The 72,089-nt window shown below is 40.1% G+C and overlaps 1 protein-coding gene across 2 annotated transcripts; it reads left to right on the forward strand.

Annotated features, from left to right (window-relative positions):
* Positions 1-34,824: 34,824 nt before the first annotated feature.
* FCAMR (Fc alpha and mu receptor) lies at positions 34,825-49,092 on the forward strand. 2 transcript variants are annotated; one of them, XM_021002947.2, is made up of 6 exons: positions 34,825-35,107; positions 41,819-41,879; positions 42,450-42,788; positions 44,663-45,983; positions 47,039-47,154; positions 48,342-49,092. In XM_021002947.2, the coding sequence occupies exons 1-6, from the start codon at positions 35,072-35,074 to the stop codon at positions 48,443-48,445; spliced, it is 1,977 nt and encodes a 658-aa protein (XP_020858606.1). In that variant the 5' UTR covers positions 34,825-35,071; the 3' UTR covers positions 48,446-49,092. The 2 variants fall into 2 exon arrangements, with proteins under 2 accessions (XP_020858606.1, XP_020858607.1); XM_021002948.2 differs by having other exon boundaries at positions 34,826-35,042.
* The last annotated feature ends 22,997 nt before the right edge of the window (positions 49,093-72,089 follow it).

Here is a 72,089-nt window from a genome sequence, read left to right on the forward strand (position 1 = left end):
CACAATTGCTATGGGAAGTAGGTGATATGATGATCCCCATTTCACAGATGAAGAAACTGAGGCAGACAGAAGTTAAGTTACTTGCCCAGGGTTACACATTTAACAAGTATCTAAGACTAGATTTGAACTCAGGTCATCCTGAGTCTAGGTCCAGCTCTTTATCCACAGTACTATCCAGCTTTTGGGAGTTGCTGGGTAAGGGAAAGGCCACAGGCCCTATTTTTCAACTGGCTGCCATGTGTCAGTAAAAAATAGTGCCTCTATTCCTGTTGTTTCCTCCTTCCTTATCTTAGGTAAATGAGTATGCCGAAATAGGAGGACCAAGGTGACCTGTGAGACCAAGAGATCCATCAAAGCTACCTGAGGTCCCACTGACAACAAGGGTCCTCAGAACCAGTGGGAGCAGCATTTGAGTCCAATGAGGAACCATCCCAACCATCAGGCCAGCAGTGGAGTGACCTGTCAGCTGAGAAACTGCCTTCCCCAAGGAGCTAGCCCTGCTGAGCAAAGGAGTGTCTCATCCATCAGGGCCACCACACCCAGAAGGAAAGTTGATGGGGATTCAAAAGGAGAAAAGGGTTCCTCAGGCTAGGAGTCACAAGGTACCCCTGAGACCCATATGTTCCCTATAAGTTGAGCCCATTCTCCCCAGGGACCAAATATTTGTAGAGGGAAGAGTGCACTCCCAATCTGAAGGATGCTTTGTAACTTCTGTCCTTGCTATGGCTTCTTAGTAAATGTCCTTTTGTAGAAACAAATTGATTGATATCAGCTGCTTAATTCACATTGGGACAAGCACACTGGTGCTTGTGAGTGGCAGTATGAGAAACTCCCAGGCCCTTAGGGTCACCCCTAGATCCCTGAGTAGAGGAGCAGTGAACTATCCTTTGGGAATCTAGCTTGTCAGTGGTAATGGGGATTTGGAAACTGAACCCAGAAAACTGATTGGAAATCTTAGTTATTGTTGTTGCTGTCTGTTGTTTGCTATTGTTTTTGGTTTTTGCAGGAGAGGAATCTAATACCTTGAGGGGAGAGGAAAATGATTTGGATTATGTTTTTTTTTTTTCTGGAGGGAGAATCTGGGTGGGGATTATATATATGGTTTAATTATCGATAAGCCTTGAAGATTGAACCTGGGTCTGGGTAACTTCAGAGAGCTGATTTCTTGCTGTTCTAGGTCAGAGGCAAAATATTTATAGCAATTATGTTAACGTATATATAGTTCATTTCTTCCTGTAGTGTATCAACTAGTTGATTGTTGGACAAAGAGCTCTCATATGGAGTACCAAAAATTAAATATGTATTTCTAGTTGTGAGAGTTTTAGCACCCTCTTCTTTCATTTCCCCCATTCTGCTATCATCACAGAATGACTGAGAGCAATTTTATATTTTTGCCTGCTTTATGAGTCTAAAAAAATTCAATGACCCCTCCAAAATTCAGTATCTGTTGGCCAACTCTTTGGTGATAAACTTCTACACACTTAGCTAGGTTGTTATGAAACCTGTATTAGAATCCACCCCAGCTTGGAGTATCCATTTTCTTGGCCTGGTATTCAAATGCCCAGACTTAGTTCTACAGTATAACACCATGACTGATGGAAGTAGTATATTTATGAAAGTTTATTCACTTATTACATTCTAATTGACATTACTCTCTGAGGCAGCTGGGTGGAACAATGGCTTGAGGAGTGGACTTAGAGTTAGGGAAGACCTAAGTTCATAATCTTACCCCAGATACCTACTAGTTATGTGGCCTACTTAACTTCTTTAGCCTTAGTTTGATTATCTGTAAAATAAGGACAATAATAGCATCTAACTTACAGGGTTATTGAAATGATATGAGATACTATAGGTAAAGCACTTTGCAAACCTTAAAGCATGATGTAAATGTTAGACATTATTTTATTTTTCTATGTAAGCTCTTTAAAAGTAGGAACCCTTTTGCATTTTCAACATGTACTTCTCTGTTTACTCCTTTCCATCATTCTGTAACCATGATCATCATGTCTCTCTGTCCTAGACAAATCTTCCCTTAATACTACTAATTCTTCAAACTAATTTCCTATCTCTATTTTTTTAACTGCCAAACTTCTTGAATTTATCATTTACATTAAATGTCTCCATTTACCCCCTTCTCTTTAACTCAAAGATTCTTCACCTTTTTTGTGTCACGGACCACTCTGGCAGTCTGGTGAAATCTGTGGACCTCTCTGAGAATAATGTTTTTAAATGCATGGAACTGAACATTGTAATAGCAATATTGTAATGATGATCAACTGTGAAAGATGTAACGACTCTGATCAGTAAAATGATCCATGACAATTACGAAGGACTCATGATGAAAAATGCTCTCCACCTCTAGAGAGAACTGATGAACTCTGAGTGCAGACTGAAGCATACTTTTTCATTTTATTTTCCTTCCTTCCTTCCTTCCTTCCTTCCTTCCTTCCTTCCTTCCTTCCCTTCCCTTCCCTTCCTCCCTCCTTCTTCCTTCCTTCCTTCCTTCCTTCCTTCCTTCCTTCCTTCCTTCCTTCCTTCTTCCTCCCCTCCTTCTTTCCCTCCCCTCTTCCATCCTTCCTTCCTTCCTTCCTTCCTTCCTTCCTTCCTTCCTTCCTTCCTTCCTTCCTTCCTTCCTTCCTTCCTTCCCTCCCCTCCTTCCTTCCCTCCCCTCCTTCCTTCCTTCCTTCCTTCCTTCCTTCCTTCCTTCCTTCCTTCCTTCCTTCCTTCCTTCCTTCCTTCTTTTTTTCTGACAACATGACTAATATGAGAATATGCTTTGCATGACTTCACATGCATAATTGATATCATATTTCTTGTCTTCTCCATGGATGGGAGAGGAACTGAAGGGAAGGAGAGAATTTGGTGCTCAAAATTTAAATAAATGAATGTTAAATGCATAAAACAACATATATTGGATAACAAAGTAAACCAAAGATGTATTTTTCCCCATCCAAGTTTAAAGACCCCCTAGAATCCATCTATAGATCCCTTTGGAGGGATCCAAGTACATCAGATTGAGAACACCTTCTTCAACTTCTTGCCGACAATCTGGCCTCTACCCTGTCTATTCTTTCTAAGGTCACAAATTGGCTCCTTTGTACCAGATCCAACTGCCTTTCTTGAGGCCTCAATTTCTTGGACAACTCTGATATGTTTGACACCATTGGTATGAGAGCATGGACCAAGTGTCACAACTGGGGCTTTCTTTCCTTTTTTACCAACTCATCTGGCCAACAGTTTAAGCTTCTATAGATGCTCAATACTCTCAACCATCCTTCCTTCTTGAAACTCTCTCACCAGATAGCAGGTCATTTGAAAAAAGTCTAAGTATTTTAGTAGATTAGTGTGATTTAGCAGCTGGAAATGTTTCACTCAGTTTTAGGCTGCATTAAGAAAGGAAGTCAACTAGATGGTACAGTGGCTAGAGATAGTGCTGGGCCTAGAGCCAAAAGTATCTGTGTTCAAATCCCGCTTCAGATACTTGCTAGTATCTAGTGGGTAAGTCACTTGACCTCTGCTTGCCTTAGTTTCCTCAGGTGCAAAATAGGGATATTAAGAGCACCAACCTCATGATATCATTGTAAGTATCAAATGAAATAATATTTGTAAAGTGCTTAGCATGGCATGTGGCACACAGCAGGTGCTCTACAAGTGTTGATTCCCTTTTCTAGGGAGGTGAGGTGTCATGTTGTATTCTGCCCTGGTTATGCTGTATGTGTTCAGTTCTGGACAACACATTTTAGGGTGGAATTGATATGCTCATTGTAAGCATCCAGAGGGTAACCAGGATAGTGAGAAACCTCAAGATCATGGCAAAAAAAGGATCCATTGAAGAAACTAGGTTGCTTAACATGGTGGCTGTTGGTCAGTCCTTTCAGACTCTTTGTGACCCCATTTGGGATTTTCTTGGCAAAAATGCTTAAGTGGTTTGCCATTTCCTTCTCCAACTCATTTCGAAGATGAGGAAACTGAGGCCAGCAGAGTTAAGTGATTTGCTCAAGGTCACACAGCTAGCTAGTGTCTGAGGTTAGATTTGAACTCAGAAAGATGAGTCTTCCTGATTCCAGGCTCAGCCCTCTATGCTCTGTGGCACCACCTAGCTGCCCCCATTTAGCATGGAAGAGAGAAGATTTAGCGGGAACATGACTGTCGCAGTCAAATATTTTAAGGGCTCTGCTAAAGAAGAAAGATAAGATTTCTGCCAGGCCCCAGAAGGGAGATTTAAGAGTATTAGAGGCAAATTTTGATTTGATGTTAAGAAAAATCTTCCTTGACAGTTTGAGAATAGGCCACCTTGAGAGGTAGTGAGCTCCCCTCACTGGAGATCTGCAGGCAAAGACCAGGCAAGCATATCAGAGATGTTGCAGAGGTGACTTGTATTCAGATACTCCTTGGACTGTACTTCTGTGGCCTTTGGGGGTCTGTTCCACTCCGAGTTTTTATGATACTGTGCTTAGACCTTATCTCCCGTATTAATTGTAATATTAATAATAAGGAGCCATGTCTATACTGACTCAAACGACAATACATTGACAAGGAAGAATTGAACAAATAGCTGAGTCAAAGGGACTTGTTTTAAAACAGAAGGGTTGGAAATGATGGATTGGCACATTGCTACCAAGAAACTAGAGAAATCTGACTCTTCCCCCCCCCTTTTTTTTGGCTAGACAATGGGGTTAAGTGACTTGTCCAGGGTCACACAGCTAGTAAGTGTTACATGTCTGAGGCCAAATTTGAACTCAGGTCCTCCTAACTCCAGGGCCAGTGCTCTATCCACTAAGGCCCCTTGCTGCCCTGAGAAATCCTATACGTAAGGAGCCCAGACTTATTGGTTGATGTAGACTTAGAAAGAAAAAGATACAAACTACGCAATGTATCACTGCAGGTTGCAAAATTCTAGCACCAACCAAAGATCTAGAAAGATATGATTAAATGAATAGAACGGACACCTTGTCATTAGAACGAAAAACTTATTATTCTTCATAAACTAGCAGATTATGAATCAAATCTCAACATATCTTTGAGAAGTCAATGAACAATTAACTAGAACACTAGCACCCATGAAACTATCAGTCATTACTACTCATTCATAACATTGGAGCCACAAAAAAAAAATCAAGAAGAACAGTTTTAATAGTTGTTGCCATAGCACAAGTCAACATTTCCAAATGTTGTGGAATGAAAATCTTATAAAATAGGGAAAGAGCCAACAAAAGAAATCAAAGCCATGTGGGAATGGGCAGATCTAAGGACTTATCATCCCCATTGCCAAGTCAACATTTGTTAAGTATTTACTATGTGCCTGGCACTTTGCTAAGCATTGGGAATAAAAATACAAGGAGAAAGAAGAATAGTTCCTTCCCTCAAGGAGCTTACATTCTAATGGGAAAAGACACACACAAAAGAAAACTGAAAAGTGTTGGGGGGGAGAGGAACAGGAAGTGAGGAGTGTGGGAAGAGAATATACCTATGAAGGGGGCCTACCAGAGAAAGTCCAGAGAGAAATGAAGATATAGCTGGCCTGAGCCCTTTTCTTGAAATGGAGATTCTGAGTTGGGGTATACTTCAGTATGAAATCCAGAGGTGGAGTTATACTGGCTATCAAAGTTGTCCCAAACATGATCTAAATGAGTCTACAGAAGATAATCTGTGCAATTTAGAGCATTCATACTGTTAGAAAAAAAAAGTCCTCTTATCTCTCTGCTCCATAAAGCTAAAAGAATAATATCAGGCCAGCAGCTTATCCTAGAGCTGGTTCTAGCTAACTTCCATTGAGCTTAAAGGTGAAAATAAAAATATTTTAAAAAATCAAATCTTAATAAATATCAGTCAAATTAAATGTAAAAGAACACTAGCAAGATAGTGAATTTCCCCATCTGTAAAATGAGTGGGAGAAAGAAATTGCAAACCACTCTGGTATCTTTGCCGAGAAAACCCCAAATGTGGTCACAAAGTGTTGGACATGGCTGAAACAATTGAATAACAACAACAAAGCAAATTTCCCTAGGACCATTACTATCTGAGCTCCATAAAAAAATGAGAAGAAGCTTGAAAATGATCACCATAACCAGTCTTAAGGTTTATGAAGAGCAGCCGGTGCTATCATTATCTCCATTTTACAGATGAGGAAACTGAGGCAAATAGAGGGTGAGTGACTTTCCCAGGATCACATGGCTAGTACATGTCTGAGACTCAGGTCTTTCCGATTCCAGGCCCAGTGCTCTATCCATTGTGCCACCTAGCATTGTCCCACATTCCTATAGTACTTTAAAAAGATTTGTAAAGCCCTTTCCTTATGATAATCCTATAAGTTCCTTTAGGGTAGGAACTGTTTTAGCCATATTTGTCCTGCACAGCCCCTAGCACTGAGTGCTTTGTATGTATTGGTTGAATTAAGTTGAATTAATTTACTCCTTCATTGGTACTTTGATTAGTTTTACACATTTTTTTTTGTCTTTGGGTAGTCACATGGTAAGGTAGGGGGAGGTGGTGGTGGTAAGAGAATATTCTTCCCACTTTTTAGAATGGAATATTGAGGCATAGAGAGATACAGTCATCTCTCTTGAGGTTATATTGTCAGGTCCTGCTGACAGGAACCTAGAACCACTAAGTTTTTATTTTACACTTGCTGGATAAATAGATGGACAGATGTCACACTCTATTAGGGGCTCCTGGATTTCTGCTGGGTTATTTATTGTTCCGGATAGTCTGGAGGTAAAGTTATGGGGGCAGGAGACTTGGAAGGTGCTCTCCATCCGTCAGGGTCCGCTCCTCATCCCTTTTTGTTACCAAGAACTTCTCCCAGACTAGACAGAGCCCAGCAAGGTATCTCTCTGACCACAAGAAGGCAGTATAGCCCCACAGTTTAAAAAGATGTCTTACATGCAGAACACGGAAAAAAAAAAAAACCACTGATCAAAGTCAGGTCATCCTCTCATTCACTCCAAGAATAAGTTTCCCTCTGCTGTCAGACTGAAGGAACCATAGACTTAGGATTCAATGAGGATTGCAGTACAATTCAGTGTCACTAATGGTCATCTCATTCACATCCTGCCATGAGCCAGGCCCAGACCAAGCCATTTTAGGCACGCAGGTGAGAATTTATTCTGGGGATCAAGAGGGGATTACTGAGCAAAGGGGTGTTCATGATAAGGCTCATCTCCTCCCTATTCTCCTAGGATCACATGCCGCTCAGTGAAATAATAAAGAGGGTTACATGATTCCAGGCTATTTGAATACTATTTGACACACCTGTATGGAATGCCGTCCATTTTCCAGGTCACACCTGTCATAGTACATTGCATAAGAGGCAATTTTTTAAAAAATCCTTTCTTCTTATTCACAGAACAAAGTAGAATAAGCTACCTGGGGAGTAGTGAGTTCTAGCACCCAGTGCTAGGGGCTGCATAGGACAAATATGGATAAAACACAGTCCCTACCCTAAAGGAACTTATAGAATTATCATAAGGAAAGGGCTTTACAAATCTTTTTAAAGTACTATAGAAATGTGAGATAATGCTAGGTGGCACAATGGATAGAATACTAGGCCTGGAATCAGAAAGACCTGAGTTCAGATCTAGTCTCAGACATGTACTAACCATATGATCCTGGGGAAGTCCCTTACTCTCTATTTGCCTCAGTCTCTTCACCTGTAAAATGGAGATAATAATAGCACCTGCTGTCCATCAAGCACTGGATGCTAGATGAACAAATGGAAGCTGGGTGATCACTTGTTGAAGAGGATGTAGAGGGATTCCTGTTCAGCTACAAGCTGAATTCGAATGAGCCCTAAGGGAATTGTGAAAATACTCTGCCTCACCTTGCCACTAAAAAAAAAAAGTATTTTAGTGCTCTGTCTTAGTTGGGGTAGGGCTGCCGTTGATATTACTGTTGTTGAGAATGAATGGGGAATAATTGTTGAAAAAAAGAATACATGAAGTGCATAGGATTTAAAGTTGACATGATTTGTATTTTTCATCATTGTAGCAATATGACATATACTATGCAATATGTTATTATTATATATAATTATATAAAAGCCATAAATATAGAAAATCATATAAATTATAAATATGGGCATATCTAATATTATCTAATATTTCCTAATATACTATGTCATTATTATATTAATATTATTGCTATATTAACAATGGAGTAATACATTAATATTGTTGTATGATAGTAATATTATACATTAATATTATATATTTTTAATAGAATGGTCTCTGAACTTCCTCAGCCAACTCAGAGATATTGGGATTCTATGATGGCAGAGTCACAATAGGAATTCTGGTATGGGTGAAGTAGGGAATCTGGGAAGAGACCACAAGGCTGGTCTTAGGAAGGGAGGGTATGGGGCTAGAATGGGCAGGAATTGTCTCCCCACTCCATCTCAGGACCATAGTTGTCTTTCAACTTCAATGCACATTTATGAAGCCTCAAATTCAATTCACTCGCAAGTTACACCATCACCCTGGTGATGTCATTGGTCCTCTTTGAGAATGAAGGATAAACAACAAGAAGAAGCAGAGAGTAACAGAGTTGGACGGGGGTTGCTTTTTGTACATTGACTGGCAATGACGAGGATGTGAATTCAAGTACTGCCTCTGACACTGGTTATGAGACTCTGCACAAGTCTTTTAACTTTTCAGCACCCCTAACCCAACTTTCTAAGAATCCAAATTTTAGAGTGAGTAGCCCTCTGCATCAGTAGAGAGAGTCTACATAGCATAGCATACTCTACTCAATGTTTGTGGCTTTGCAATGAGCCACTAATGATTGGGGACAGTCACACTGAGAAAGAGGCTTCTTATACCCCAGGAATCTGGCCTGTGTCCCTCCCCCAACTCTCTCCAGTACAGTATACAGCCCTTGACCTCCTAACTCTTCAGAAGAAAGATGAGAAAAGGGAGGGGTGGCAGTCATCTCTCTCAACTCTAGGATGCAGCAAGAACATGGAACAGCCAAGACCAGAAATGATGATCCTTGGAAGTGGGGGCCACCTACCTAAGGTTGGTGTCCAGACTTAGGTAAGGGAATAGGGTCAGTTGCTGCAGATGTGGGGTGATGGCATGGAGATGGGGCAACTGGGATGATGGGTCCTTCTTTTTGGGTCCCAAGTCAGACCCGTCAGCTCCTCACTTTGTACTTCAGATTTCTAGTCATCCTCTGCAGGTTGCCATGGTAACTTCCTTCTTGCTGAGGTATCTTAGGCAAATATTTGATCCTGAGTTTTTTGAAGTCATTCTGGAAATATATCCTCAACTGGCTTTGGCTGTGTGTTTTTTTTTTCCCAACAGAAGCCCATGGATTTGCTAGGAGCTAAGGCAGAGGGCATTAGATCGAAAATGTCTCCATTACCTTAAATGTCTCAATCTTCAAACTATTCACTTTCAAAGGCCAAGTGAACGGGGATGTAAACTTTGGGAGTGATCCTTTAGGGGAGTTAACCTACATAGTAGACAACTAAATGGCAGAATGGGCCCAGAGTCAAGAAGACCCAAATACAAATTCAGCCTCAGACACTTACTAGCTATGTGACCCTGGGCAGGTCACCTAACCACTGTCTGCCTCAACTTCATCATCTGTAAAATGGGAATGATAATAGCACTTTACAGAATGGTTGTAAGGATCAAATGAGATACTATTTGTAAAATGCTTAGCACACTCTATAAATCTATTCCAATTTGCTGAGACTTCTCTTCCAAAAAGCTCTGCCCACAGAGCTGTGTGAAAATGGGAATAGCTTCAGAAATAATGCTCCTAAGACAGAGGAGTTCAGAAAATGGCTTTAATATCAGGCGTCCTTTAATTTTTTGTCTCACGTTCTCCTTTGGGCCACTTCTCAGAAGCATATTTTCAAATGCATAAAATAAAAAAAAAAACATTATAGGTTTGCAAAGGAGAGCAAGGGTTGGTGAAAATTAAGATGTAATTTTTTCCCATCCAAATTCATGGATTCCTTGAAATCTATCCATGGACCCTAGTTAAAGAACAAATGCTTTTATGGTATTCAAAGCAGGGGGAGGTAGGACCAATCATAGGAAGCTCCATTCTCATTACACAAATGGTTTGAGAAATAGAAAGCCAATGTCTTTGTTCTGGATGTTTTTATATCTTATGCCAGTAGCTAAATTGTCTATGAATACCCCTGAAAGGAAAATGGAATCCTCCAAATTTTTGTACCTAAGAAAAAGCACTATTTTCTCTGCCCCTTTTCTTTTTTTAAATGTATTTTCCCCAATTACATGCTAAAACAATTTTTAATATTTTTACTAAAATTTTGAGTTCCAAATTAAAGTGGCAATCATTAAAACAATCTGGCACTGGCTAAGAAATAGAGTGATGGATCTCTGCCACTTTTCTGATTCTGGTGATTGAATGACTGATAAGTGGCCAAGTAGACTGATCTCTTCAAAGTCGGCTTGCCAGACCCTCTAGAATACTAGGCAGTATTTCCAGTCTCCGACTTCTCCCTCCTTATATATCTACTACCTCTCTCTGAAGTTCCTGTGCTATCCAGTTTCTCTGCCTTTGGCCTAGGCTAGGATGAAGAGGTGGCCCTTCTCTTTGTCAAGGCCAGTTCCACTGTTAGTGCCCTTGATCCTGTTTCTTCCCATTTGTTCCAGGAACTTTCCCTGGATTTGATAATTTCCTCTCTCTAATTTTCAATCTTTCTATACCAATTGGCTGCTTCCCTGCTGCCTAAAAGCATATTCAGACCATTCTTGAAAACAAAACAAAACTTCACTCAACCTTACCATCCCCTCAAACTAAAATCCTTTATCTCACCACCTTATGTGGGCAGAACTTCTAGGAAAAGCTATCAATACTCATTAACTCCACATTCTCACCTGTCACTCAACTCATCCTTTCAAAATGATTTCCATCCACCAAAGAAGGCATTGTGGTAAAGTGGAAAGAGATATAGTGGATAGAACATGGGCTTTCAATTCAAAAGACTTGGATTCAAATCTCACCTTTAAAGACACCTGTGACCCTGGGCATTTAACCTCATTGGGTCTCAGTTTCATCATTTGTAAAATAGAATTGAACTACAGGACATCTGAAATCTCATCCAGCTCTAGGGATGCAATTCTACTGTAAGTCATGTGGATCTGTTTAGTGCTGAAAGGGACAGAAAAAGTACTTTTGTGTAAAGCAAAACAATTACATTAACTGGTAAAGAATGGATAGTAATGCTGATTTCATAGACAGGCAGTTTGATGCCTATGAAAAAGGAAAAAAAATCCTCAATTTAATAAAAACTACCAAAATCCATTTGTAAAGAAATAGTTTTCAGAAGGGATATGAGAAGAAAATTAACTATCTTGCAAAGCATGTAGGGTGGTCTCTCTTTTGTATGTGATGGTTAAAAGGAATAGAGAAAGAACTTTGTTCACCAAAGACTGATCAAATGTGAGCATGAAGAAACACATTTTCAAAGATGGACTTTGAAAGGCGACGGTTTTGAGAACTGATAAATGGCAGAAACTGCAGGGAACTGGGATCCCTCAGCTCATTTGCATTTAACTGTTTCAAGACTTAGGAGGATAAAATTCAAAAAAAGAGAGAAAAATAATATAAATATTTGAAGATTAAGGAATGATTGAGAAAAGTGAGACACTGAGTATTAGGAGGTTTAGATTTAAGCCACTAAAGGTATATTGAAGAAGTTGGAGAAGTCTAGGTGCAGTAATTAAGAATCATCAGGGAGTTTGAAAAATATGGAAAGATTTGGACTTATGAAGGAAGAAGTTATTCACCCTCAGAGAAACTTAGAAGTCAAACAAATATAGTATGGTCTTACGTAGATGCATATGAATATATATGTCTATATATGAGCATAGTAATACATATCTAAGTATATGTATATGTATATAAGTAAGTATATATATTTACATATGCATCCTTGTGTTTATATGTCTATATACATCTATACGTGTATACATACATATGTATGTGTATGTGTGTGTATGCACATCACACATATATGTGTATATATGTGTGTGTACGTGTGTGTGTGTGTGTATGTGTGTGTGTGTGTACACATATATCCATGCTTAACTGTAGCTTTCTTGCAGGGGAGGAGTGGGCAAGGAAGGGTGAAAAAAAGAACAAAGTAAGAAGAGCAGAGCAGAGAATAAAAGAAATCTTATAAGGAAGCAAAGAAAAGATGGACAGCTCTCAACAAAATGTGTAGTATTTATCATATAGGCTTTCTTGAAATGGAAATTTATTGCTGTATATTTTGAATACTCTCTTATGTTCTGCTGTGCACATGGCAATGCTTTTTCTTCCTTTTCTTATTTTGCAGCATTTTAGTTTCAGTATGTGTTTGTTTTTTTCTTTTCTTATTTTGTATTAAAGTTTAAAATAAAATATTTTTTAAAAAAAGAATCAGCAGGAAAAGAATGACTTCAGTCAGGTAGAAACATCAGCTAAGTCAGAGCTGTGTGAAGAAACTGCAGCGGTTGGAGCAATCAGGTAACAGAAGGCTTTAGCTATGAGATTCCTAATTAGTTGAAGACAGCCTGGAGCTCACTGGACAAGAGCTTCAGTGTTATCTATTGCCATTCAGTGCCACTTAGAGGCAGAGAAGTGAAGCCTTTAGAAGTACCAGCTGCTCTCTGATTCCCTTCCTGGATCGAGAGGGGAAAGCAGAAAAAGGAAAAGCAGGTTTTGGAGATGCTTCGCTATATAGAAAAAGATGCTGACATTTAAAATAGACAGTACAGAATCCTGATAAATGAAAGCTCGATGGGCTTGACCCTCACCAATACACTCAGAGAGGACCAAACTGGTAAGCTTCAAAGGGCTTAAAGGGAACTGCTATCCAAATTAGGAGGTAACATTTCATCATTGAATACTATAGAATGTCATTGAATGAGTGATTGTTAGTTGAAAGAGCTTGTAAATCTTTCATTCATCCTAGAAGAAAAGAGAAGAGGATTTGCCCAGCTGGAGAAAGATGAAGAATAGAAGGAGAGCAGTTAGCAGAGAAGTGCCTTTGTTTAGTGCAGATGTCCCTGAATGGACCAATGACATCAAAATTTGTAGTCTAAAGTTATGAGTTACTCCAGATTCATGGCTTTTTCTTTATTCATGTATTTCCCTGCCAGGTTTCTCTAAATGTATACTCACTCTCCCACACAGGTACTGAGTGATTTGTGGGAAAGCAATGCATTTATTATTCCAGCATTTTCTTTAATATATGAATACCTATGATTTATTTTGCCTTATTGCTAAGTAAATTGTTATATTTAAGATCTAAATGTTTCATCATTGTGAGTGTTTATATAAATGAAGGTGCTCTGGTGGGGGTTCTATTAGCGATGGGTGAGGGAGTATAATCTCCCCACAATAGGATTTCCCCTAGAGTTTTGAAAGAGTTTGAATACCACCTTATGATAGTTGTCCTTCTCTGAGACTCTAAACTATGTGAAGGCAGGTTATAGGGAACAAGACAGCCTAGTGTGAGAAAGAATAGGTGGTCCATGCCACATTTTATTATTATGAGACAGCTTGACATATGGATGGTATCCACACTAAGGGGCACCCTACCTATGTTTACATTGTAGGGGCTCAAGCTAGGCACATCCATGGTATTGCACTATGATTCCATCCCTGTTAGGTCACCTGTTACATTTTTATTGCTAAATCCTATAGTCTTTTCTCAGCACCCTTCCTTTTTTTTTTTTCTTGGTGAGGTAATTGGGATTAAGTGACTTGCCCAGAGTCACACAGCTAGTGAGTGCTATGTGTCTGAGGCCAGATTTGAATTCAGGTCCTCCTGACTCCAGGGCTGGTACTCTATCCACTGTGCCACCTAGCTGCCCCTAAGATTCTTCCCTTCTGACCTCTGAAATGTTTGACAAAATTGACTACTCCTTCCTTCTGGACTTCTCCTCTTCCATGGGTTTTAGAGATATTACTCTTTTTTAGTTCCCTTCTTCCCTGTATGACTAATCCTTCTATCTTCTGTACAGGATCATTATTTATGTCAAATTCTGCATATGTGAGTATACCTCACATCTTTGTCCTGTGTCTTCTTCTTTTCTCAGTCAACAAGCAACTTTCAAGCATCTTCTGTGCCAGGCACAGTGCTTGGTACTGGAGATACATAGACAAAAATAAAATAGTCCCTGTTTTCAGAGAGCCCACAATCTGTCAGAGGTAACACATGTATGTTAGTACATAAGAATAAATATAAGGTAGGCTACTGGGGGAGTACATAAACAGTTGGGATCAACAAAACTTCATGTAGAAGGTGATGTTTGAGCTAAGTGTTAAAGGAAACTAGTGACTCTAAGAAATAGTGGAGAGAGGGAGGGCTTTTCAGGCATGGACAACGGCCATTGTAAAGGCACAGAACTGAGAGATGGAGCACCACTTGTTAGGAACAGCAAGAAGGCCAATCTACCTAGATTGTAAAGGAAGAGGAATGATGTGATACAGAGGAAAGAGCACAAGACTTGAGGTCACGATGGCATGAGCTTGAATTGTGCCTCAGATACTAGCTGTATGACCCTCAGTAAGTCATTTATCTTTTCTGTTTCAGTTTCCCCATCTGCAAAATGGGGAATATAATAATAGCTGCTACTTCATTAGGTCCTTGTGAGGATCAAATGAGTTAACATATGTAAAGTACTGTGCAAAATTTAAAGCACTGCATAAATGCTAGCTATTATCATATGTATGATGAGACTAGAAAAGTAGGTTGAGGCCAAGCTGTGAAAAGCTGTAAATATCAAAGAGAAGAGTTTATATTTGATCCTAGAGGCAATAGGGAGCCATCTGAGTTTACCGAGTAGGGGGATCACATGGTTAGATTTTCACTTAAGGAAAAAATCACTTTGGCAGCAGTGTAGAGTATAGGAAGATAGCTGAGGCAGAGAGCCCAATTAAGACAGCATTTAAATAAAGCAAATAAAGGATGGTGGTGGCCTGAACTAAGGTGTTAGAAGTGTCTTTAGTGAGAAGGGGTTGGATGGCAGAAATATTGTGAGGATAGAAATGGAAAGATTTAACAAGTCTATACTCTACATCCTCTCATCCTCTCTCTCTCTCTTTCTCTTTCTCTCTCTCTTTCTCTCTCACAATCAGTTTCCTTGGTTCACTTATCATCTGTATGGTAGATGAATCTCAAATCTACATGTTTAGCCCTCATCCTTTTCCTAAGCTCCAGCCTCACATTATTAATTACCTGCTGGACATCTGTATTTCCCAAAGGCAACTGAAACCCAAGATGTCTAAAACAACCACCATAACTTCTTCTTCTTCTTCTTCTTCTTCTTCTTCTTCTTCTTCTTCTTCTTCTTCTTCTTCTTCTTCTTCTTCTTCTTCTTCTCCTACTCCTTCTCCTTCTCCTCCTCCTCCTCCTCCTTCTTCTTCCTCTTCTCCTTCTCCTTCTTCTTCTCCTTCTCCCCCTCTCCCTCCTCCTCCCCCTCTCTCCCTCCCCTCCCCCTCTCCTCCCTCTCTCTCCCTCCTCTCCCTCCTCCCTCCCCCTCCTCCCTCCTCCTCCCTCCTCCTCCTCCTCCTTCTCCTCCTCCTTTTCCATCACCACCAGCATCATGTCTTCCTTCTTACCTTTACTTTTTTTTTAATAAATTTATTGATTTATTTTTACTTTTCAACATTCACTTCCATTAGATTTTGAGTTCCAAATTTTCTCCCCATCTCTCCTCTCCCCCCAACCCAAGATGGCATGTAAATTGATATAGGCTCAACATATGCATTCATATTAAACCTATTTTGACAGTAGTTGTGTTGTAAAGTAGAATTCGAACCAATGGGAGAAACCACAAGAAAGAAGAAGTAAAACAAAACAGAAAGACAAAAAGCAAATAATATGCTTTGATCTGCATTCAGACTCCATAGTTCTTCTGGATGTGTACAGCATTTTCCATCGTGAGTCTTTTGGAGTTGTCTTAGGTCCTTGCATTGCTAAGAATACATAAATCTATCAAAGTTAGTCATCACACAATGTGGCTGTTACTATGTACAATGTTCTCCTGGTCCTGCTCACTTCACTCAGCATCAGTTCATATATGTCTTTCCAGGTTTTTCTGAAGTCGGCTTGCTTATCATTTCCTATAGCACAACGATATTCCTTTACATTCATATACCATAACTTGTTCAGCAATTCCCCAACTGATGGGCATCTCCTCAATTTCCAATTCTTTACCACCACAAAAAGAGCTGCTATCAATATTTTCGTACATGTGGGTCCTTTTCCCATTTGTATGATCTCTTTGAGATACAGATCTAGAAGTGGTATTGCTGGATCAAGGGGTATGCACAGTTTTATGGTCCTTTGGGCATAGTTCCAAATTGCTCTCCAGAATGGTTGGATCAGTTCAACAATGCATTAGTGTTCCAATTTTCCCACATCTTCTCCAGCATTTATCATTTTCCTGTTTTGTCATGTTAGCCAATCTGATAGGTGTGATGTGGTACCTCAGAGTTGTTTTGATTTGCATTTCTCTCATCAACAGTGATATAGAGCATTTTTTCATGTAACTATACATAGCTTTAATTTTTTTATCTGAAGATTGCCTGTTCATATCCTTTGACCATTTAGCATTTGGGGAATGACTTGTATTCTCATAAATTTGACTCTGTTCTCTATATATTTTAGAAATGAGGCCTTTATCAGAGACACTGGTTATAAAAATTCTTTCCCAGTGTTCTGCTTCCCTCCTAACCTTGATTGCATTGGCTTTGTTTGTGCAAAAACCTTTCAATTTAATGAAATTAAAATTATCCATTTTGCATTTTATAATATTCTCTGTCTCTTGTTTGGTCACAAGTTCTTCTGTTCTCCATAAATCTGTCAGGTAAACTATTTCTTGCTCTCCCAGTTTGCTTATAGTATCCTTATTTTTCTCATCCTTCTTTATCTCCTATGTTTTGGTAGAATTCAGATAGAAATGCCTCAGGGACAAGTTGCTATCCTGCAGTTTTATTCATTAAGACATAATGCTTTGTAGAGAACTAAACTGGTGAGTAAAATAGTATTGTTTTGAAATTTATTAGCTGTATTGGGATGCCAGTTCATCTTCTGTAGACTCACTAAAAGCATCTTCAGGACAATTTCAGTAGTGAGCAAAGTGACAAGAATGGTGGCACTTCATCCTATTCCTAAGTAATTTGGGATTCTTTTGCTAGGTCCCAATACTTTGAAAGCTTTTCAATCCACATAACTTCTAAATGATAAATATTTAGCATAGCAATGACTATTGAATTTGTTTGGATCAATGTTATGTTTGGGTGATTGTGAGCAAAGGTTTTGTTTGTGATAATGATCATAGCTCTACTCCAATTGTCAAATTCTCAAAGAATTTGAGGTGTATATTTTGTATGTGGATTTGTTGTTTGTTAGCTTATGAAAGAAAGCACTTTTCTGATGCATAATTTTAGCCATCAGGTCATGTCTTGCTAGTCATTCAATAAATGCTAAATTTTTGCATCCTGTAGGTTCTACCATTTTCTCTGAATCATCTGCATTGACAAGTCCAAGATCCTTAGAGATAAGCTTTCTGTGATTTCTATTGGTGATCTGATCCTGAATTATCATCACAAACTTTTTCACTTCTACAAACAAAATGTGTGGGAGGAGATAGGTGGTGCAGTGGACAGAGCACTGGCCCTAAAGTCAGGAGGACTTCAGTTCAAATTCAGATTCAGGCCAAACACCACTTGACACTTACTAGTTGTGTGACTCTGGACAAGTCACTTAACCCTAATTGCCTAAAAATAAAAGATACAAAAAATGAAACTAAATGTGTGACTCAATCTTTTATTTTTTTTGATGATTCTTTGTAGCCATAATGTGGGTTGAGTTCACATGGATGTCACCATTTTGATTCATGGCTTCATTTGGGTTTTTCTTGGCAAAGATACTAAAGTGGTTTTGCCATTTCCTTCTCCAGATCATTTTATAGATCAGGAAACTGAGGCAAAAAGGTTAAGTGACTCGCCCAGGATGACATAGTTAGTAAATGTTTGAGGCTAGATTTTAATGCCTGTCTTCCTGACTCCGGGTTTGGTGATCTATCCACTGTGCCACAAGTTCAAATCTGGCTTCAGACACTTGTCATGTGACTCTGGGCAAGTCATTTAATCTCTGTCTGCCTTCATTTCCTCAACTATAAGCAAGGAATTGTAATAGTACCTACCCCACATGGTTGTTGTAAAGATCAAATGAGTAATATCTGTAAAATGCTTGGCATAAAGTAGGTGCTTCATAAATGTTTGGCACATAGCAAGTACTTCATAAATGCTTGTTCTCCTCTCCCTTCCCCCCATGTGTTTTACCTAAAGGGTACCAAGGTATTTATAAGTATCACCTTCATCCATTGGTTCAATTTGAGTTACAGATTCAAGATCAGAGCCTTTAGTCTTTATGTTTTCTTGGCATACATTAAGAATAATAAACTTATATAGTGTCCAAATGACATTTTGACATCATGGAAGAAATATTCCATTCCACAACTTCCAAAAGAAGTTACCTAATGTGTTTTTTGGCAGAGCCATATAATTTGATTTCACCCAAGGTACATCAAGTTATTAATCCATTGTTCTGATGTGATTCTTTCTTTAAATTGGAAGCTATACTCAGTATTATTCAAGAGAGAGAAAAATGAGTTTAAGACTAGGCAGGACCACCAAGGCTTAAACTCTTTTCCTGAAAGATGCCACATTTTATGGCAATCGTTTTCTGGCAGCATTGTGTTGGTGGTATAATTTTAAATAGAGAATAGACTTCCACAGGAATTACAAATACTCTAATGTTCTCACTGGCTTTGATCTTCTGCATATACTTGTAGAATGTAAATAAGGCTTGCATACAGAACTAAGTCAAAAGCTTTGCAATAATCAAGAAGAGTGATATAAATGTTATGTCTCTTTGCAGTAGCTTGTTCAATATTTACCAAATTGCTAAATTGCTCTTTGCACCCCACCCCACCCCATACCCCTGCCCTGACTTTTTGGCACATCCTTTTGGCTCTTCAGGCAACATATGGTTTTCTTGTAAATTTTTATAGATTTTTTAAAATGATACTTGCCTTATAAAACATACAAATACATAATTGGTCTATATTTGGAGGGGGTCACCAGTTTCTTCTTCTTTTGGTAGTAAATATATGATGTCTTCTGTTAAGGAAGATGGGTTCAGAATAATATCTGAGTCATAGCTTGTAAAGCATCTGCTGTCACTATGAAGCATTTGAAATGATAATTGCATATTTTATCTGGCCCTGCCATTTTCCAGGTTTGCAGTGAAGCTAGTTTCAGTCACCTACTCTGATATAACTGTTCTGTTGTTCGTTATATTATCTGTGCACAAGACTTCTACTTTGTATTTGATTAAACTTTTGTTTTCATTGTGTAAGCCTTCTTGTATCCATACAGGGTACCAGAAATTTTCCTACTGCTTTATGAGTTCTCTTCTCTGATTCCTTTGCTTCTCAAGCCTCAGGCATAAAGATTTTGATTGACGTTGAATTTCTCATTTGATCTTTTGTTCTATTTTGACTCACTCTGTTGCCTTAAGCTTTGTATCTTTGCTTTCAATTACTGATAAGGAGAATCTAGAATTTCTGATAAACTTTTGCTTTCCAGATTCCATTCCACATGTTTCTTTTTTTGTTTGTTTCCTTTAAATACGTGATACAATACTCAAGTCTTCCACTACCTGTGCCAGCTGTAGTGTCTTTCCACAGTTGATTCTAGTACCTTTCCGGGGGTCTTCAATAGTTCTCTCAAATCACTTCTGCCATGGTGGTATTTGCTGCCTATCCTTATGAATATTCCTTGATAGCTCCACTTTTCCTCCTAATAGCTATACACACATACATATATATGTATACACACACACATACATACATACATACATATATATATATATATAGTGTGTGCAAATCCCAAAATATTTTTATACTTTCTGAAAAACATTGTGGTAGAAAAACATGATGGCTTGAGTAAAAAAGTCACTCTGTTTTGATATTGTTGGTCTGCTAGTTAGATTCACACCACCAAACTCAAAAAGGGTTAGTCAAATTTCCAGTTTAAATACATCAAGTGAGTGAGTTCTGCTGTCTTATTCTCTTTTTCAAGGCAATCAAAGTTAAGTGACTTGCCCAGGCCCACACAGCTAGTAAGTGTCAAGTGGCTGAGGCAGGATTTGAACTCAGGTCCTCCTGACTCTAGGGCTGGTGCTCTATCAACTGTGCCACCTAGATGCCCACCCCCCATAATCTATTTCTCAAATTCATAGGAATAGTTTCATTATTGTTCATTTCCTCTTCAAATATGGTAATATTTGTAAAGTGCTTAGCACAGTCCCCACCCCTGGTCTAGTACATAGCGGATGCTTAATAATTGTTTATTCCCTTCTCTTTTCCTCTCAGACATCAATGGTTTTGTTTGTTTGTTTTGTCATTTGTTTTGGTAATAGATAGGACTTCTGGAGTTTGTATTAAGGAAAGAGTCTCAATGATCTAAGCACCTTCAACTTTTCCCTCTTCTTATTTTATTGCCTTCTCAATTTCAGCTTTTAACTAATCCTGTCTGGGATGAGGGATGAAGTTATTTCTTATGCTCTTCCTGAATTGTTCTGCTCTATCAACTATGCCACCTAGCTTCCCACCCCCACAATCTATTTATCAAATTCATAGCAATAGTTTCATTACTGATTAGGGTGCTCAATCCAATTGGGGAGCATTTTAGCATTCCTGCCAGACCTTCACAGGTACCTTAGCAGTCTTAAGGTACTATATGTAGTTCTATATCTAGTATGGATATAGTTACGTACATATTGTCTCTTTTGTTAGAATATGAACTCTCTGAGAGCAGGGATTGTTTTTGCCTTTCTCTGCATTCCCAGCAATTAGTACAGTGCCTGGAATAGAATAAATGCTTGTTACATGCTTGCTTTCTGCCTGCCTGACAGGTCCCTGCTATACACCCTCCTGTCTGGTTTTCCCTGCTCTGCTGACTTCTGCTTTCTCCATGGCAGGGATGATGGGCTGGACTTTGAGGTCTTATTCTTATTTTTTTTTTATCTCTTTTGATAACATTCAGATAGAAATGAACCAACGACAAGCAGCTATTCTGTTAATTTTCTTTTATATTTAATATTTCCATAGATTATCAAACAGGTGATTATTATCATTGTTGCTGTTGTCATTCTCATAATTATTATGTGTATACCCTTGTCTTCTACTCATCTATAATAGGTATGGTCTTTAGGACCTCAACCACTATCCAGTGGAGAGGAAAAGAGACACTAATATGGTAGCAAGAACACTAGCTTCAGAAGACCAGGGTTCTATCCTGAGCCTGGTAATTAATCGTTATAGGACTCTGGGAAAGTCATTCCAGAGGGGCTGGGTCTCAGTCTTCTCCTCTATAAAATAAGGATCTAAAATAATTTCTGATTTTTTTCTTTCAGTTTGAACATGTTCTGATTCTTTTTTTTGACTTTCATTAATTTATTTTAATTTATCAACAATCACTTCCATAAGCTTTTGAGTTTTAAAATTTTCTTCCTCTCCCTCCCTACCTCCCTCCCCAAGATGGCGAGCAATCTAATATAGACTATACATATACATTCTCACTAAACATATTTTCACATTAGTGATGTTGTAAGTAAGAATTAGAATTAATAGGAGGAAGCACCAGAAAGAAGAAACAAAACACAACAGGAAAAAAAATAGTAAATAGTATGCTTTGATCTGCATTCAAACTCCATAGTTCTTTCTTTGGGTGTGGATAGCATTTTCCATCATGAGGCTTTTGGAGATGTCTTAGATCCTTGTATTGCTGAGGGGTTAAGTCTATTAAAGTCAGTCATCACTCAATGTGGCTGTTACTGTGTACAACATTCTCCTGGTTCTGCTCACTTCGCTCAGCATCAAACCATATAAGTCTTTCCAGGTTTATCTGAAGGCTGCCTGTTCATCATTTCTTATAGAACAATAGTATTCCATTACATTCATATATCACATTCACAATTATGATTACTATCTGTGTCTTTCTCTCCATCCTTTCCCCCGCCCCATTTATGCTTTTTTTTCTCCTTTCTCTTTTTCTCTCCTCACTAATGTTTTGCTTTTGACCACCACCTCCCTCAGTCCCACCTCCCTTCTATTAGCCCCCTCCCTTTTCTTTCCCCCTTTCCCTCTTACTGCCTACAGGGAATGTTAGATTTCTATGCCTAACTGATTATGTTATTCCCTTCTTGAGCCAAATCTAATGAGAGTAAGGTTCAAACAATGCTCATCTCCCTCCCTTCTTTCCCTCTGCTATAATAGGTTTTTGTGTCTTTTCCTGTGATGTAATTTATCCTTGTCTGCCTCCTCCTTTCCTTTTTTTCTCAGTACATTTTCTTAATTAGATCAGATTAGTTCACTTACTTGGATCCATTTAACTCATTTGATTAGATTTTTTTCATCATTATAATAAAGTCAATTTATACCCACTCCCTTTATGTATACCCCTTTAACATGGTATAATAACAATACAGTTCTCAAGAGTTACAAGTGTCATCTTTCCTTGTAGGGATGTAAAGAGTTTGCCCTTATTAATAACATGTTGTTACTTCCTGTCCCATTTGCCTTTTTATGTCTCTCTTGAGTCTTGTATTTGAAGATCAAATTTTCTGTTGAGCTCTGGTTTTTTTTTGTCAGGAAGGTTTGGAAGTCCTCTATTTCATTGAATATCCATCTCCTCCCTTGAAAGATCATGCTCATTTTTGCTGGGTAGTTGATACTTGGTTGTAATCCAAGCTCCTTTGCCTTATGGAATATCATATTCTATGCCCTATGGTCTTTTAATGTAGAAGCTGCAAGGTCCTGTGTAATCCTGACTGTGGTTCCAGCATATTTAAATTGTTTCTTTCTGACTGCTTGCAATACTTTCTCTTTGACCTGGTAATTTTGGAATTTGGCTACTATATTCTTTGGTGTTCTCAATTCAGGATCTCTTTTAGGAGGTGATCAGTGGATTCTTTCTATGGCTATTTTACCCTCTGGTTCTAGGACCTCAGGGTAGTTTTCCTTTATGATTTCCTGATATGTCCAGGCTCTTTTTTCCATCATGATTTTCAGGTAGACCAATAATTTTTAAATTGTCTCTCTTGGATCTCTGTTTTCCAGATCAGTTGTTTTACTAATGAGATATTTTATGTTTTCACCTATTTTTTCATTCTTTTGTTTTTGTTTGACTGATTCTTGCTCTCTCATAGAGTCATTAGTTTCCATTTGCTCAATTCTAATTTTTAACAAATTGTTTTCTTCTATTAGATTTTGTACCTCCTTCCCCATTTGGCCAATTATGTTTTTTAGGGACTTGTTTTCTTCTTCTTTTTTTTCCAGTTGGCCAATTGTATTTGTTAAGGACTTGTTTTCTACAGTTTATTTTTGTCCTTTCTTTTCCAAGCTATTGACTTGGTCTTGCATACCTCTCATTTCTTTTCCCATTTTTTCTTCTACCTTTCTCATTTGATTTTTAAAATCCTTCTTGAGCTCTTCTAAGAAGGCTTTTTGGGCTTCAGACCAGTTTGTATTCCCTTTTGAAGTTCCAGATGTGGGTTTGTTGACAATGTTGCCTTGATCTTCACTCTTCTCATAATAAGAATCTATTGTATGTTTCTTTTTGTTCATGGTGTTTGCTTATTTCCTGGCCTTTAAAGAGATTGGGCTCTCCTGCTGGGGAGCAGAGGGCACTGACCCAAGCTTCTTGTATTGGGAGCCTAGGGCCTGGTCGATAGCTTTGTGTGCTGTGGCCCCCAATGTTAGCAGTTGGAGGCTGTAGGATTCTGGCAGCTTACCTGGTGTTGGGCTGGAATCAGCAACACTGGAACTCTAGGGGTAGGATTGGGTAGTGTGGCTCCTGGAGATTTCCTACTCACCCAGGCCTTTCCTTCCTTTTACTTTCCTCAGCTCCTTTCAGATGGATGTTGTAGGGTGTTTATCTACCTGGTGCCCCTTAGAGTGCTGCTTCTCTTAGTTTTGCTGAGGCACAGGGAGACCTGTTTGCTGTAGAATGCCAAGGCACCTGGTGGTTTTCTGAGCTGATTTCCACCAGTTCCCTTGCCCTCAATGAGGCATTCGGGGGTCCAGGTGTTGGTGTTTGCTTGCTGTACCACCTGGGCTTCAGGATCTCTTCCTGGTATGCTGAGGTGGGGCTTTCCACTAGCTTGCTGGTATGCCTCCCATTCTGTACTGCTCCCCTTCCCCCAAGGTAAGAGGGGCCTTTCCCGTTAATTCCTCAAGCTACCTGGGTTACTAGACTGCTGCACCCCATCTTTTTTCTGGTTCAGCTGTTCCAGGGTTTTTCCTGGGGTGATATTTTCTGGGCTTTCAGGGGTTAATAGGGGAGGTAAGAGAGACTCACCTCTTACTCCCATCATCTTGGCTCCTGTAAGCCCATGTTCTGATTCTTAACAATCCTCTCTTCTCTCCAAAGCAGCTGTGGTCCTTCCTAGTATCCTTATCCAGGCCAGAACTTTTCCCTTTTTTAACTCTAGAGGGAGGTATAAGACCAGGAATGGAACTGAAATTAAACTTCCAGTTCTGATTTCTTACCACACCTGAGACATTCACTGGGAGCTCAGGTTGGGCTGAAAGACTTCCAGGGACAATGAAATTCTCATTGCCCTTCTTCCCCATCCCTTGCCTCTCCACCAGTCACAAATGATCAAAATCATATACTCTTGGAGTTGGAAAGACCCTCATGGGTCTAATCCATATATGACTAGTAACCCTTTCTACAACATGAAGGATCCAGTTAAGAGACTGACAGGAATAAACACCTGGAAAGGCCAGTGAAACCCTATTCATGAATGCTTCAGAATAGGAAGCCAAAGACAGTGGAAGGGTTATCTGGTTCATCCTCCTGCCTCTGGACAGGCCTGCTATTAATTAATTCAAACACATTATAATGTATGGAAATAAAAGCAAAGGATTTTGGGACAGTAGGTGGAGTTTGGGGGCCTGCACTTTCTATGGAGAACCACATGGATTCTAAGAGGGTCAGCAGATCACCTCGTCCTTGCCCTGCCTACAGAAATTCCTCACCTGATCCCTCTACTTTCCACCTTCATGGTGTATTCATCCTCCATAGCTCTTCTGACAAGTGGTCATCTAGGCACTTATCATCTGGTTTTGATAGATTAGAGATAGATAGATAGATAGATAGATAGATAGATAGATAGATAGATAGATAGATAGATAGATGGATGGATGGATGGATGGATGAAGACAGATAGATGATAGATAGATTGATAGAACATTAATTAAAAGCTCTACATGTGGCAGGAACTGTGCTAAACACTAGGGATGCCGATACAAGGAAGCAAGAAACTCTCTCCCCTCAAGTAGTTTGCATTATAATAGGAAAGCCAATACAACAATTATATTCATCAGAATCAATCAATCAATGAGTATAGGTTAAGGAAAGCCAGTACATATGGCAAGACAGGGAGGGAGAGGAAACATAATGGGGCAGATGAGGAGGAGGTGGAGCCTGGAGAGAGCTGAGTTGAGAGGAAGGTGAAGCATAGCTAAAGTCCTTCCCAAAATGATGGTCCTGGAGAGAGAGAAACCAGTGAAGAAAGGAGGACCCCAGAGCAAGTGTTTCTCAGGATGGTGATGTGGCAAGGGAGGAGAAGGAAGTAGAGTTCAGAAAGAACTGATGGGATCATGTGGCCCAAGACCACAAATTCTTCCTTCAAAACATCTTTCTATCATTCATTTCTTTCCATTCTTCTTATGACCACCTCATCTAATCTGTTATCACCTCTAAGACCTCATCATCTATATAACTGAAACCATCTTTAGTGGATTTCCTGCCTTTACCAACTATCCTTCCATTTTATCTTGCACACTGCTGCCAGACTAATCTTTATAAAGCACTGAATCCATCATGCTACTTTCCTGTTCAAAAAGTATTTATGACTCATTACCTACAGATTCCAATTTAAATTCCTCAACTCGATATTCCTCTATAACCTGGCCCTAACCTTGTTTTCCTGCCTTATCTTCCATTGTTCCTATACTTCAACTTCCCTTTCCTTTTCTCCTTCCCTTTTCAATGTCTGTGATAAAACTGGATTTTATTACATTTACTGTATTTTGTATATGATGAAAAGATAAGCTATGTATCACGCATAAAATATGAGCTTTGTGTTACTCTTTGAAAGAGCTAAGAGTTTAGAATTGATACGAAAGTACACCTCCATGAAACACTACACCAGTCAATGCCTTATTATGGTTGTTTAAAATGCTTCTGGGGTCTCAAAGGTTATTCCAACAAAATGTAAACTCTAGGAAATTCTATCAAGAAGGAAAGGCTTTGAGAATGGCTTCAGCAATAGATTGAATCTGAAGTACAAAAACTGATCTTGATAAATATGAAGAGATTTGTCCCCCAAAGGCTGCCAGGGGATGCATTCTTTAGCCATGGCAAACCATGAAATGAACACAAATAAAAATGGCTCCCATGTCAAGCAGCCCCCTTCTACTTCTGTAGGAAGTGGTGGAAAAGGAGGCAGAAGTTGCCAATAATCACACAGTTTTTAGTTCATACACAGAATTCATTTAACTATTTGGATGCTAAATGCAGGATCTTTTTGTCCAATGACCAGTGAGTTGACATAATATTATCAGAACCACCACATTGAATTAGCACTCGCATGATAAATGAAACTAGAAGACATAAGGAAGTTGCATCTCTGTCAAAGGATAGTTCTAGGTTCTCTTTGGGGAAGTGAATGAAGGTTGGCAGAAGAGTTGGTTTTATTAAGCAGCCAAGGGAAATAAGAGTTGTCCTTTCGTGGGACACTAGTTCATCTCACCTGGAAGTTCTCTTGATGAACATAAGCAAAAAGAAAACTATGCCTGTAGCCTGTGTATCAACAATTATTGCAGAGGGTGAGAGCAGAGAAATTCTGTGATGAAATGGAGAAGATCCTTTAAGCCAATTCAATGTATACTTTGATATTTGGTGACTCCACTGAAAAAGAGGGTATAAAAAGCATGGAAAATAGTACTGGACTACTCAAGAGTCTTTCTTAACTATATATCACATCTACTTTCTCCAAGAAGTCAGGCAGTGCTGCACATGGCAAGTGGGACAGCTAGGTGGTGCCATAGTTCATAGAGTGCCTGATGTGGAGTCAGGGAGACCTGAATTCAAACCCAGCCTCAGGCATTTCCTGGCTGTGTGTCTCTGGGCAAGTCACTCAAACTCTGTCTCAGTTTTCTCAATTGTAAAATGGGTATAATAACTGAACTACCTCCCTGGGTTATTGTGAGGATCAAATAAGATAATAATTGTAAAGCACAGTGCCTGGCACATAGTAAGTTTCATATATATATAAAATATATACACACACACACACACAAATACATATATACATATACATATACACACATATGTTAGCTATTACTATTATCATCACATACATACAAACACATATACACATAACAAAGCAAGTGAAATGGACTTCATATCTTGATAGGTAGGAAACTACTGGTTACTGATGTAAAAGTCATCAGAATCAATCAATCAATGAGCATTGATTAAATGCTTACTATGTGCTTGGTAATGGGGATACAAGCACAAAAAATAAAACAATGGGGGCACAGCAAAGATGATGGAGTAAAAGCAGTCTCCCTCAAGCCACTCCAAATACCTGTAAAAAATGGCTTAAACAAATTCTAAAGCAGCAGAACCCACAAAAAGACAGAGTGAAACAAATTTCCAGCCCAAGACAACCTGGATAGCTGATCAGAAAGATTATTGCACCAGGCGAGGCGAGGAACACAGTTCAGTGTGGGTGCGCAGACAAAACAGGCCTCAGAGAACCTGGAGAAGACCTCAGGGGACTGAATCATGGGCAGCTGTGCCCATTTCCAGACTGCTCAACCCACAAATGCTGAAGACAACTTAGAAGGTCAGTAAGAAAAGTCTGTGGCCGTGCTGAGAGAGAAGCTCAGTCTCAGCCCCAGACCCTGCACGTGGCCCCAGGGGTGGTGGCTGCTTCTAGGAGCTTCTGGCCCATAGAGTGAAGGGGAATCAAGTGTCTAATCAGACGGGGATTGTGGGGATCTCTTTGCTGGTGCAAGATTGTCTTGCTTTGCCCATGCTTAGATCTGGGTCACAGTTCTGGGTGGCAGTCCTGGGGTGAGGAGGAGTGTTAGCATGGTGGAGCTTGTAGTGGTGGTGAAGAGAAATTCCTCCTCACAGTTCCAAGGCAGAAAAGAGTGCCTGTGGTTACTCATAGACCAGAGCACAGGCCAGGAAAGGAGTAAACACCTCACCCCTTATCATACCACCTTGGAAGAGCTAAAAATTTACAGATCCCTAGAAGTATCTCTGAAAAAAGCTGCACAAAACATTCTCCATACTGGAAGCAGAACCCTACCTTAACAAAGAGTTCATAACTCAAGTAATTGGCTGAAATCATGAGCCAACCTTGCAAAAAAAAAAAGTCAGACCATAGAATCTTTCTTTGGTGACAAAGGAGATCAAAACATACAACCAGAAGAAGACAACGAAGTCAAAGCTCCTACATCCAAAGCTTCCAAGAAAAATATGAATTGGTCCCAGGCCATGGAAGAGCTCAAAAAGGAATTTGAGAAGCAAGTAAGAGAAGTAGAGGAAAAACTGGGAAAAGAAATGAGAGTGATGCAAGAAAATCATGAAAAACAAGTCAACAGCATGCTAAAGGAGACCCAAAAAATACTAAAGAAAATAATACCTTAAAAAATAGCCTAACCCAAATGGCAAAAGAAGTACAAAAAGCCAATGAGGAGAAGAATGCCTTAAAAAGCAAAATTGGCCAAATGGAAAAGGAAGTTCAAAAGCTTAATGAAGAAAATACTTCCTTAAAAATTAGAATGGAGCATTTGGAAGCTAGTGACTTTATGAGAAATTGAGACACTGTAAAACAAAACCAAAAGAATGAAAAAATAGAAAACAATGTGAAATATCTCATTGGAAAACCAACTGACCTGGAAAATAGATCCAGTAGAGAGAATTTAAAAATTATTGGACTATCTGAAAGCCATGATAAAAAAAAAGAGACTAGATATCATCTTCCAAGAAATTATCAAGAAAAGCTACCCTGATATTTTAGAAGTAGAGTGCGAAATAGAAATTGAAAGAGTCCACCGATCACCTCCTGAAAGAGATCCCCAAAGGAGAACTCCTAGGAATATTGTAGCCAAACTCCAGAATTCCCAGGTCAGGGAGAAAATATTGCAAGCAGCCAGAAAGAAACAATTCAAGTATTATGGAAACACAATCAGGATAACACAAGATTTAGTAGCTTCTACATTAAGAGATTGGAGGGCTTGGAATATAATATTCTGGAGGGCAAAGGATTCTTGGTTATAAACCAAGAATCACCTAACCAGCAAAACTGAGTATAATCCTTCAGGGGGGAAAATGGATATTCAGTGAAATAGAGGATTTTCAAAGGACCAGAGATGAATGGAAAATTTGACTTTCAAATACAAGACTCAAGTAAAACGTGAAGATGTAAACAGGAAAGAGAAATCATAAGGGAGTTATTAAGGTTGAACTGTTTACATTACTGCATGGAAAGATGATATTTGTAACTCATGAGACCTTTGTCAATATTAGGGTAGTTGGAGGGAAAAAATTATATGTATGTATAGATACACACATACGTATGTATGTATGTATAGATACACACATACGTATGTATGTATAGATACATACATATCTATGCATACAAATTATATGTATGTATCGATACATACATACAGATAGATAGATAGATAGATAGATAGATAGATAGATAGATAGATAGATAGATAGATGATAGATAGAGGGCACAGGGTGAGTTGAAGATGAAGGGGTGATATCTGGAGAATAAAATTAAGGGGTGAGAGAGGATTATACTAGGAGAAGGAGAAAGGGAGAGGTAGAATGGGGTAAATGATCTCACATAAAACAGACAAGAAAAGTCTTTTACAGTGGAGGGGAAATGGGGGAGGGTGAGAAGGGATGAGTGAATCTTATTCTCATTGGATTTGGCTTAAGGAGAGAATAACATACACACTCAATTAGGTACAGAAATCTATCTTACCCTACAGGAAAATGGCGGGGGGAAGGAGGACAAGAGAGCAGGGGGCGATAGAGGGGAGGAAAGTTTGGGGGAGGGGGTAATCAGAAGTAAACACCTTTAAGGAGGGATAGGGTCAAAAGAGAGAATAGAATAAATGGGGGGTAGGATAGGATTAAGGGAAATATAATTAGTTTTTCACAACATGACTACTATGGAAGTGTTTTGAATGACTAAACATGTATAACATGTATCAAGTTGCTTGCCTTCTCAATGAAGGGGGTGGGGAGAGAGGAAGGGAGAAAATTTGAAACCCAAAGTTTTAAAAACAAATGTTTAAAAAATTGTTTTCACATGCAACTGGGAAATAAGATATACAGGAAATGGGATATAGAAATCTATCCTTCCCTACAGGAAAATTGAAGGGGAAGGGGATAAGAGAAGCGGGAGGATAGAAGAGAGGGCAGATTAGGGGAAGAGGTATTCAAAATTCATGCTATCTTGGAGTGGGAGGAGGGATGAGATGGGGAAAAAATTTGGAACTCAAAATCTTGTGGAAGTGAATGTTGAAAACTAAAAATAAATTAATTAATTAAAAAAAAACAATCTCTACTCATAAGGCATGCTAACAGGAGATACAACAAATATACATACAAATATACATGGCATAAAATAAAGTGAATAAATAGAAATATACAAAAATAGTTAAATAGAAAGGCATTTGGGAGTTGGGAGATCAGAACAGGCACCATGCAGAAAATGGGATACGAGGAAGGCACCCTGCCAGTTCACAAGAAGGAAGGATAGTTTCCAAGGGACTGATAAACTAATCCCTGGTCATACAAGGCATAGGTTAAAATGGGCATTAATGGCTCATAATGAGGTACCCTTCCCAGGTAACACAATTGCATTGATTAATTCAAAAAATATTTATTATTTATTGAATAAAAGAATGAATGATTATTATACACATATTACTTTGTATTAAAGTTATGTCTTTTTTGGCGTATTATCTACTAGACTATAAGCACTGTGAGGGCAGAAACTTTGTGTTTTTTCTATTTTTGGGTTATCCCTAGCTCTTAAAGCAGTCCTCTGCACATGAGGATTTAATTATTTCTTTTACTAGAATTTTTACAAGGGTCTTGAATGCCTTAAAAATCTTCATAAATTTCTCTATATTTAGCTAGACTGGTCTTTGGAAAGGAGACAACTTATTAGACAGTCTTCATAAATTTCTAGAAGAGAACCCCATCATCTGGTGGTTCCCCCTTCTGTTATGAAGCTTCTCCAAATGTAGCTAGGCCAGTTCTTGGATAACAAGCACAAAATCTATCATTAGGCTCACATGCAAAGTTGTCCCAGTTTGGTATGGTGTAGGGGAGGTTTTGTGAAATTCCTCAAATTGTAGTCCATAGATCTCTTGGGGTCACAAGACTCCTCTAGGGGGTTGGCATGGTCAAAATTATGTTCATAAAATTCTAAGATTATTAAAGACTATCTAAGACTATTGCCTATTAAAATACTCCTCTCTTTTCCAGCTACATATCTGTATAAGTCCAGATTTTCTTCATATACTTCAACCAAAATAACATATCACAACAGACTGAATGCAGAAGCAGATAGAGAATCCAACTGTCTTCTATTAAGCAAAAAAATATGTAACATTGCCACTTTTCTCTTGTTTTGGAAAAGTTTTTTTTCATTAAAATGTTATTTATGTTAATATGTATTGGATTTATTTTTGTTATTTTTAAATGAATTAAATATTTTAAAATTTTATCAGTTCTAACTTCAAATGTAGCAATATTGCTATAATGCACATAAACAAAAGGTATTTGGGGTCCTTAATAATTTTTAAGAGTGTAAAGTAGTCGTGAGATCAAGAAACTTAAGAGCTACTAATCTAGAATCTTCCACTCTAATACCTTGTCATGGTGAGTGACAGAGGTAGGGGAAGGAGAGGTGATGCTGGGTTTTTAAAGGACTGGCCAGTGGAACACTGTATTTGGCTGATTCCACCAAACTGGAAAAGTTTTGGGTGGAAGCCAAACAATAGATTATGTGTCTGTTAACCAAGAGCTGGACAAACTAAATGTGAAAAGACTCATCTCCAGAAGGCTCACCACAGGATGATGAAGTTGTTTTGGCCACATCAACTCATCAACATTGTCTACTAAAAATGCCTGCTTTCCAAGGGCCAGTCTAGCTCGATATGGAAAATCTCATCATCAGTAGTCTGGCTATTTGATGAGAAATACTATGGCCATGGCAACCTACATTTAAAACAAAGAAAAAATATAAGTGACCCCTTCTGTTTCTATAGCAATGGTGGCACTCTGGTAGAAAGAAAGGCAGAGGGCACTAAGAATCACAGAATTTTTAACCCCATCTGATAAATATTAGGGGGCAGCTAGGTGGCACAGTGGATAGAGTGCTGGATCTGGAGTCAGAGAGACTCATCTTCCTGAGCTCAACTCTGGACATAGACACTTACAAACTCTGTGATTCTGGGCAAGTCATTTAACCTTATTTGCCTCAGTTTCCTCATCTGTAAAATGAGCTGGAGAAGGATATGGCAAATACTCTAGTATCTCTGCCAAGAAAACCCTAAATAGGGTCATGCAGAGTCAGACATGACTGAACAACAATTAAATATTAACATGGGTGTTGGTCGTCTAAATATGAGATCTTCTTCCAGTGACCACAGCAATCTTGACATTCTCTCTACAAGTAAAATCAGAAGCAGAGAGATGTAAGTTCAGAAAATAAGCTAGTTATGTATCTTGAGGAAAGAGTAATGAATGGACAGCCCATGGGCTCCATTGGTGTCCATGTAATGCTAAAAGGTCTAGACATTCCAACTACAAACGAAATCAGAAGCAGAGCGATGTATAGCTAAAAATGAAGGTAGGCTGATCACATAGAGTGAAGGGTAGCCAATGGGCAGCCAGCGTGTTCCATGGGGTGCATGGGATATCTAGCATTCTAGATATTATAGGTAGCATAGCAGATAGAATGCTGGACTTGGGGTCAGGAAGGACTCAATTCAAGTCGAGCTTCACATATTTAATAGCTGTGTCATCCTGGACAAGTCAATGAACCATTGTCTGTTTCAGCTTTCTCATCTGTAAAATGGGGATAACAATAGCACTTACCAAAAAGTTGGACATAACTGAAAAACAACTAAAAACCTCACAGAGATATTTTAAGGATCATAGAACACTATATATATAAAACATTGCAAATTTTAAAGCACTATATAAATGTTAGCTATTATTATTATATTATTATTATTAAATGAAACCAGAAGCAGAATGATGTATGATTAGAAAAGATGGTGAGCTGATCATAATAGTGATGGATAACCAACAGACAGGTAACATACTCCATTTGGTAGCCATGCAATGTCAAGCAATCTAGAGAAAAGTGTCCAATGCATTGGATCAGCACATAACCCCTTGTAGAGGATTTATACAAGGACATACTTAAGAGTCCCAAGGGAGAAGGCTGTATAAATGCATTGTTTCCACCACACCAGGCAGAATACTCCACATACTCCATCATAGTGTCAAAGTTTATAAAAGGTTTTTTGATGCCAGATTGTCTTCTGCTTGCTAACCCACACATCTTGGGGCCCCTTGCAGTTGGTATGCACTCTGCAAGAATAGATTCATTTTAGTTCCAGAAACAGACATACTAAGGTCAATCTGTTCCATGTTTTAAGAACTATTTGTTGTTTTCAAAGGAAAACAGGCATTTTCTGCCTTTCGGTAGAATCACTCAACTCAAGAAGAATGGGTAATAATTTTTGTTTATGTGAACCATCTGTCTCAGTATCTCACCAAAGTCTTGGGTATGAACTCCCATCCAGCTGCTTGTGCGCTGATTTTCATTCTAGTGCCTTCCCTCTCTGTATTATTTCCCATTTGTCCTAGATAAAGCACATTTGTTCATCTGTGTTTGCTTCTTGTCTTCCCCATTAGCCTGTGAGCCCCTTGAGGAAGGGACTGTTTTTTGCCTTTTTTGTATACCCAGTACTTTACAGTGTCTGGCACACAATAGGTGCTTCATAAATGCTTAATAACTGACGGACTGACAAGGAAGTGTGAGTAGCAGGCCAGATGTGGTTGGTAGCGATTTGAGCCAGAGAAGAGGCCAAGTTGTCTCCCTAAGATGTAACAGTCAGTGCAGTGTGGTATAGAGAATAGTGTTAGACCTGGAGTCAGGAAGTCCTGGGTTCAAAACCTGCTTCTGACACTGACTGGCTGGGTGACCCTGGGCAAGTCACTAAAACTCTCCAGGATTCAGTTTCTGTAGTTGACTTCTAACATCCCTTAGAGTTCTAAATCTGTGGTTTATATTGCTGTTCAATCATTTTTCAATTGTGTCCAACTCTTTGCGACCCCATCTGTGACTTCTTGGCAAAGACACTGGAGTGGTTTGCCATTTCCTTCTCCAGCTCATTTTACAGATGAGGAAACTGAGGCAAATAAGGTTAAGTGACTTGCCCAAGGTCACACAGCTAGTAAGTGACTCAGGCCAGATTTGAACTCATGATGATGAATCTTTCTGATTTCAAGCCCAGTGTTGTTTCCTCTGAACCACCTTTAGGATGGAGAGCCAAATGACAGGGGAATTCCTCTTCTGGATCTTGAAGTTTTCCCTCCTTCAATGCCCATATTGTTGCATCACTCATCTGGTTGGGGAGGGAGGAGGGACGGATTGCCTTCCTGTCCAGGAAAGGCTTAAATGCTAAATGGAGAGCAGTTCTCTCCCTCTCTAGCAGAAGGATAGAGCTTGGGTGAGTGGGAAGGAAGGACTTGAAAGTGGACACATTCAAGTGGCTGCTATCACCTCATCCATTAAAACTCAGCTGCATCTCAAGATTTGAGAAAGAAGGATCAGAACATATCAAGATATCTGGTTCTCCAAGGAGGTAAGGGCACTCCTGATTCCTGACCTGAGATGGAGAACACTCTGATTCAGCCCATAGGACAAGGGGTGAGTGAACACTCAGATGGCTTCCTTTCCAGGTATTTTTATCCGTGGGCCAGGACCTTGATATATAGCAATGCCCAGACAATGTGGGATCATGGCTTCCCCAGAGCAGGCCAATGCCTCCCTTGTGATCACTCCCCAGGGCAGAGGTTTCAGGGTTTCAAACCATCTCTCTTGCTCCTGTTCTTTCTTCTCACAACAATAGAGTTCTCTCAAAGATTTTTGGGATAGAGGGATGGAGAGAAAGAAGGAGATAGAACCAGGCATTCAGTGGAAAGGGTGAAAGATTTTGAATCAGAGGTTCTGGGTTGAATTTCTCACTACCACTTAATTATTATCTCTGAGAGCTTGGACAAGTCATTAAACTGTTCTGGGGCCTCAGTTTTCTCATAAATAAAATAATTAGATGGTGGGATGGGCCAGATAACCTCTGACATCTCTTCTGACCTTAAATGTGTGATTCTAATACCCTGGATTTGAAGGATACAAGAAGGTATAGGTACAGCCTCAGGATAACATCATTTAGGAAGACTTTCTAAAATGGGGTTATGGTGGGGCAGCTAGGTGGCACAGTGGATAGAGCACCGGCCCTGGATTCAAGAGGACCTGAGTTCAAATCCGGCCTCAGACACATCACACTTACTAGATGTGTGACCCTGGGCAAGTCACTGAACCCCATTGCCTAACAAAAAAAATGGGGTTAGGGAAAGGACCTCAGTTTCTTCATCTATAAAATGGGGATAATAATACTTATACTATTTATCTCCCAGGACATCTGGAAAGTGCTTAGAATAGTGTCTTGCTCATATTTCAGTATTCCAAGGAGCCTATAACTGAAGTTGGCAACTAGAGCCTGGAGTCAGGAAGACCTGAGTTCAAATATAGCCTCAGACACTTAATAGCCATGTGACCCTAGGCTAGTCAATCACCTAACCCTATTTGCCTCAGTTGCCTCATCTATAAAATGAGCTGAAGGAGGAAATGACAAACCATTCCAGTATCTGCCAAGAAAACCCCAAATGGGGTCGTGAAGAGTCAGACATGACTGAAACAACTGAAAACAACAATAATTGAAGTTCTCCATGGATGCAGGCCTATTTATATCTTTTATAAATCTGCACCTACTTAGAAATATGATGTCTCTTCCATTAGAATGTAAACTCCCTGAGGGCAGGGACTCTTCACCTTTACTTTATAAGTGCAGAAGTGCTTAATGCAGTGCTTGGCACATAGTGAGGATGCAGCTGTTCTACTCTTTAGTGACTTATTTCAATGAATTGCTGTGGATAAAAAGTCATCATCCTGTGGTCAGCCTGAGGAAAGTGCTTTGTAGACCACAAAGCTCTAGAAATGTAAGTTATCTTCTCCTCCTCATCCTCCTCATCCTCCTCATCCTTCTTGTCCTCCTCATCCTCCTTGTCCTCCTCATCCTCCTCGTCCTTCTCATTCTTCTTCTCCTTCTCCTTCTCCTCCTCCTTCTCCTTCTTCTCCTTCTCCTTCTCCTTCTCCTTCTTCTCCTTCTCCTCTTCCTCCTCCTCCTCCTCCTCCTTCTTCTTCTCCTCTTCCTCCTCCTCCTCCTCCTCCTCCTTCTTCTCCTCTTCCTCCTCCTCCTCCTCCTTCTTCTTCTTCTCCTCCTCCTCCTCCTCCTCCTTCTTCTTCTTCTCCTTCTCCTTCTCCTCTTCCTCCTCCTCCTCCTCCTTCTTCTCCTTCTCCTTCTCCTCCTCCTCCTCCTCTTTCTCCTCCTCCTCCTCCTCCTCCTCCTTCTTTCTTCTTCTTCTCCTTCTTCTTCTTCTTCTTCTTCTTCTTCTTCTTCTTCTCCTCCTCCTCCTCCTCCTCCTCCTCCTCCTCCTTCTCCTCTTCCTCCTTCTCCTCTTCCTCCTTCTCCTCACAGATTGTATTCCTAAAGACACTATTTGAGCGAATGTGCCCAGAAAGACTAGAAGAGACCAATTCCTTGGCTGTACTGATGATTTCCTGTGCCCAGGCAGATCACTGAGGGACAGGGCTCTCACATTTCCAATGATACTTTATGTTCCAATGAAAAGCTTTCAGTCTTAAGTATATTCTTAACCTGGGTTCCCCTTTCACTGAGAGAAAAATTTTCCTGAAGGCCATTGCTATCCTATCTGTGCTGGCAGAAATGGGACCTGGAGATACTACTGTGCATAGTTTTATCCTCCTGGATAAAACTCCATTCAGACCTGATAATTTTCTACAGAGGCTTTTGATCTCATGGTGTATCATGCTTCCTCATTGCCCTGCCACGGTTTCTCATTGCTGTCATTAAACTGAGAGATTGCTATCAGTTTGGACTTTGGAGAGTAATAGGGCAACATAGTACAGACACTCTGGCCCCAGCATCTGCCAAGTCAGCCCTTATAGTTATAAAGAGATTAATTGGGGTAACTGAAGAGTTGAGGGTGTTGAAGGAGAGGATGGCCAAGGGATCTAGCCCCAGCCCTGGCCTTTGAGATCAGTACAATAAGCTGGTAGGAAATCTGCCGAGTCAGAACTCAAAGGTGAGAAGAGTGGGAAATAGGCTGGCCCCTAATGCTTCTCTTCTTGCACCTGAAGATCACTCAACCTGGCTTTGCCTATGCCTGGTGCAGTGGGGACTGAACTATAAGTACTTCATAGACTGAAGGGTACAGGGAACTTTGAATGAACTCAGTGACTTTACTGTACTTGGCCTCCCTCAGGGACTCAGAGAGAAGGGTCTAAACAAAGAAGGAGTGGTCAATTATGAAAGAGGACCACTTTTCAAAGTCAGCTTTTTCCTCTTCTCCCAATGTCTCAATCTATTCCTCTTGCCTACTCCTTCCTTCCTTCCTTCCTCCCTTCTCTCCCTCTCTTTCTTCCTTCCTTCCTTCTTCCCTTCCTTCTTCCTCCCTCCCTCCCTCCCATTATTCCTTCCTTCCTTCCTTCCTTCCTTCCTTCCTTCCTTCCTTCCTTCCTTCCTTCCTTCTTTTCTTTCTTTCTTTCTTTCTTTCTTTCTTTCTTTCTTTCTTTCTTTCTTTCTTTCTTTCTTTCTTTCTTTCTTTCTTTCTTTCTTTTCTTTCTTTCTTCCTCCCTCCCTTCTTCCATCTCTCCCTTTCTCCCTCCCTTTCTTCCTTTCTTTTTTCTTCTTTATTTCCTTTTTTCCTTCCTTCCTTCCCTTTTCCTTCCTCCCTCCCTTCCTCCTTCTTTTCCTCCCTCCCTTCTTCCCTCCCTTCATTTCTCCCTTCCTTCCTTTCTCCTTCCCTTCTTTCTTTCTTCCTTCCTTCCTCCTTCCCATTCTTTCTTTTCTTTCTTTCTTCCTCCCCCCCTTCTCCCTTCCTTCCTTCCTTCCTTCCTTCCTTCCTTCCTTCCTTCCTTCCTTTCTTCCTTCCTTCTCTCCTGTTTTCCTTACCTCCTGTCTCCTGTGTCTATGTATTAGGTCTGTCAAGGATATATGTCTTGCCCCCTAACTTGTGATGACCCTCACACCTACAGAGACTGTTAGCACTGGTCTAGGTTGAAATACAGATAGAGATTCTTCTGGAGGTTCTTCAGGCTTCTTTATATTTCCTTATCACTCCTGTTTCCTGTCTTTGGTTTAAATCATAAAGTGTTATGTTCCCAGTTCTCTTAAATATTTATTAGGGGAGATAAAGTTGATTCAATTCTACAACTATTTACTAAGAGATGTTAAAGGCACTAAAAGCATAGGATCATAGGAGGCAGCCTTAGAAGTAATTAAGGCCAACTTCCTCATTTTACAGATGAGGTTAAATGACTTGTGCAAGATCAATACTTTCCTATGTCTGGGAGGTGAGCTTGGGCTCTTAATCTTATTTCATTGGTATGTTCTAATTTTATATCACCTTCAATTCTAAATATATCCTTGCCCCCTCCTTTCCCCATTAGGAAAGAGGGGAAAAAACAGTTCGCCCAAAGCAATTAATGTATCAGTTATTTTGGAGAGTAAAGCAATATGCCACACCTAGAGTGCCCCACCTCTGAAAAAAGGAAAGGGAGGTACATTTTTTCAATTCTTATCCAGTGCCAAGTTTGGTGACCTTGAATTTTTAAAGGCTATGCTAATAGAATGTGAACCCTAGCAGGCTCTACCCAGTTTCAATTCTATTCTGCAGGTAGTTCTTGAGTTCCTACTTGTTCAACATGGTGCTGGGCTCTGTAGGGACTCAGGGAAGTTTAAGACTTGGTCTCTATCCTTAGGGACATTACAATCTCTATACATGAAAAGAACATTGAAAAACAACAAAATGAATCTGAGAGATGCTGACTTTGAATGTTGTAAAAGGGGATAGGAGAAGGAGGATATCAGTGTGGCCAGAACTAGACAGGAGATGCTGCAAGCAATGGGTAAACCTAACTCCTTCAGCCACCAAAGACTCAAGGAAGGAATCAAGCAGGACCTGAACCCAGCAAATAGTGTGGTATCCACCTGGTCCATGTCCCATTCTAAGCTCATATGGCACAATGGCTAAGTAGAACCTTGTAACAGCAAAAGAGAAAGTTTCTCCCCAAGGAATGAATTCCTGTCATTTAGGAGGAAATGGGTCTGACCCAGAGCATTAGTGGAGGAAAGCAGAAGTGTCTAAAAACACAAAAGAGTCAGCATATGCCTTCTGAATATAGAAACTGGGAGATTATGAGAAGTCAAACTCGGTGACAGCAAGGGAGTATTAATGATAATTAGGGCACAAGGAAAACAATTCAAGAAATATCTATTATACGCCTACATTGTGCTAGGTGCTACTATCAGACATAGAAGGGTGGAGTTCTTGCTCAAGAACCTTACACTCTGTGGGGGCGGGGGAAACTCATACACAGGTAAGTAAATATAAAGTGTGTAAAAAGTAATCCAAAGTAATTGTTGGGGGAAGGAGAGAATTCTAATACCTGTGGAGGGTCAACAAAGGCCTTTCCTGACATGAGCCTTGAAGGAAGGGAAGAGAAAATGGGAAGCATAAAGTTTTATGATGCATTTATTATGTTCCAGGCACCGGGCTAAGTGCTTTACAAATATTGCCTAATTTGCTCCTTACAACAACCCTAGGGGATAGGTGTTGTTATTATCCCTATTTTGCAGGTGAGGAAACTGAGGTAGTTAAATGACTTGGCCAGGATTACACAGCTAGGAAGTGTCAGAGTCTGGCTTTGAACTCACATCCGGTGCTCTATTCACTGCATCACCTAGCTACCAAGAGGTGGAGTTGATTGAGGTGGGAGAATATTATAGACGTGAAGGACATGGTGTCAGGTGATGGGATATCACAGGAAATGTCAGGCAGGCCGGTTTGGCTGTAATAAAGAGTGCATGAGGGAAAAGAATGTGAAATAAATCTGGAAAGATGTTATTGTTTCTTGTTTAGTTGTCTCCGACTTTCCGTGTCCCCAGTTGGGGTTTTCTTGGCAAGGATAACTACGGTGATTTGGCATTTCCTTCTTGGCTCGTTTTACAAATGAGGAAACTGAGGCAAACAGGGTTAAGTGACTTGCCAAGGGTCACAGAGCTAAGAAGTGACTGAGGCTGGATTTGAACTCAGGAAGGCGGGTCTTCCTGACTCCAGGCCTGGTTGGAAGGACAGACTGGATCAAAGTTATGAAAGGATTTAAATACCGAGAAGAGATAATTGCATTTTTTCCTAGAGGCAATAGGAAACCACTAACTTCCTTGAGCAGAGCAATGCCTTACTGAGATCTGTGCTTTAGGAAAATCGGTTTGGCAGCCATGTGAAGGAAGGATTGGAAAGGGTAGGGAAGAAAGGAACACAATGAGGATGCCGCTACAATAGTACAGGTGATTGAATGAGATAACATTTGTAAAGCACTTGGCACATGCTGGGCACATAGTAGGTGCTTAGTAAATGCTTGCTCCCCTCCTCCTTACAGGTGAGAGGTGATGAAAGTGATGGTTATGTGACTGAAGAGAAGGGAACAGATGGTTCTGGGGAGAGGATTATCTTTCAGAGAGGGCAGTTCCAGACAGTTTTCTATTCATATCAGTTAAGCAATCAGCCAGTCTGTTTTTCAGCCAACAAGCATTTATTAAACACTTATTGTATGCTAGGCTGTGCTAAGCACTGGAGGTGGAAAGACAAAAACCCTGTTCCTACCCTTAAAGAGCTTGCATTCAGATGGAAGAGGCAACATGTAAATAATTGGTTACAAACAAGGCATGTACATGTGTATACACACACACACACACACACACAGAGGAGAGAGAGAGAGAGAGACAAAGTGACAGAGTCTAGAGAATAATATCTCAGAAGGAAGACACACACTAGCATCTGAGGGTCAGTGGAGCCTTGAATTGAGTCTCGAAGAAAGCCGAGGAAACTGAGGCAGAAGTGAAGAGGGAGATTATTTTAGGCAAAAGGGAGCAATTAAGGCAAAGGCATAAATAAAGAAAAGAGAACGGAAAGGAACTTTTAAGATTATTCTAGTGTCATGGACTCCTCAGGCAGTCTGGTGAAGCATATGGAGCCCTTCTTGGAATGGTGTATACAGTACATAAAATAAAAGAGGATTACAAAAGAAATCAATTTTATTGAAATAGTTATAAAATACAAGTATTTAAAAATAAGTTCACCTGATCTATCCAACCCCATTATTTTATAGATGAGGAAACTGAGGACTAGAGAGGTAAAAAGACCACCCCAAATTCACTCATTTGCCTCTTCTCGGGTCATATGTGCAGGTCACATTCCTTTGCAATGGTTTTTGCAGGGCACCTATCTCAGAGCAGGATGGAAAATGATTCCCCTCTTCATCTTATGTCTGCTTCAAGGTAAGTAAAGGAGAGATTCTGGGGATGACTCTTAGAATCATAAAATATTTAGATTGTCAGGTAAGCAAGACCTGTGATTCCATGCCACCCTTCCTGTACCCAAAGCCAACTTGCAAAGTTCAAGAGGTTTCTGATGGGCATCACGATTGCCGTCAACTCTTAGCATAGCCATACCCTTTTCTCTACCATGTAGCCAGGTGGCTCCTAGCTAGATGCCATTAGAAGTAAACCAAAGAAGGTAATAGATCCAGGCTTGGAGAGGGTGGGCATTTCCCTCCCCTATTGGGTGTTTTCAGTCATTGTTGTCAAAAGGCAAATACATCATAAACAATTTCTATATGATCCATTTTGGAAGAGTCTCTAAGCCCTTTCTCTTTTTCTGGTTAAAACAGACCCTCAGAAATTTGTTTGCTTGACTATGCACATTTATTACAAGACTTTCATTTTCTTTTCTTTTTTCCCCAGTGGGGGTGGGGGGAGGAAGAGAAATGACTTATATTAATTTCATTTTAAAACATTTTTTGAAAAAATAGACTTCATCTACTCCCCCACCCTTATCACTTCCTGCAGATACTAATGCTTTGAAAGGTCCGAGACTGGTAGCTGGAGACCTTGGGGGAACGGTCACCATCAAGTGCCATTATGCTCCCACGACTGTCAACAAACATGAGAGGAAATATTGGTGCCGCCTGTATTGGCCTCAGAGGATTTGCCATACCGTCATCTCTACCAACTTCTTTATCAGCCAGAGCTATCAGGGCCGAGTGACTCTTACAGATTTCCCCAACCGCGGCATGTTTGTAGTTACCTTGACCCAATTGGCATCTGAAGATGCAGGCCACTATCGCTGTGGCATTGGACGTAGCACAGATATGCTCTTCTTCAGTATGAATCTAACCGTCTCTACAGGTACAGGCTTATGTTGTACCACAATGCTGTATAGTGAAAACAGGCAGAGTACAGTGGGGAAAGTACTGGGTCTAGAAACAGCATTTAGATTCAATTGATGACCTCCCCGCTTACTACCTCTGTGATTGTGAGCAAGGCATTTCATTTCTGTGGGCCCTACTTTCCTCATTCGCCAAATGAGGAAATTGGACTATATAATCTTTATGGTCCCTTCCAGCTCTGATTCTGATATGGAGGGCAATAAGTTCCATAACAATAACATCATAAATGTGACAGATATTCTTCTTAAAATGTGGTCTGTAGCTTAAAATAGGAGAGTGGACCAAAAGAGATTTTATAACTTAGGAAATCCTGAAACTTTCAGAATATCCTCTCCTCACGACCATGCCTTAAACCCAAATCACTCTGGAGCTCATTGATTGGCCAACAATAGGTCCCAGACCAATCCCCATTTGATGGTCATTGTTTGGGACCTGATGGCTCAGAGTGAGACAAGAACCATGACATTATATGGTGTGTACCTGCATTAAGCTCATCAATCAGATGGAAATGAGGGAAGGCTTAAGGAGTAGAGAAGAGGGGACTGAGGAGGCGTCCTTAAGACCTCCAATGAGCATGAAGCAGTGGCATCTGGGGGATAGTGAGCACCTGAAGTGCACGTATGTTGCAGCAGAAAAGATCTAAATGGTATGTTAGGGGAGGCTTCTGAGAATTCCACACCAGGAAAAAAGTAGTCCCTCCAGTAGAATTTGTAGGCTTCCTTTGACCAGACAATGGGAGCTCTGTAACCCAATATGTTTCCCTTTTTGCTCTTGTCTGGTGAGGAAGCTCAGAGATAAATGTAATGCCCACCTTCAGTAACTAACTCATCCCAGGTACCTGGCATATCTATTATTCTGTGTTTTTTAAAAAATGTAATTATATATTTTCTCTAAAACACACACACATACATATATACGTATATGTATACACACACACACGCGCGCACGCACGCGCACACACACACATGTGTGCGCGCACATACACACACACACACATGCACACACACACATACATACTGTGCCTAAGGTGGGATGAGAAAGCAGGTCTTCCTGACTCCAAATCCAGTGCTTTCTCTACTTTATGCTGCTTCCTTTCAGACTGACATCATGGAATCTGAGAGTTGGGTGCAGTAATCTAATCCATCCCCTGCACCAAAGGCAGCCAGAGTACTGGGTCACCATGACCCTGTAAATAAGCATCCTAGTCCTCATTTCACAGATCAGGAAACCAAGGCAGAGTGAATGGCCCGTAGTCACATACCAGGAAATGTCAGAACTTGGACTGAAACCCAAATGTTTGGACTCCAAGCCCAGTTCTCTTTCCTCTGTACCAGAGTTTCTTCATAAGTCTATCAGTTATTCCTTCCTTGAATTGTAGCTTTATTTCATCAAGAGCTTTCCTTACAACTAATTGTTGCTGAACTAAGGGAATGGGAATTTTGAAGGAGTGACTGGGGGAGGAGAAGGGGATAAATGTAAGGAATATGGCATTTCTGGAACAAGAAGGCCTGAAGAGGATTCTAGGCTGCAGGCTCTGTGAAGCCAGAGGATGGCATATGGGTAGTGGATGATTGGGGATAGAGGGAATACTAGAAAATGGGATCAGGGAATAGAAAGAGGAGATGGCTGCCCACTTCTCACCTTTGCCCTGCTCTCTGCTGAACTAGAGATTATTGATGTTTTCTTAAATTTGTATTTTAGCTAACATGCCCATTGGTGTAACACTTAGCTTGACTGATCAGTTTAACTGCTTCCAGCCAACTTAATGTAGCCTCTTTACATGTGCAAATACGCTGTCATTAATTAACCTGTGTTCTTTCCCAACTGCTCAAGCCAATCATTCTTCAGATTCTGCCATCCTCACAATTCCCTCAAGCGTCAACCCCATGACAGCTCAGGTTACCAGAGGCCAGACCATTGACACAACCCTGCTTGCAGAGGGGTGGGAGACAAGAACCAGCAGAAGAGATACCACTCCAGCTGAGGTCACCCAGACCCCAGAAACCATTGAAGCAGCAACTACAGTTACAGGTGGACAAGACCTTGACACAACCCTACTTGTGGAAGGGTGGAAGACAAGAACCAGCACAAGAGATACCACTCCAGCTGAAGTCACCCAAGCACCAGGAACCATTAAAACAACAACTATAGTTACAAGTGGACAAGACCTTGACACAACCCTGCTTGTAGAGGGGTGGGAGACAAGAACCGGCAGAAGAGATATCACTCCAGGTGAAATGCACCCAGGAAGCACTGGAGCAACAGCCCCAGATATAGATGGGTGGGTTCCCAAAACTATTGAAACAACAACTTCAGCTCCAGGTTGTCAGGTCTTTGATGCAACCTTGGTTATAAAAGGACAGGGGGCAGGAACTTGCAGCGGACACATCACTCCAACCAGAGTCACCAAGGCCTCAGGAACCCTTGCAACAATAACCTCAGTTGCAGGTAGACAGGGTCCAGGAACTCTTGGAATAACAACTCCAGCTGCAGGCAGACAGGACCTTGACACAAGTCTGGTGGCAAAAGGACAGGAGGCAGGAATTAGCAGAGGAGATATAACTCTGATTAGAGTCACTCAGCTACCAGCACAAGCTTCAAGCAAAAATCTACAGCCTCCAGGAATAGTTAGATTAACAATTCCAGGTACTGGCAACTGGGGTCTGAAAACCACAAGAGCAGCAAATTTAGTTCCAGAGGGACAGACTTCAGGAGCCAAAGTAACATCAACCATAATGGAAGGTGGTTTGGTCTTGGGGACTAGGGCAGTGACAAAGACAATTGTAGGAACCATTAGAGAAAGGAAATTAACCATCAGAAGCACAAATAGGCTAACTGAGGGAACTGTGAACATTGGAATACCTCAGATTATCACCAGAAACAGCCCAGGAACCATGAGACCTTCAACAATGATCAGAGACAGTCTCAGAGAAGTAACGCCAGGCACAGACCAACAGATTCAGGAGATCACCAGAGCTACAGCCCCAGATGTGGATGTAGGTGCTTGGTTCTCAGGAACCATTAGAAAAGGGGAAGCTTCAGCCTTAGAAGGAACAGCTGCTATTGGTAGAGAAAGTCACTCTGAGGAACCACTGAGAAGAATCCCAGGAACAGCACTTGTGATTCCCCCCAGCAAGAAGCCGTTCATGGAGAAGTAAGAGTACATGTCCCTCCTCTAGAGGTACCACTCTTGCCACTCTGGCCCTTTAGCTCCATTCTCTGGGTCCTTCTTCATCTTTGCTCACTCATCCTAAAATTGGACTTAGAATTGATGAGGACTACAGTGGATTTGTTATCCTTCCTTCTTCTCTTTCCTCAGTCCACTTACTTAGAGATAAGGACAATAGATACGACAATGTTTCACCTCAATCTGTTGTTTCCTTTCCTTACCCCTTCAGATGTCTCACTTCAGAGGTTGTTATCTATGCTGGAAACTTCCTTCTCTCTCTCTCTCTCTCTCTCTCTCTCTCTCTCTCTCTCTCTCTCTCTCTCTCTCTCCTCCCTCCTCTCTCTCTCTCTCTCTCTCCCTCCCTCCCTCCTCTCTCTCTCTCTCTCTCTCTCTCTCTCTCTCTCTCTCTCTCTCTCTCTCTCCTTTTTTCTTTCTTTCCCTCTCTTATTTCCTCCTTTTTTCCTTCCTTCCTTTCCTTCTTTCTTCCCTCCCTTCCGCTCTCATAGTTTAATTACACAGTTTGAATCATAAAATGAAAGAGCCAAATGGGATGAGTGAAAATATTTAATCCAAAGCCCTCATTTTTGGAAGTTTAGACAGAAACTGAGAGGTATAGTGTATTGGCCAAGGTCACACGGCTAATAATTTTATGCCTGAGAAAGGAGTAGAACAGATCTTCAGTTCCTCATCCAGTACAATTTTGGATAGATAGCACAACCTTTCTCACAGGCTGTGGCTGGGCCACCTTGAGCATATAGACACCCTCATGCAGCATGGTGAGGGAGAAAGAGCCTTAGGCTGACTTTCAAAAGGCCCCAGTTATTCTAGTCCTGGCTCCATGACTAGCAAACCATGTGTCGTTGAATACCTGTCAATGCCTTAGTTTTTTCCTCTGTAAAATGAGGGTGCTGGATTAGATGGTCCACAAGGTCTTTTCCAATTCTAAGTTTTAGGATGTTCTGACTATAAGCAAAGTCCTTCCTGGGTCCTACCCATTTCCTACCCTTCCTCAAAGCCCTCCCTCCTCCTTTCTTCCCCAGCTCATCTCCAGATCAGAGGCGTGTCTCCCAGATCCTGATCACTCTCTCTACTGTGTTGCTCCCACTTGTCCTCCTGGTTCTGTTGGTACTTCTAAGGAAGCTTCGAAAGAGGATCTGTAAGTCATTGGGGTTCTGGACATGGGAAATGGCAATTTTTACATCCTTTTTGATGCTATAAGGGATGCAGTTATGTCTGATGGTTAGGGTAGTAGACGGGGCATGAGGTAGGGTAGGAGATCAGAGATCTAGATGCAGCACTCCCCTTATGCTTTCTGTATGCCTCTAGACAAGTCTACCTATCTAGGCCTCAGTTTGTCTATCTATACAATGAGCACAATCATCCTTTCCCAATCACTGCTTCCTAGGACCAACAACGCTAAAGATGAATTTCTTTGGAAGATCATAGGAATCTTAAGATTTAGAATTTGAAGGAAATTTAGAAATCATCTACTCTAAGTCCCTGATTTTACAGGTGAGGAAACTAAAAACAAGAGGGAAATTTCCTTTCCAAGGTTATACAGCTAGGAAGTCACAGAGCTGAGATTGATACCTCTGCCTGCCAACTCTATTGGCAAGTTTGTGCTCACAAAATTTGAGATGTCTTGAAGGCCCTTCCCCCTCTTCTTTGCAGAGATATTGGGGGTGGGGGAGTCTATGGATATGAAATGTTGTCAGACTTTTTCAGCATAATGATAGGTTTTGTGAAATTTTTTTCTCTTACTTTTAAAACATTATTTGTTATAAGGGATGGCTCCTCTGGGAGAAGGATATGGGGGGTAATTTAAGCTATGTAAAAACAAAATCTATCGAATAACATTTTTTAAAATGGTGTCCTAAAGGAACTGCTAACTAGAAGCTTGCATGCCCTCCAAGTCGCCCCACTCCACCCCCTTGTATATGGAGATAGAGAAAGAGGGACAGAAAGAGAAGTCTCGCCAAGTGATGAATCAGCCAAAGACCATGCATTCTGTGTGCTTGAGCTGAAATTATTTTAAATCAGGTCTCTGCCAGTCCAGGGTCCAGAGCTAAGTGTTAGTAAGCAGAGTTATATAGTGACTGGGCTGGGGCTGAGGCTGGTGGGAGGGGCCTAGAGCCTAGAGTGGGGGAGGGGGGTTTCCTGAGTCCACGGGCTATAGATTCCATAGTCCTAGTCCTCCGCTGAACATTCCTTGCTCTTGGGGCCCAGACTGTTGCTTGGTGGCAGGATGCTTTGAGAACGAAGTATATCTTCAGGGGAAGAGCTATAAGGAAGAAGAACTTTCCAGGCCCAATAACCCTCACAAGTTTTTCTATGCTTATGCAGCTGTTCGGACACAGAAGCCCACGTTTTCCCTAATCCAGCTCACTAACTTTCAAGATCTCCCTGAGAAGCGGAGCTTGGAAGCACTACAGCTCCAGGAAGCCTAATTCCTCCAGTCATCCCCACGGAAGGCAATCGGGGGATCAACCCTCCTATCTGGGGCAGTCTGTGCCTCTCAGAGGGAGACCTGAGGCCCTCGATGTCTCCCTGGAACACTAGGACCAGGAGCTCCTGGACATAAATTGCACATCACCTCTTCCCTATAGTTGAAAGAGGAGGCCAAAGGAGCTCGGGGTTCAGCCTTGAGAAGAAAAAGGTGAGGCTGTGAGGACTTAATTATTTTTAAATCTAGGAGGGTGTTAAAATGAAGGATGCTTATTAATTGTTCACCACCAAAGAAAAGATGAAGAGATTTTAAATTTCAGTGAGACTCCAGAAAGGACTTTTGGATTAAGAGAAGAAATACTGATCCCTGGAAGAGACTACCAGGGAAGGCCATGAAATCTCCATCCCCAAAGAGTTAATGATTGTCATCTCTCCTTACTCCAAATCCACCCCCCCCATTACTTTGTAATTCTCATATGGTATTTTTTACGTTCAAATTTGTACTGTAGTTATTTGTGTATGAACTAAGCCTATCATTCCTAAAAGACAGACTGTAAATTCCCCAAGGATGTCTTCTTCATCTTTGTATCTCCCATGGTGCCCAAGCATATAGTAAACTTTACTCAATAAATATATTTGTTGAATTGAATTGAATTGTCTAGATTGATCTGTTATGGGGTGAGATTATCTCTGAGTATTCCAATCTCCACTTATTTCCCCTTTTTCTCAACTTCTTCAACAGTCTCCAAATTTATATCACTAAAAATTTTTGAGCCTACTGCCCCCGTGTAAGTATAATTATTTATTTATAAATTATATATGCATACTTCTATACTAATAATTATGTGCCTTCTAAAATTTACCAAAAATTAAAAATGTTTAAAGGATTCATTCATAAAGATGATACAATATTTTGTCCTAGAGTCATTAGCAAGTCACTAGAGTTTATTGAGGGGTTTGTGTAACGTGGTCAGACCTACAGTTTAGGAAAATCACTTTGGGATATGTGTCTCATCTGGCATGAGAATGGGAGAAACTTGGGGGGGGAACAAATAAGAGATTATTGCAATAGTCCTGGTTGAGAGATGATGACAGTCTGAAATAAGGTGATAATAAAGTGAGTTGAGAAAGGAAAAAGATGGGACAGATATAGAGGTAAGGACAATAAGTTTCGGCAACTGGTTACGTATGTAGGATGACAAAAAATAATAATGAGAGCAAGATGGTGGTTAGAAAGATGGTGGTGCCCTTCACAGCAATGGGCAAGTTTGGAAGAGGGGTGGCTTTGGAGGAAAGGAAATGAATAAGATTTGGGATCTTTTGTGATCTGTGCTTGCTCATCCTGTGGGACTCACTTGTGGTTTTTGTTTGTTTGCTTGTTTATTTTTTCTAGTTTATTTTTTTGTAAATAATATTTTATTTTTTCCAATTACATGTAAAAATAGTTTTCAACATTCATTTTTATAAGATTTTGAGTTCTAAATTTCTCTTTCTCCCTCCCTCCCTCTTCGAGATGGAAGCAATCTAATATAGGTTATACATATGCAATCATGGAAATGTTTCCACATTAGTCATGTTCTGAAAGAAGAAACAGAACAAACAAAAATAAACCCCCAAAGTGAAAATAATGTACTTTGATCTGCATTCAGACTCCATAGTTCTTTTTCTGGATGTGGATATCGTTTTCAATCATGAATCTTTTGAAATTGCCTCGGATCATTGTATTGTTGAGAAGAGTCACATCAATCATATTGATCATTGAAGTGTTACTGTTACTATGTACAATGTTCTCCTGGTTCTGCTCAATTCACTCAGAATCAGTTTATGGAGGTCTGAAATCCACCTTCTTATCATTTCTTGTAACAAATAGTATTCCATTCCATTCATATACCACTACTTATTCAGTAATTCCCCAACTGATGAGCATTCCTTCAATTTCCCATTCTCTGCCATCACAAAAAGAGCTCCCATAAATATTTTTATTCATATAGGTTCTTTCCCTTTTTTAATCATCTCTTTGGGGTACAGACCTAGTAGTGGTATTGCTACATCAGAGGTTATGCACAGTTTGATTGCCCTTTGGGCATAGTTCCAAATTGTTCTCCAGAATGGTTGGATCAGTTCACAACTCTACCAACAATGCATTAATGTCCCAATTTTCCCACATCTTCTCCAACATTTATCATTTTTCTTTTCTATTATATTAGCCACTCTGATAGGTGTGAGATAGTACCTCAGAGTTGTTTTGATTTTCATTTCTCTAATCAGCGGTGATGTCGAGCATTTTTCTTTTTCTTTTTCTTTTTTGTTGTAAATTAGAATAATTTATTTATTTTAGCTTTCAGCATTCACTTCCATAGGATTTTGAGTTTTAAAATTTTCTCCTCACTCCTCTCCTCCCACTTCCCCAAAATGGTGTGCAATCTGATATAGGCTGTACTTGTGCATTCATATTAAGCACATTTTCACATTAGTCATGATGTATAGAGGAATTAGAATTAATGGGAGGAATCACAAGAAAGAAGAAATAAAACAAAACAACAAAAGAAAAGGAGAGTAAATAGTATGTTTCCATTTGCATTCAGACTCCATAGTTCTTTCTCTGGATGTGGATAACAATTTCCATCATGAGTCTTTTGGAGTTGTCTTAGATTCTTGCATTGCTGTGAAGAGCCAAATCTATCAAAGTTAGTCATCACACGTTGTGGCTGTTACTGTGTACATTGTTCTCCTGGTTCTGCTCATTTCACTCAACAACAGTTCATATAAGTCTTTCCAGGTTTTTCTGAAGTCTGCCTGATCATCATTTCTTATAGCACAATAATATTCCATTACATTCATATACTACAACTTGTTCAGCCATTCCCTAATTGATGGGCATCCCCTCAATTTCCAGTTCTTTGCCACCACAAAAAAGCTGCTACGAATATTTTTGTACGTGTGGGTCCTTTACCCATTTTTATTATCCCTTTGGGATACAGACCCTGAAGTAGTATTGCTGGGTCAAAGGGTGTGCATAATTTTATAGTTCTTTGGGTATAGTTCCAAATTGCTCTCTGGAATGGCTGGATCAGTTCATAACTCCACCAATAATGCATTAGTGTTCCAATTTTCCCACGTCTTCTCCAACATTTATTATTTTCCTGTTTTGTCATGTTAGCCAATCTGATAGGTATGATGTGGTACCTCAGATTCATTTTGATTTGCATTTCTCTAATCAATAATGATTTAGAACATTTTTTCTTATGGCTATAGATAGCTTTAATTTCTTCCTCTGAAAACTGCCTATTCATATCATTTGACCATTTATCAATTGGGGAATGACTTGTATTCTTATAAATTCGACTCTGTTCTTTATTTATTTTAGAAATGAGGCCTTTATCAGAGACACTGGTTGTAAAAATTGTTTCCCAGCTTTCTGCTTCCCTTCTAATCTTGGTTGCATTGGCTTTGTTTGTGCAAAAACTTTTTAATTTAATGTAATCAAAATCATCCATTTTGCATTTCATAATGTTCTCTTTCTCTTGTTTGGTCATAAATTCTTCCCTTCTCCATAGATCTGATAGGTAAATGATTCCTTGCTCTCCTAGTTTGCTTATAGTATCAGTCTTTATATATAAGTTATGTACCCTTTTCGACCTTATGTTGGCATAGGGTATGAAATGCTGGTCTATGCCTAGTTTCTGTCATACTACTTTCAATTTTCCCAGCAGTTTTTGTCAAAAAATGTTTCTATAATTTGTTGTTTGACCCACTCATTCTTTTGGATTGGATTATTTAGTTTCTAATTAAATTTTAATCTATCTTTTCATGGCCCTTTATTACATGTAATTTTTATCGCATCATGATCTGAAAAGGATGCATTTAATATTTCTGCCTTTCTAACATTTGATTGTGAGGTTTTTATGCCCTTATGCATAGCCATGTTTTCTGTAGGTGCTATGTACCCATTCAATTTTCTCTAGAGGTCTATCATATCTAACTTCTCTAAAATTCTGTTCACCTCCTTAACTTCTTCCTTGTTTATTTTGTGGTTAGATCTATCTAGTTCTAAGATGTTGAAACTGAGGTTCCCCACTAGTTAGTTTTGCTGTCTGTTTCTTCCTGTAACTCACTTAACTTCTCTAAGAATTTGGATGCTATTCCACTTGGTGCATATATGTTTACTGTTGATAGTACTTCATTCTCTATGGTACCTTTTAGCAAAATGTCATTTTCTTCCTTGTCACTTTTAATTAGATCTAGTTTTGCTTTTGCTTTGTCTGAGATTAGGATCACTACCCTGCTTTATTTTTTTTTTAACTTCAGCTAAAGTATAATATATTCTGTTCCATCCTTTTACTTTATTTTGTACATGTCTCTCTGCTTCAAATATGTTTCTCATAAACACCATATTGTGGGATTTTGGTTTTTAATCCACTCTGCTACCCACTTCTGTTTTATGGGAGAGTTTATCACATTTACATTCACAGTTATGATTACTGTGTATTTTCTTCCATCCTATTTTTCCCCTCTTCATACTTTTCTGTCTCTCTCTCTCTCCTTTCACCCTGTTCCTCCTCACCAGTGTTTTGCTTTTGACCACTGCCTGCCTCAATCTGCCATCCCTTCTATCATCTCCCCTCTCTTCCCCTTCCCTATAGGGTAAGATAGCTTTCTTTACCCAAGTGCATATGTATGCTATCCTCTCTTTGAGTCAAATTTGATGAGAGTAAGGTTCAAACAATGTTCACCCCCTCCCTTTTTCTCCCTACTATAATGTCTTTCATGCCTCTTCATGTGATATAATTTACCCATTCTGCCTTCCCCTTTTCTCTTCTACCAGTACAATCTTCTTTTTTACTCTTTAACTTTTTTAATCATCACATCAAAATCAACTTGTACTTACTCCCTCTGTCTAAGTATACTCCTTCTAACTGTCCTAATAGAGATACAGTTCTTAAGAGTTACAAGTATCATCTTCCCACTTAGGGATGTAAACAATTTAACCTTATTGAATACCATGTTGTTGTTTTTTCTTTCCTGCTTACCTTTTTATGCTTCTCTTGCATCTGGTATTTGAAGATCAAATTTTCTGTTCATCTCTGGTTTTTTCTTCAGGAAAATTTGAAAGTCCACTATTTCACTGAATTTCCATCCTTTCTCCTGGAAGATTATGCTAAATTTTGCTGTGTAGTTGATTCTTGGTTGTAAACCAAGCTCCTTTTCCTTCTGGAATATCATGTTCCAAGCCTTCTGATCCTTTAATGTAGAATCTGCTAAGTTCTGTGTAATCCTGACTGTGCCTCCTTGGTATATGAATTGTTTCTTTCTGGCTGCTTATAGTATTTTCTCCTTGACCTGACAGTTCTGGAATTTCATTATAACATTCCTTGGAGTTTTCATTTTGGGATCTTTTTTTCTTCCCTTTAAAAAATTAATATATTTTAAGCTTAAATACTAAAACTTAAATACACAATAAGAAAAGAAAAAGAAACATTATAACTTAAATACAAAAGTAAAATGAAAAAAAGTACTGCCCTATGCACAGCAGAACATAAGAGAAGATTCAAAATATATAGCAATAAATTTCCATTTCAAGAAAGCCTATATAATAAATACTACACATTGTGTTCCAAGCTGTCCATCTTTTCTTTGCTTCCTTGTAAGTTTTCTTTTGTTCTCTGCTGTGCACTTTTTACTTTGTTCTCCCCCACCCACCCTAAAAGGCTACAATTAAGCATGAAGATAGATATACATACATATATACATACACATACATATACAAATAAACATATATAATATACTTGTACATACACACACTTACATGCATATACATGTACTTAGATATCTATAATCATACTCATATATAGGTATATACGTTCATATACATCTATGTAAGACTGTACTATACTTGTTTGTCTTCTTTCTCTGAGGGTGGGTAACATCTTCCTTCACAGGTCTAAATTTTTCCACATTTTTCTAAGTCCACCAACTCATCGTTTCCTGTACCACAGCAATATTCCAACCTTATACTGTCTAGTTTTAAATAGTCTAAAACAATGTTGATTAATATGACTGACATATAGTGTAGTTTCTCTATTTTTCTCTTTTGATTAAATCTATTTTTGCTTTAACTTTGTCAGAGATCATGATTACTACTCGTGCTTTTTTTCCTTAATAAATTCTACTCCTGATCTTTATTTTATGTTTGTATGCATCTCCTATTTTCTATCCCTCATGACTCCTCTACTTACTTCTACCCGCTACCTTACCCTCCTATTACTTAACCAACCCCCCACCAAAGATCCCTCCCTTATCCTCTCCCCCAACACTGAAATCCCTCCCTTATCTTCTCCCCTTCCCTATTCCCTTAGTCTTTTATTTCTTTCTGAATTTAGAAGACTTTTATGCCCTTCTAGATATATATGTACTGTTTCCTTTTTAACCCCTTCCTGATGAGAGTAGGGTTCCAGAACTACCAGCCCTCCTACCCCATCTAATTCCTCTGTGTCAGTTCTTCCTCTCATACCTCAGTTGTATAATTACTCTTTTTACCTTTTCCTAGATGGTTTACTTTTTAGTATTGCATCATACTCAGCTCTACCCCAATTTTTCTTTTCAAACTACCCAATTACTAATAATGATTTTAGATATGTGATTTACCGTTCCTCATATAAAAAATAAAGTCTGTCCTTACCGAGTTCCTTAGAATTAGTCTATTATATTTACCTTATATTTCTCTTGGATCTTGTATGTCAATTTTTCTATTGATTTCAGATCTTTTTGCAGCAAAATCCTGTAAGTCTAGCAATTCATTAAATATCCATTTTTTCCCCATTCAGGAGTATGTTTAACTTTGTTGGGTATGATATTTTTGGCCACAACCCCAGTTCTTTTGTTCTTTGATATATAGTATTCCAAGACCTGTAGTCTTTTAATGTAGCCGCTGCTAGGTCTTATGTGAGTCTAACTGTGGCTCTGTATTTGAATTGTTTTTTTTTTCTTGTTGCTCATGATATTTTCTTCTTGAGCTGGATATTTCAGAATCTAACTATGATATTCCTGTAGGTTTTCCTTGTGGGATCTCTTTCAGGCGGTGATTGGTGGATTTTTTGCCCCCTATTTTTACTTTCCCCTTGTTCTAACACTTCAGGACAATGTTCTTTAATTATTTTTTGTATTATTGTATCAAGATTCTTTTTTGATTGTAGCTTTCAGGTAGCCTGATTATTCTTGTTTTCTTTTCTTGATCTGTTCTCTAGATCATTTTTATATGAGATGTTTCATGTTGTCTTCTATTTTTTTATTATTTATATTTTGTTTTGTTATTTCTTGTACTCTTATAACTTCATTGCTCCCCTTTACCTAATTATAATTTTCAAGGAGTTGTTTTCATCTTTAAGATTCTAGATCCCCTTTTCTAGTTGATTGACTTTCTTTTCATAATTTTCTTGTTTTTCTTAGATTGTTCTTTTAAAAAAAATTTTCCTCAATCTCTCTCATTAGATTTTTAGTCTTTTTAACATTATTCTGCTAATTCTTTTTGTGCAAGGGCCATTTTACATTACTTTTTGGGGTAGGAGAGGCTTTTTTACTTCAATATCCTTCTCTGAAGATGAATCCCCATCTTTTCTACTCCCATAGTAACTTTCTATGGTTGAGTTCTTTCTCCTTTGCCTGCTCATTTATTATTATTATTATTATTTTATTCATGGCAAGTTGTTGTTGTAATTACTTCTAGTCCTAGGGTATGGAGGATGGTGTCTCTAGTCCTAGGGAAGGAGGATCCTCCTTCAGTTCCCCATCTGGCCTGGAACCAAAACCAAAAATTCCACCCTCCTGTAAGTGCCCACAGCCATCAGTATCCTTGCCCCATTGCTTCTGCTCTCACTGGGCATATGCTGGTTCCTTCTCACTCAGGGCCATGTTTTGGCAGCACAGCTGGGCCTGGTGTCCCTTATCCACAGAGGTTCCCTCAATCTTCCCCTGTTCAGATGCTGAACATTGTCTGGGAGGTGAAAATTCCTGAGGCTGGGCCAAGGCTAACTCCAAACCCAGCTAGCCCCTTAGCTCCCAGCTTGTTGTTTCAGTGGAACTAGCCTGAAGATGTTTACAATTCACAAGGACCAAATCTTGGATCTTTTCTGGTTGTCCCAGAAAGACCACTGTTCTGCCCCAACTCTTGTTTATTTTTACTGCTCTACATTTACCGTTAAGTCACTATTTTATTTATGGAGGAAATCTGGAGAGCTTAGAATTTTCTGACCTACTCTGTCATCTTCCCAGAATCCTCTCTCCATTTTGGGATCTCTTTCAGGAGGTGACTGGTGGATTCTTTCAATCACTATTTTACCCTTGGGTTCTAGTATATCAGGGCAGTTTTCCTTGATAATTTCTTGAGAGATGTTGTCAAGGCTCTTTTTTTTTTTATCATGGCTTTCAGGTAGTCCATTATTTCTTAAATTATCTCTCTTGGATCTATTTTCCAGGTCAGTTGTATTTTTCCAGTGAGGTGTTTTATATTTTCTACTTTTATTTCTTTTGATTCTGTTTGACTGATACTTGACATCCCATAGAGTTATTAGCTTCCGCTTACCCAATCCTAGTTTTTAAGGAATTATTTTTTTTAATTAGCTTTTATATTTCCTTTTCCATTTGGCCAATTCTACTTTTAAAGTTGTTTTCTTCCATGGATTTTCCCTCTGTTAGGCCAATTCTATTTTTTAAGTTGTCTTCTACTGTCAATTTTTGTGCTCCCTTTTCCAAGCTATTGATTCTTCTTTCATAATTCTCTTGCATAACTCTCATTTCCTTTCCCAATTTTTCTTCTACCTCTCTTACTTGATTTTTAAAATCCTTTTTGAGCTCTTCCAAAAGGATTTTTTGGGCTTGAGACCAATTTGTATTCCCTTTTGAGGCTTCATATGTAGGCATTTTGACATTGTTGTCCTCTTCTGAATTTGCATTTTGATCCTTCCTATTACCATAGTAGCTCTGGATGGTCAGGGCTCTTTTTTAGTTTTTGCTCATTTTTTAAAGTTGAGCTTTGCTCCTGGGGTAAGGGGGCACTGTCCCAAGCTTCTTGCACAGGTGCCAGGGGTCTTGTCACTGGTTTTCTGCACCAGGGCCTCTGGGGCTGGCGGCTTGCCCATTGCACTAGGGTGGTCTGGCCTAGTCAAATCTGTTGTGCCCTGGGTTCCAGCACTGGCAGTTTGTCTGTTGCAATGGATCTGGAGGCCTCACAACTGGCCTGAATTGCCACTGGCCTGCTGAGCCCAGAACATGGGGCTTTGGTTGCTAATCTGTGCTGCTTGTAAAAGCTTCCTACTGGCTTGCCTGGACACCACCTGTGCTGGACTGTGCTCCCCTTTAACTCAAATGAGACAGATCTTTCATGGAGTCCTGTTAAGTTATCTTGGGCTGGAAAATTATTTCACTCCATTCTTTTTGTGTGTGTGTGTGTGTGTGTGTGTGTGTGTGTGTGTATTCTATTGCTCCAGAATTCTTTTAGAGACTTTATTTAATATTGTTTTGGAGAGAAAATGGGGAGAGCTCAGGCAACTTCTTGGCTATCTGCCATCTTGGCCAGGACTCACTTGTTAAATGAAAAGTTAAGTGGGATTTTTTTTATATTCGTAGATGATGGTCCGCGAGTGTAGAGCCCACACTTCAAAAAGTGCTTATAGGGCCGGGGTTGGGGTAGGGGGAAGAGGGAAGATAGGTATACTGAGGGGGAGGGTTCAGAATTTCCCAAATGGCTCCTGTGAAGCTGCTTTTGTGACGGGCTGGGGAGGGGATCAAGTTGTAACTGCCTGAGGGGATGATGGTGGTATAGAAGCTCTGAGGTTGAAAGTTTGCACAGGGAAGGAAGAAGTGAAGTGGAAGACTACTGAGGGGTAAAGGTAGGTGTGGTTGTGTTGGAAATACATTCTACAATTTGCTATTGTGGGAAGGGAGGAATGAGGCTTATCTTTGTACCTTATGATTAGTTGAGTACATAACCCTTGGATCAAGCCATGATCCCCTAGAGCGCCTGCACCCTGACCTTGAACACCAATGGTCTAAAGCAGTGATGTCAAACTCAGATAGAAAGGATAGGCATAAGGATCCCTGTAGGTCACATATTGACTTAGTTTTAAAATATAATATTGTCTATATTGCATTGTATTTTTATTTATTTTGTTAAATATTTCCCAATTACATTTTAACCTGGTTTGGGGCTGCATGTGGGAGTTTTGTAGGTTACTCATGGCCTCATGCTTGATATTTCTGGTCTAAAAGACTTTTTAAACTTTAGTAACTATTCACATATTGTCTGGGATTGAGCTAATCCTAATCTCATGGGATCATAGATCTAGAAGGGTCCAATCCAACTTCCTCATTTTACAGATGAGGAAAGTGGGGACCAGACTTGCCCAAGCAAGGAATGTTAGAAGTAGGATTTGAACCCTGGCCTTCTGGCTTCAAAGCCAGTGATCTTTCCACTGTGTTAGGCTGCAACTCTTAAGCTTGTCTCTTTAGTTAGATTGTAAACTGTATGAGGGAAGGAGACTATAGCTTACTTATTTTTGTATTTGCCACAGTACCTTTTACATAATAAGTGTTCAATAAATGTTGTTTATTGATTAATTGATTGATTGACAGATGCAATGCCTGGAGACTGGGAATGGAATCAATGCTCCCTGGAGGGTGCTTCCCATTCTGGGATGCTTTGACTCTGGGTTTCTGCCTGTTTGCCTAGAAGTCCCTTAATCTGACTGCAGATGTAATTTGAGGTAGAATGTGGGTAAAATAAAGGATTTCTCTCTCCTTCTCCCCAGCTTCATCACTGGAGTGATCAGGTAGACAATGCTCTGGTATTTCAACCATGTTAATTCAGACTAAATTGGAGGCCCAGGGGAGTAAACTGGGCTCAGCAGTCCGTCAAGACGAGATATTTTGTCCTGGTCATAATTTTTGGGATTTTCCTAAAAAGAAAAATCCCTGACTGAGGTGGTTGGGAGGCAGGGGGATTTTTGCAGGAGAATCTCAGGATGTAGTAACTCCCCCTCCACAATGAGCCTGTTGTCTGTTAATAAAGCTTTAACATAAGGGACAGATTAAGGGAGCTGGAAATATCTCTTTTAGGTCAAAAAAGAAGGCATAAAAAAGGAAATTCAGTCTGGATTCCATACATAGTTGTCTGACATCATGTCTGATAGGGGAACACTGCGTTCCCCTCAACCCTGCTGTAGTCTCAGATCCCAGTCTACTTTTTCTTCTTTTCCTGATAATATTGGCAAGTTGTTGAGAGTTCATACGGATAGAGCTGTCCTAGGGCAAGATTTCTTACCCTTTTTTATGTCCTGGTCCCCTTGGATATTCTAGTGAAACCTATGGACCCCTTCTCAGAATAATCTTTTTTGAATGTATAAAGTAAAATGCACAAGACTAAACATGTACTAAATATTTTAAATATATCGACAATCCAATTGATGCCTAAACAAAATGCTCCCCACACTATAACAGTCTTTGGATATCTTTTTTTTTTCTGAGTTCAAAGATTCCCAAGGTCCCCTCTCCTAGAAGTTGAGGCTCATAGGAGGAAGGAAAACTTCTAACTGGTCACCAGGGATCTGAAGACAAATGCTCCTAGGGAACATGGCACTGTTGACGACCTTACATCTTCATCAACAACAGGAAACCTGGATTAAGTCTCGCTTCTATGTGGCACTGAACCAGACACTATGCCAAGAGAATGAAGGAAGGCATACATGCACACAGTCCAAAGTCAATAAATGACAGTTCATGTCGTCTAGTAAAAGCAATGGATTGACAGAAATGAAGTGACAAGTGACAAATAATAACCCAGATGCATTAAGAGGGCACTTCATGCTTTTCCAGAATGCTTTCACAAACATTCTCATCTCATTTGATGCAAACAATGGGTTTTTTGAGGTACAAAGGAGAAAGAACAGGTGTTATCACCCTCATTTAACAGATTTAAAAGAATGACTCCCAGGAAGGATAAGTCCCAGATTAATTAGTGCCAGAGCTGAAACTAGAACCTGGGTCACCTGATTCCTACCTAGCCCAGTGTTCTTTGATACCACACCACTGGTGGCCCTGAACTCCTCTGCTCTGCCTATTTTAATGTGGGCCCACCCTTCAAAGTCATGCTGAAATCCAAGCACATCTCCTTGGCATCTCTAGCCCCAAACAACTTCTCCTTCCTTGGAACTCCTGTGGCTTTTATTTCTTTACCATTCATCTGACTGTTGCTACCCCCTGCCTAGTATTTATTCTAAACTGTTTAGCTTAATATGTCTTGTATGGGAAATCAAAATTAAGGGGCTGTTCTCCTACTGAGGAAGAACTAAGCAAATTATACTATGTTAATTTAATGGAATAGGTGCCATAAGAAATGATGGAAGGAAACTGGGCAGATGAACTCTGAAATGATGCAGAGTGAAATTAGTAGAAACAGCCAAACAATTTATACAGTGATAATGGCAATGTAGAGTAAAACAACTTCAAAAGACGAGAACTCTCGTCAATGCAACCACCAACCACCAATCCAGAAGACTGAAAATGAAACACACCATCAGCTCCTGCCACAGAGGCTACGAGCTCTGCCACAAACTATGTCACCTTGAGATTTTCCTTTCTTTAGGCTTCATTTTACTCATTTATTTAAAAAAAAATGTTGGACCAGATAATATCTAAGGTCCCTTTCAGCTCCAAGTCACATGACTCTAGTTCAAGTGACTTGCCTATGGTTAAGTAATAAGTTGTTTGGGGAGGCAGGCCTCAAAACTAGGTCTGATGAGTGGGTTTCACAATCATTTCCTTAAACCTAGCTCTCTGTCCCAGATATTCTAACCATATAGTCCCCCATTCTGCCATTTACTATCTTGCCAAGGTCCCCCTCCAAAAACAAAACAAAAAAAAAGACTTAATTGATTAAAATTTTTGTCCTATTCACTTGCCAAAGTCTCTGATGTGGGGGAAATCATTGTATCAAATACACATCCCAGTCCAGTTTGCCTCTGCTCTTTCTGCACACTTATTACCCTTTTAAAACCTGCCATAGCCAAAGAGAATTAACATGCAATTCTGCTATAAAACTATTGCAAAACCAAGTAGAATTGAATTGAAGGATTGCTCATTCTCCTGAATTCTCTTTAGTAGCTATAATAAATGCATATAATTCAGAAATACTGCACAGTGCTTGGCACGTAATGTTGTTGTTTGTCTTTCTTTCTTGAAGAGGACCATGGCATCAGGAAAGTGATGCCATTACTAGTAAGTGAATTGGATTTAAGTGAGGGAGGGCTGAAGGACAAACAACAACCTGTGAGTAGCACAGGTTGCCCCACTGGGGACCCAACTGCCAGTTCTAGCTGGGCAATGAAGCTCCTTTCTTCCTTCCTTCTTCCTCTCCTCTCCTCTCCTCTCTTCTTTCTTTTCCTCCTTCCTCTCCCTTTGTCCCTTTGTCCACATAAGCTAGCATGCCCTTACCTGTGGGCTGCTCTGCCCAAAGGAATATCTTGTACTTTACAAGCTAGATTTCTTAAGGACCCAATTAAACCCAATTCATTCTGGCTCTCATTGATTGGCCAACAATAGGTTGCTTAATAAATCCTCTCTCTCTCTCTCTCTCTCTCTCTCTCTCTCTCTCTCTCTCTCTCTCTCTCTCTCTTCCTCCTCCTCCTCCTCCTCTTCTACTTCGTAATAATTAGGAGCTATCTAAAAGTAGGATAAGCTGCCAAGAGAAGTACAGAGCTCCCCTTCTTTTTGTGTGCCACAGAGAATAGAGAACTTTGAGGGTGAGAAGGAAACTGAGGCATGGTGGAAAAGACTGGAGAGCCAGAAGTAGTCAGAAGAGAGTAAGAAGAGCCAAAGCCAACCATGCCTCATCCTCTCCTTCCTCTTCTTCTGGCTCTCTTTACTTTGTCACCATGCTGCCATGTGGGTACCTTCCTCTTCTCTCTTTCATGTGTTATTTCCCACCATTGGGACGTAAGCTCCTTGAGGGCAGGCACTATCCTTTTTGTTTTTTCTTGTTCTGAATACATGCTTGTTGAGTTTCCTTGATGACTCTATTCTACAGATGAAGAACCTGAGATCAGGGCAGTGTGTGTGTGTGTGTGTATGTGTGTGTGTGTGTGTGTGTGTGAGAGAGAGAGGAGGGAAGGAGAGAGAGAGAGAGAGAGAGAGAGAGAGAGAGAGAGAGAGAGAGAGAGAGAGAGAGAGAGAGAGAGAGAGAATGCAAATCTTGGGTCAAAGTCCAGTGGTTGCTTTTTTTTTTTTTGGTCTCATCTTTTTATCACTTGACCCAGTGACTCAGTTTGGCGTAGAGAGTATTCTCTGTCCCAGGCCAACCCAGTTGTTGGCATAAGCACTAGGAGTGATGAGTGACTGAGCTTTGGACTAGAATGTCTCTTTTGATCTCCTGACCCCAGTGGAGAATTTTATCCAGGTTGCAATTACTGAATGCATTATGTCCTACTTACTTATACCTCAGGAACATTTCTTCCTCTTTGCATACATACAATTTCTGCTTAGGCATAAATGCTCTTGTCAGGGAGCAAAGTGTCAAACTATGGTCTCTCTTTTCCCCTGGTGTTGCAATCCCAAGGCTTCCTGCCTAGACAGCTCTGGGAGTTTCAGGGGAGAAAGCCATCCAGACCCACAAGAAATCTTTGCTGGATTTAACCTGGCTGTCTTCTCCATTGGGAAAATGGTCTGAGGTCCTGAGACTGCTCCCGTACACTTCCAGTCACATGGAGGATGGAAAAATCATGCTGTGACCTTTGATTCAACTCAAGAGAATGGGGTACCCTGCACAATCACGCTAATGATAGTAATAGCTAGAATTTTGGTGCACTTTAAGGTTTGCAAAGGGATTTGCATAGGTTATCTCAATTGACCCTCATAACAACCCTGGAAGTTACTGCTGTTAATATTCTCATTTTACAGATGAGGAAACTGAAACTGAGACTTGGGAGGTGAATGCTATTATTGTCTCCATTTTACAGATAAAGACATTTAGGCTGAGTGGTTAAGTGACTTGTTGAGGGTCACACATGTGGCAAATGTCCGAGGAAGAATTTGAACTGAGGCCTCTCTGGTGGCAAGTCCAGTGTTCTATCCTTTGGACCATTAAATTGCCAGGTCAATAATGGTTTACCTCAGGCAGGTGGTAAAGGCTAGTGGCCAGAATTTGACTCCCTACTAGCCTTCTGTGGGAACATAGGCTGGTGTTCTAACTAAGGCAAATCACAAAGGGGAGGGGAAGGAAGGGTGCTTCTTTTTCAGCACCTATAGTCCATATGAATCTGAGGTCAAAGCTGAGACCCGGAACAAGGAAATGCCTCAAGTTCTCTGTAAGACCCCAAAGACTGGTAGGACCGGGCTGGGCACTTGTCACCTGACACCCCTCCTGTTTACTTTGGTGTCAATTGTAAAGTGGCTTCCTCTTTCCCATCCCAGTTTAAAGATGAAGTGGGGGAAGGGGTAAAGGGACAGGTGTGGGAGTTGGGTTAGGGACTTTGGTCAAGGTGGCCCAAATGTGGCTGGGGACACCTGCTTGACCCGATGAATGCACACAGAAATGAATGCGAGCACAACCAGGGCAGGACTTCTAGCTGAATTTTTCTAGTCTAAGCAGACAATTGACCAAATGAAGCCTCAACACCTCTTACATTTCTAATTTTGCTTCATCGGGTGGGCGTGGAAGAGAGTTGTCAGCCAACTTTTCAACTCAAGCTTGAAAAGGAGGCTCATTGAGGCTGGAGGGTTCTGGCTTTGAATGGGGTGTCTTATACCCAGCAGGAACACAAATCTGTGGAGATGCTCTTGAAGTGTTCCAGAGGAGAACAAAGTTGTCAACCAATGGGTAGAGAGAGAATGTATTAAGTGCTTATTTACTATGCAAAGCACTGCAGGTACAAATACAGGCAAGCAAAACAGTCTCTATCCTGAAGGAACTTGCATTCTGATGGGGGAAGACCACACATAGGGGAGCTGGGAAAACGGGAGGATAGTTTGGAGATGGCTGGGAAACAAGTGGAGACCTATCCTGGCAAGATAAGGTGAAAGCTTTTTGATCAAAACTCACTAAGTCATTAAGAGCCAGACGGGCCCTATCTTCCTGACTAGGAAGCTTGTGGTACAGTGGATGGAGTACTAGGTCTGGAGTCAGGAAGACCTGTGTTCAAATCCAGCTTCAGACCCTTACTAGCTGTGTGACCCTGGGCAGGTTACTGAGCTCTTTTTGCCTCAGTTTCCTCACCTGCAAAATGAGCTAGAGAAGGAAATGGCAAACCACTCCAGTATTTTTGCCAAGAAAAACCCCAGATAGGGTCACAAAGAGTGAGACATAACTGAAAAATTACTGAACGACAAAAAAAGAGCACATATATATATGTGTGTGTATGTATATACGCACACATAGTTGTTTATACACACGCATATATCCACTATTATTATTACCAACCCAAACCAGGGCCACTTCTAAGTCCAATCAATCAGCATTTACTGTTTATTATAGGCCAGGCCCTAGGCCAGTGTGAGATGAAGATAAAAATGTCCTCAGGGTGCTTACATTATTTTGAAGACACAGCATTTATGCCTAAAGTACGATTAAATACAAACAAAGTCAATACAAAGTGATTTCAGAGTTGGGGAATTGGGGGGAAGGAGGCGCAGAGCACCGTCAGCTGGGGAAGTCAAGAGAGGCTTTCTAAAGGAAGCTATCACTTCTCAAAGGTGGAGGTGAAGCTCCCTGGGCCACTGCCCATGTGAGCCCAAAAGTGAAAGTGAGTTCCAGGCAGGCCAGACAGCCAGTGCCAATGAACCAGAAGGCAGAAGAGAATGTTTTGTGGCATGGCCAGTGTGGAAATGCTCAACAGTGTGGAAAAGCTCTCTGTTGCCTGCATGATAGAAGGTTGTTAATGGCAGTGAATGAAACAGCCAGCATTCATCTTGTTTGCTTTGGAACAGGCTGATAAAAACAATTTAGAGGTCATTTAGCCAACCCTCTTATTTTATAGCTGAGGAAAAGAGGCCCAGAGAGGTTAATTGACTTTTCCACAGTCACACAGGAATGCCTGCAGAACCAAACTCCTCTGACCCTAATCTTTCACTCTCTAAATACTGCCTCCCATTCTTTTAGCACGTGAAGATTTACAAAGCACTCTATCTACATTCAGCTCTGTTTTAATTCTCACAACAACATTATGAGATAGATTCTGCAGTTTTTATTAGTCATACTCATACTCACTCAGGCTCAGAGAAGTTCAATGAATTCCCCATGGTCACACAACTAATTGAGGTCCAAGTCATACTGTGTGGTTGCTTTGCACGGGTATCATCCATCTTTGTTTTTGGTTTCTGGTTTTTCTTTGGCTGATGTTAAAATGTATGAAAGTGCTGAATGGGAATGGAAAACCAGCGTGGGATTAAACCTTGAGGAGAACCCACTGGGAAAATGTACCACGATAGATTATTAAGAATTGGTTATACATAAAGGTGAAAAGGCCACTCCTCCAGGTCAGTAGTGCTCTATGGTCTTAGCCAGGGGGGGAACCTGGGGCCTTCTAGGTCCTTGGGTATGACCTTTTGACTGAGTCCAAGTTTTACAGAACAAATATTTTTATTAAGGGGGTTTGTTCTGTGAAGTTTGGATTCAGTCAAAGGGCTGCACTTGATGACCTAGAGCACCCCATATGGCCTCGAGGCTGCAGGTTTCCCATCCCTGGAGCAGTTTACATGCCTATGCACACCTTTCTGTATGCACATGGGTGTGATGGGTAGCAGTTGCCTGTAGATTTTGAAGTCTCTGGTTTTTCCTCTTTACTGGAGACTAGATTATCTCAGTTGGTAAGAGCATCATACTAAGATAGATGGGTTAATTTCTCATTTATGACCTGGGGCTAAGAAAGATCTTCAAGTTCTATCTAGTTCAACCCCTTCCTATCTCGGCTAAGCAGCCTGAAGCCCAGAGAAATTAAGGAACCTGCCCAAGGTCACATAAGGAGTAAGTGGATTCATTCATTTGTCATTCAGTGGTTTCATTCATGTCTGACTTTTTGTGACCCATTTGTGGTTTTCTTGACCAAGACACTAGAGTGGTTTGCCATTTCCTTCTCCAGCTCGTTTTACAGATGAGGAAAATGAGGCAAACAGGGTTAAATTACTTGCTCAGGGTCACACAGCTAGTTAAGCGTCTGTGGCTGGATTTGAGCTCAGGAAAATGAGTCTTCTTGACTCCAGGTCTGGTGCTTTATGCACTGTGTCACCTAGCTGCTCTTCCTTCATTTAACAAACATTTAGTAAGCACTTTATGCTTTGTGCTAGGTATTAAGGACACAAAGACAAAACAAAACAGTCCCTCCCCTCCAGGGCTTATATTCTATGCTAGAGCCAAGATTTGCACAAACCCGTGCCCTCTGAATCCAAATCTAGGTTTCCTCTGACACATCCTAGCTGTGTGACCCCAGATAAGTCACTTAATTTCTCAATGGCCCAGATAACTCTTTAAGACTGTAAGTTGCAAAATACATGCTAGTTTGCTAGAGAGACTTTCCCCATCAGGATCTCCCCCCATTGATGAAATTATAGATATAGATAAACTGGTGATAATAAGGGTAATGGCAGTTTCTACTGGTGTAGTACTCTACAGTTTGCAAAGCATTTTAACATTCACTGGAAAGGTAACTCAGCATAAGAAAAAAGATCAAACAGCTAGCAAGGAGCAAAGCTGGACTTGAAAGCAGGAGTCTGACTTCTCAGTCAGTCCTTCTGTCCACCACACTGTGTGCTATCTCAGCCCAGAAGGCATTGTAGGAGAATGAGTAGATGATGCTTCATCATAACTGATAAGAAGAAAAAAGGAAAGCACATGCTTTGTAGATAGATAGAGCACTGTCCTTGAAATCAGAAAGACCTAGGTCCCAGTCCCATCTCTGACACACCTTAGCTATATGACCACAGACAAGTTACTTCATCTCTCAGTGCTCCAAGCATCTCTCTGACTCTAGAACCTATTGACTTGGCATAGATAGAGGGAATTTTTATGCTGGAAGCTCCCTTCATCCATGAAATCATAGGCCTGGACCAGAAAAAAAATAACCCAGCATGAAGGATTGTTGTGAGGATCATTTGCGATGATACAAGCAAAGTATCTTGCAAACTTGAAAGTCTTAGATAACGTCAGTTATTACTAGTACTATTCTGACACCACGGTACCTTCAGTGTATTACAATCATAGATCTAGAACTAGAAAAGCCCTCAAAGGCCAACTAGTCGAACTTTCTTGTTCTATGAGGAAGGGCACTGAGATCCAGGAAGGATAAGTAATTTGTTCAAGGTCATGCAGGTAGTGAGTGTTCAAGTTGAGATTTGAACCCAGGTCCTCTGACTCCAGAATCAGAGTTCTCTATACTGTAACACCTATGAGTTCAAGTTAGAAAGCACCTGAATTTGGGAGTCAAGAAACTTGACTTCTGAGGCTGCTCCTGTCACTCACCAGCCATGTAAACTTAGACAAATCACTGAACTTTGCCATGGATCTGCTTCCTTATCTGTCCAATGGGATACTGTCACATCGGACCCAGAATCTGATCTTCCTTCTCTAAACTTGGATAGCACTTGTTTGCATCACTTTAAAGATCTGATATGTCTTTGTGAATATTAGAGGTGGGGAATTTATGATGGGAAATTGTCCTTCATACTCCTACTGTGGTATGCACATTTTTCTCTTTGAGGGTTGGGCAGGGAACAGAAGTGAAGGAGTAGACAGATAAAGTCAATGATTATTGAGGAATGTGTGGGTGGAGTACCAAGGCCCAACCAATGACCAATGTTGTTCATTTCCAATTTATCCAGGGTGTTGTGTGGATTTTTAAAGAGATCAATAGGCCAAAGTCCAGGGAACTGGGCCAGCATGGGGATGTGGAGTGGGGAGCCTACTTGGAGGAAAAGACACCATATTTCCTGGGTAGGGGGATGAGTGGGGTAGGAATATGAGTCAAAAGATCATGATAGAAGTTTTTTGACCAGACTTAGGGAGGAGGACCAGGGTCTTAGGCTAGAATAGATTTTGGAATTTTACAAGACACCCAGGTATTGGCCTAGGCATTCAATGATTTTCACTGGCATCCTAAGATTCCTTGTTCCCATTGTATTATTTATAGACCACTTTTTTCTTATTGAGTAAATTTCCAGTAGTAAAGGGGCGAGATATCCCCTGCAGTACTTCAGGGAAGTTTATTGTTTTGGCCTGGTCCTGGGGCTCTTGTTTTCTTAATCACTAGTTTGATAACTAGCATAGGTTTCCTAGGACTGTTGTTAATTGATTATTGTCTTTCCAGATAGATTACAAACTCCCAGAGGGCAAAAATCTTCTCTTAGTTTGCTTTCAAATCTCTCTCAGCATCTGGCAAAAGGCCAGGCACATAGTAGGTACTCAATGTTGTCGTTGTTTGTCCTTTATTCTTAAAGAGGACCATGACATCAGAAAGATGATGCCATGACTTGCAAGTGAAATGGATTTAAGTGAGGGAGGGCTGTGCAAGGTCACCAGCCTCACTATCTCCTCTTGAGCCATTTGGGTCCAATGGTAAGATACAGATGGGATGACTGGAGATGGCCCCTAGGTGCTCAGTATATACTTACTGAAGGAATCCCTACTTGACATACCTCAAGGAGCTATAGTGAGAATTGAATGAGATCAGAAACATCATTCCTCTATCCTCTCCTATTCCGATCAACTCTAGTGAATATTATATTATATCACTAGATATAATACATCTAGTGAGTATTCCAGGACACTGGAATTGATGGGGGCAGGGCCCAAGCCAAGATCTTCGCCCCTTGCCCCAAAGGGAATCTGGTTCCTTTTTGTCTGAGCCCCAGAAAGGCCTTACTCTGGTCGCAAACGGTTCCTTATTGACTCCCCTCATTTCCCTTTGAAAGTCCTAGCCCCACCCTTTGATCTTGTGCAGATGCCTTTCAAACTTCTGCCTTCCAGTTCCCTCCATTAGCTATTCCCATTGTCTATTCAATCTCTCAGATTGTCCAATTGGAATTCTCACCTAGACCCTTTTCCCAGCTCCCTTCTCCAGCCACCCAAAGTTACTTCAGCGTATAAAAATTCCACCCTGGCCCCCATTCAACGCTGAGAATCTCAAGCTCAAAAGACTGAGACTTTCTCATGCCTGCCCATCCTCACAGGCGTTAATGGCTGAGAATCTGTCATGCCCCAGAGGCTGAACTTTTCTCATGCCCACTGGTCCTTACCGGTGTCACCTAGCCAATGCAATTTATCACTAATAAACTTTTCCTCTGGCTGAAGAAAATTTGAGTTGAATTCATTCAGCAGGGCCTGGTACTGCGATTTTGGGTTTGCAGCACCCCAAAAGTCCTAGTCCTCTTCAGAATCAGTATTAAAGGTATTGGGTTTGAATCAGGGCTCTGTTACTTCCCATGTGATAATGAGCAAATCATTGAACCTCCCTGATTTTCAGAATCCTCTTGTGTTGAAGAACTGCCACAGTTAATCCCAAATCACCAGTTTCTCTTCTTTCTTACTGCTCTTGGTGTCTATAATATCTTTCCCTTACCTCTGTCATCACACTCTGCAAACCACAAGAGTGTTTCCCATGGTTACTCAAGAGGGAAAAGAAGAATATGCAAAAATATCAAGAAAGGAGCTGAAAGTCATTGAGAGTCTTTCCCTGAGAGCTGAAATGTGAAGAAAGCTTTGAAAGTATGAAGTATAAAGAATATATATATATATGTATATATATATGTATATATATATATATACATACAGATATAGATGTATATCTGTATGTATATATACACACTATATCTACATGTATTTATGTTCACACTGTATATATATAGAGAGAGAGATATAGATAGATAGATAGATATAGATATATATGAAGTGTGTATCTATTATCTATTCACCCATCTATCCATCCATCCATCCATCCATCCATCTATCTATCCATCCATCCATCCATCTATCTATCTATCTATCTGTCTATCTATCTTCCTTCCTAACCTCCTCAGAAGGGTGGCCATGGGAGGAATAAGCTTGATCCCTACACTATCATCAACAATCTGGCATTCACTGTGGATATCAAGGACAACAAACATTAGATCAAACAAGTTGTAAAATATCTGGGCATCAATGTGGCCAAGGTCAGCAAAGATAGTGATCTGGCCTGGTGGGGAAAAGAAGGTCTAAATCAAACTTGCTCCAAGCTATCTATCTGTCTATCATAGCTAACATTTATATAGTGCTTAACTATGTGCCAGGCACTGTGTTAAGCACTTTACAATTATTATATTATTTGGTCCTCACAATAACCCTATGAGGTAAGTGCTCTTATTTTCACCGTTTTACAGATAAGGAAACTGAGGCAAACAATGGTTAAATGACTAGCCCAGAGTCATCTATCTGTCCATCTACCTGTCTACCTACCTGTCCATCTATGTATCTATTTACCTACATATTTATCTCTCTGTATATGTATACACACATGCATATGTATAGCAGTATACACATATATAAAATATATACACAAAGTTTACAAAGCATTATATATAATATATATACATATGATATATATACAACTTTAGTACTATATTACATACAAAAATATGATATAGTACTTTATAAAGCATTTATATACCATCTAAAAGATACATTATAACATAATTATATAATTACTATATAATATATTATATTTTCTAGGTAATATTATGCTTTGTAGATTTTAAAGTGCTATATAATATATAATATTACATATGTAAAATATGGTGTTTTATAAACTTTAAAGTGTAAACTTTAAACATATACTATAATATATAATATTTTATATGTAATATAGTGCTTTATAAGCTTTAAAGTGCTAAATATTATATGTGAAATATAGTGCTTTGCAAACTTTAAAATGCTATGTAAATGTCATCTATAATATAGTTGATTATCCCCTTTTTACAGAAGATAAAACTGAGACCCAGAGAGGGGAGGTAGCCTGTCTCAGGCAGTCAATAGCAAAGTCTGGGCTCTGTGTGTGGGTTCTGCTAAGCCACCCCACCTTCCATCCACATGAAAAAACTCAGCCCCAAGGAGAGGAAGCTGCACTGTTCCAGGCACACCACCAGCTGTGGCTGGGCCCAAAATAGGATCCAGGGCTTTGACTGCCTGGTTGTTCCATCCAGCTTCACTTCTCCTTTCTTTCTTCCCCTTCTGGGGCTAAATCTCTGGGTCAGTGCTGGAGTAGGGAGACTTCTGAGTCAGCCTTGCCTGGGTGGGCTGTGTCGGCTTCAGGGTGTGTGTGTGTGTGTGTGTGTGTGTGTATGTGTGTATGTGTGTGTGTGTGTGTGTGTGTGTGGACTGGATATGCATAGGTGTGCTTACCTGTGTGGGGTGGGGGGGAAGATGAACCTAAGACCAGTTTGCAGTCACTTACTTCAGGACAAGTTCAATGTGGAAAAATCCCTAGAAGAATGAAGTTATGAGGTAAGCAGGAGGGCTAGGAGATACTGTCTCTAAGCCTTTAAGTTGGCCTTAGCTTAACTATGGGGAGGGTCCCAGAGCCCAGCAAAGATTCCAGAGTTAGCTATGTATGAGAGGGACCTTGAACCCTTTGTACTCCAAGG

The sequence above is a fragment of the Phascolarctos cinereus genome, unplaced genomic scaffold, assembly GCF_003287225.1.
Source record: "Phascolarctos cinereus isolate Bilbo 61053 unplaced genomic scaffold, phaCin_HiC Scaffold_5;HRSCAF=322, whole genome shotgun sequence".
NCBI classification, from domain to species: domain Eukaryota; kingdom Metazoa; phylum Chordata; class Mammalia; order Diprotodontia; family Phascolarctidae; genus Phascolarctos; species Phascolarctos cinereus.

Coding starts and splice junctions, on each gene's coding strand:
- FCAMR (XM_021002947.2), top strand. CDS start 35,072: ATGGAGAACACTCTGATTCAGCCCATAGGACAAGGG. Junction 42,789..44,662: donor GAATCTAACCGTCTCTACAG/GTACAGGCTTAT, acceptor CAACTGCTCAAG/CCAATCATTCTTCAGATTCT. Junction 47,155..48,341: donor GAAGCTTCGAAAGAGGATCT/GTAAGTCATTGG, acceptor ATGCTTATGCAG/CTGTTCGGACACAGAAGCCC.